Source organism: Anas platyrhynchos, chromosome 33, assembly GCF_047663525.1.
Source record: "Anas platyrhynchos isolate ZD024472 breed Pekin duck chromosome 33, IASCAAS_PekinDuck_T2T, whole genome shotgun sequence".
Classification (NCBI taxonomy): Eukaryota; Metazoa; Chordata; class Aves; order Anseriformes; family Anatidae; genus Anas; species Anas platyrhynchos.
Window position 1 is genome coordinate 8457546 of NC_092618.1, and position 69663 is coordinate 8527208.

General features: G+C 59.7%; 3 protein-coding genes across 3 annotated transcripts in view; all 3 read left to right on the plus strand.

Moving 5' to 3' along the window:
- Window positions 1-8872: 8872 nt before the first annotated feature.
- LOC140000204 (latent-transforming growth factor beta-binding protein 4-like) lies at window positions 8873-14520 on the plus strand. The gene is made up of 6 exons (XM_072030002.1): window positions 8873-9415; window positions 9494-9816; window positions 10543-10608; window positions 11094-11222; window positions 12790-12939; window positions 14111-14520. The coding sequence occupies exons 1-6, from the start codon at window positions 9105-9107 to the stop codon at window positions 14518-14520; spliced, it is 1389 nt and encodes a 462-aa protein (XP_071886103.1). The 5' UTR covers window positions 8873-9104.
- Window positions 14521-20137: 5617 nt separating this feature from the next.
- On the plus strand, window positions 20138-23354 carry LOC140000354 (protein YIF1B-like). The gene is made up of 3 exons (XM_072030223.1): window positions 20138-20242; window positions 20319-20581; window positions 21931-23354. The coding sequence occupies exons 1-3, from the start codon at window positions 20212-20214 to the stop codon at window positions 21961-21963; spliced, it is 327 nt and encodes a 108-aa protein (XP_071886324.1). The 5' UTR covers window positions 20138-20211; the 3' UTR covers window positions 21964-23354.
- A 41543-nt stretch (window positions 23355-64897) lies between these two features.
- Window positions 64898-69663, plus strand: part of LOC140000205 (latent-transforming growth factor beta-binding protein 4-like) — a 5679-nt gene continuing 913 nt past the window's right edge. Inside the window, exons 1-5 of the mRNA XM_072030003.1 lie at window positions 64898-65439; window positions 65518-65840; window positions 66597-66662; window positions 67148-67276; window positions 68846-68995. Of these exons, the coding sequence (XP_071886104.1) occupies window positions 64982-65439; window positions 65518-65840; window positions 66597-66662; window positions 67148-67276; window positions 68846-68995 (1126 nt within the window). The 5' untranslated portion in view covers window positions 64898-64981. The remainder of the gene's footprint in view (window positions 65440-65517; window positions 65841-66596; window positions 66663-67147; window positions 67277-68845; window positions 68996-69663) is intronic.

Sequence of the window (69663 nt, forward strand, 5' to 3'; positions counted from 1 at the left end):
AACTTCCTGAAGGGAGGTTGTGATGAGGAGGGGGTCAGCCTCTTTTCTCAGATAACTAATGATAGGACTTGAGGAAATGGCCACAAGTTGTGCCTGGGGAGATGGGGGACATGGGGATGGGGATGGGGACTTGGGGGCGGGGATGGGGACATGGGGACAGGGATGGGGACATTGGGATGGGGACATTGGGGTGGGGACATTGGGGTGGGGACATTGGGATGGGATGGGGACATTGGGGTGGGGATGGGGACATGGGGATGGGGACATTGGGGTGGGGACATTGGGGTGGGGACATTGGGATGGGATGGGGACATTGGGGTGGGGATGGGGACATGGGGATGGGGACATTGGGGTGGGGACATTGGGATGGGGATGGGGACATTGGGGTGGGGATGGGGACATGGGGATGGGGACATTGGGGTGGGGACATTGGGATGGGGATGGGGACATTGGGGTGGGGATGGGGACATGGGGATGGGGACATTGGGGTGGAGACATGGGGATGGCACCGTGAGCACGGGGAGGTGGCCGAGGATGTGGGGCTGGGGACGTGGTGGGGACACGGAGGGGGACCTGGGGATCCAGGTGGGGACATGGGGACGTGGGGGGGGACATGGGGACACGGGGGGGGTCCCGGCGCCCCCCGACCCCCCCGCCCCGTGCAGTGCAGCTCGCCCCTGCCCGGTCTGCGCACCCAGGACATCTGCTGCCGGGGGGCCGGTGTGGCCTGGGGGGTGCACGAGTGCCAGCCCTGCGACGCCGACCCCCGTAAGGCAGCGGGGTTTTTTTTGGGGTTATGGGGTTGGGGGGGGTTCTGCGGTGTGTGGGGGGGGCTCACTTTGTCCCCCCCTCCCCCCCCCCCATTTGCAGCGAACCCCCCCGCCGTGGGGCAGCACCCCTGCCCCAAAGGTTTCCGCCGCGCCAACGGCTCCTGCGTGGGTGAGTTTGGGGAGATTTATTTTTGGGGGGGTTAAAAGGGGATGGGGGGGGTTTTGGGGTGCTGACCCCCACCCTGTGTGTGTGCGTCCCCCCCCCAGATGTGGATGAGTGCCAGGAGGGGGGGTTCTGCAAGAACGGGCTCTGCACCAACACCCGGGGCAGCTTCGCCTGCCTCTGCCACGAGGGCTTCATCCTGGACTCGTCCCGGAGCAGCTGCATCTGTGGGATCGGGATGGGATTGGGGGTGGGGTTGGGGGTGGGGTTGGGGTTGGGATTATGGGTAGGGTTGGGGTTGGGATTGGGATTGGGATTGGGATTGGGATTGGGGTTGGGGTTGGGGTTGGGGCTGGGATTGGGGTTGGGGTTGGGATTGGGATTGGGGTTGGGATCGGGATGGGATTGGGGGTGGGATTGGGATTGGGATTGGGGGTGAGGTTGGGGTTGGGGTTGAGATTGGGGTTGGGGTTGGGGGTGGGATTGGGGATGAGGTTGGGGTTGGGATTATGGGTGGGGTTGGGATTGGGATTGGGATTGGGGTTGGGGCTGGGGTTGGGGTTGGGATTGGGATTGGGATTGGGATTGGGATTGGGATTGGGGTTGGGGCAGGGGCTGGGGCTGGGGCTGGGATTGGGATTGGAATTGGAATTGGGGTTGGGGTTGAGGTCGGGGCAAGGCCTGGAATTGTGGTAGGGATTGGGATTGGGGTTGGAATTGGGATTAGGGTTGGGATTGGGATTGTGGTTGGGATGTGGATGGGGATGGGGTGAGGAGGGAGTAGGGGTTGGGATTGGAGTTGGAGTTGGGATTGGGAGGGGATGGGGATGGGATGGGGATGGGGGTGGTCTGAAATGGAATAGGGATTGGGATTGGGATTGGGATTGGGATTGGGAGGGGATAGGGAAGGGAAGAGGAAGGGGAAAGGATTGGGGTGGGATGGGGATGGAGTAGGATGAGGTGGGATTGGGATGGGAACAGGATGAAATGGGATTGGGGTTAGGACCAGGACTAGGACTGGGATTGGGATTGGGATTGGGATTGGGATTGGGATTGGGGTTTTGGGGTTGGGATTGGAATTGGGGTTGGGATTGGAATTGGGGTTGGGATTGGGATTGGGGTTAGGACCAGGACTAGGACTGGGATTGGGATTGGGATTGGGATTAGGGTGACCGGTACCACCCCCCCGCCCCCCCCCCCCCCCAGCCCACCAGGTGATCTCGGAGGCGCGGGGGCCATGTTACCGGGTGCTGCGGGAGGGGCGCTGCGCGCTGCCCACCCTGCGCAACATCACCCGCCAGATCTGCTGCTGCAGCCGCGTGGGCAAGGCCTGGGGGCCGGCGTGCCAGCGCTGCCCCCCCTTCGGCTCCGGTGAGCCCCCCCGGGACCCCCCCAACCCCTTGGGATCCCCCCAAAAAAAACCCTTTAGGGCGGACCCCCCCCAAAAAAAACAAAAACCCTTTGGGGAGCCTCCGTTTCATGGGATTTGCACCCAAAGCCACGGGCTCACCCTTTGGAGGGGGGTTTTTTTTGGGGGAGGGGGGTAATTTTTTTTGGGGGGGGGTCCATTTTGACACCCCCTCCCCCCCCTTCAATTGCAGAGGGGTTCAAGGAGATCTGCCCCGCCGGCCCCGGCTACCACTACTCGGCCTCCGACCTGCACTACAACACCCGCTACCTGGGCCAGGACCTGCCCCGTGTCCCCCTGGGGCGTCCCCGTGTCCCCTCCCCAGCTGGGACCGCCGCCCGTGAGCCCCTTGTCCCCCCCGCTTTGTCCCCCCCCACCCCTCCCGGCTGCCAGGACCCCCCCTCACCCCATTGCTCTGCCCCACAGCTCGCTGGCGCCCCGGTCGGCCGCCCCCCAGCAGGTCACCGCCTGTCCCCGAGGTGCCACCGCGGGTCCCCAAGGTGCCACAACGCGTCCCTGAGGTGCCACCACGCGTCCCACACGTGCCACCGCGTGTCCCCGAGGTGCCACCACGGGTCCCCGATGTGCCACCACGTGTCCCCGAGGTGCCACAACGCATCCCCGAGGTACCACCACGTGTCCCCGAGGTGTCACCACATGTCCCTGATGTGCCACCACGTGTCCCTGAGGCACCACCGCATGTCCCTGAGGTGCCACATGTCCCCAAGGTTCCACAGCGGGTCCCTGAGGCGCCACAACGTGTCCCCGAGGTGCCACCAGACGTCCCCGAGGTGCCACAACGCGTCCCCGAGGTGCCACCGCGCATCCCCGAGGTGCCACCACCAGCCCCCGAGGTTGTCATCGTGCCTCGACCCACCCTGGGGCTGCTGGGACCCCTCCCCACGCCACCCGGCCCGGAGGGTCCGGCACCAGGTAGGGCTGGGGCACTTGTGCACGGCTGCACACGTGTGTGCACCGTTGCACGCATGCATGGTTGCAGATGTGCGCAGGGTTGCACTGTGTGCAGCTGTGTGCGTGCATTTTATTTTATTTTTTGCACGTGTGGTTACGCTCTGCGCCGTTGCACATACACATCTCAGCACAGGCGTGCAAGGTCACACGTGTGTGCATGTGGCTGTGCACTTGTGCATGGTTGCATGCTTGCATGGCTGCATGTGTGCAGTTGCATGTGCACGTGTGCTCAGTTACATGTGCAAGCAGTTACGTGTGCAATTTGCATTTATTCAGTCTCATTTGTGCACAGTTATAGGCGTGCACAGTTACACACGTGCGTGTTACACGTGTGCACACCATTGCAGGCTTGCCCAGCTGCATGCAGCTGCAGTAGCACGTGTGCATCTCATGCATGCACAGCTAAATATATTGTGCACGTGTGCACGGTTTGCATGCATGACTATTTGCACACGTGTGCACGGCTACATGCATGCCTGCTTACACACGTGTGCACAATGCCTACTTACACACGCCTACACGTGTGCATGTGTCCTGTATGCCTATTTGCACACATGTCCACAGTTGCATGCATGCTTGATTGCACACACGTGCACAGTGTGCATGCGTGCATGTTTGCACAGGTGTGCACAGCTGCACGCCTGCCCGTTTGCACACACATGTGTTACTCACGTGTGCCCGCTTGCAGCCGCCGGCAGCGTGTGCGAGCGGAACCCGCGGATCTGCGGCCCCGGGCGCTGCGTCCCGCGCCAGGGCGGCTACACCTGCCTGTGCCACCCCGGCTTCTGGCTCAGCACCCAGGGCACCCACTGCATCGGTGAGCGGCGCCCGGCCCCTCCCTGGGCACCCATGTCCCCGTGCACCCACCTCCCCCTGCACTCATTTCCCCGTGCGCCCATTTCCCTGTGCACCCACCTCCCTGTGCACCTGTTTCCCCATGCACCCACCTCCCCATGCACTCACCCGTTTCCCCGTGCACCTATTTCCCCGTGCAGCCACCCATTTCCTCATGCACCCATTTCCTCACGCACCCATTTCCTTCTGCACCCATTTCCCCATGCGCCCACCTCCCCATGTACCCACCCATTTCTCCGTGCACCCATTTCCCCATCTATCCACTTCCTTGTGCACCCACCTCCCCGTGCACCCACCTCTCCAAGCCCCAATTTCCCCCTGCCCCCATTTCCCCATGCACCCGTTTCCCCACGCACCCACCCATCTCTCCATGCCCCCACCTCCCCGTGCCCCCATTTCCCCCTGCCCCCATTTCCCCGCGCACCCACCTCCCCACTCCCCTCTCCCCCTTCCCTCCCACCCACCTCTCCATCCGTCCCCGCTCCTGTCCGTCCGTCTGTCCCCATTGCCGTCCGTCCCCCCGCCTGCCCAGACGTGGACGAGTGCCGGCGCAGCCCCCGGCCCTGCGCCCCCGGCCGCTGCGAGAACACGGTGGGGAGCTTCCGCTGCGTCTGCGGCCCCGGCTACCGGCCCGGCCCCGGCGGCACCGACTGCCAAGGTCAGCAGGGACGGGGGGGGGACAGAGGGGGACAATGGGGACAACGGGGATGGGGCTGAGGTGGCCGTGTCCCCGTAGATGTGGATGAATGCGCCCAGAGCCCCTCGCCCTGCGCCCAGAGCCGCTGCGAGAACTTGCCCGGTGGCTACCGCTGCGTCTGCCCGGCCGGCTACCAGGCCAGCACGCCCACGGGACAGTGCCAGGGTGAGCGGGGACACGGGGGTGTGGGGACACCGGGCTGTGGGGACACTGGGTGTGGGGACACCGGGGTGTGGGGACACCAAGGGTATGGGGACACCAAGGGTATGGGGACACCATCTGCGTGTTCAACACCCATGGGGTCATCGTTCATGGGGTCACCATCCATTGGGTCAGCAGCCATGGGGTCACCATGCCATAGTGTTGCCAGCCACGGGGTTAAACATCCATGGTGAACCCATCCATAACCTCCCAATACGTGGTGTCCCCATGCGTGGTGTCCCCATGCGTGGTGTCCCCATCCATGGAGTCCCCATCCATGGTGAACCCATCCATAACCTCCCAATACGTGGTGTCCCCATCTGTGGTGTCCCCATGCGTGGTGTCCCCGTCCGTGGTGCCACCACCCACGCCCTCCCCGCGGTGCCACCACCGCCGCCCCCTCTCCGTGCCGCGCAGACATCGACGAGTGCGAGAACCACCTGGCCTGCCCCGGCCAGGAGTGCGCCAACACGCCGGGCTCCTTCCAGTGCCGGCCGTGCCGCGACGGCTTCGAGCTGCACCATGGGCGCTGCGCAGGTACCCGCGTCCCCCCACGTCCCCCCTGTCCCCCCGAGGGGGGGGCCAACCCTTAATTGTGCCACCCCCTAGACGTGGACGAGTGCGCCACGGGCTCGCCCTGCGGTCCCCACGGCCGCTGCAGTAACACCGAGGGCTCCTTCCACTGCCAGTGCCGGCGCGGATACCGGGTGGGTGCCGGCGGCGCGCCATGCGCGGGTGAGTGGTGGGGGCGGCGTGGGGATGGTGCCGTGTCCCCCCCACACCCGACGGCCCCCCCACGGCCCCCATCTGCCCACAGATGTCAACGAGTGCCTGGAGGGCGACTTCTGCTTCCCCCACGGCGAGTGCCTCAACACCGAGGGCTCCTACAGCTGCCTCTGCGCCCAGGGCTATGCCAGCACCCCCGAGGGCACCGCATGCGTTGGTCAGAGCCCGGCATGGTCCCGGTCCCTGTCCCTGTCCCTGTCCCTGTCCCCGTCCCCATACCCATCCCGGTCCCATTGCAGTCCCCATTCTCATTGTGGTTTCTATTCCAGTTGCGGTTTTTTAGTCCCAGTTAATCTACTCAGTCCCATCCCCGTGCCTATCCATGTCCCCATCCAATCCCAATCCTATCCCCATCCCAATCCCATCCCCATCCTATCCCATCCCAATGTCTCTCCCTGTCCCCATCCCATCCCACCCCAATCCCAACCCCCATCCCATCTCTGTCTCCATCCCATCCCCATTCCCACCCCAGTCCCCATCCCCATCCCAATCCCATCCCCATCCCACCCCAATCCCATCCCCATCCTACCCTTTTTCCACCCCAATCCCAATCCCACCCCAATCCCATCCCATCCCTTTTCCACCCCATCCCCATTTCCATCCCAATCCCAATCCCACCCCAGTCCCATCCCATCCCACCCCACCCCTCCACCGCCCACCCACGCATCCGGGTACCACGGGGTGCCACCAGCCCCTTGTGTCCCCCTCTTTCCCCGTATCCCCCCTGCCCCCGTGTCCCCCCCCTGTACCCACGTCCACCCCGTGCCCATGTCCCCCCCGTCCTCACCCCGTGTCCCCCCCCAGACGTGGACGAGTGCCAGCGCGGGGACGTGTGCCGGGGCGGCCGCTGCGCCAACACCGACGGCGCCTTCGAGTGCCACTGCCCCGCCGGCTTCCGCACCGACGCCGAGCGGGCCCAGTGCCACGGTGAGGGGCTGGGGGGTTGGGGGGGGGGGATTTTGGGTGCCCCCCACCCTGGGGCTGGCGGCGAGGGTGGCCCTGTCCCCGCAGATGTGGACGAGTGCCAGGAGCACGGGGCCGAGTTGTGTGGGGCTGAGCGCTGCGAGAACTTGCCCGGATCCTACCGCTGCGTGCCCGCCTGCCAGCACGGCTACCGGCCCCGGGACGGCGGGGGGTGTGAGGGTGAGCGGGGATTGGGATTGGGATTGGGATTGGGATTGGGGTTGGGGTTGGGGTTGGGGTTGGGGTTGGGATTGGGATTGGGATTGGGATTGGGATTGGGGTTGGGGTTGGGGTTGGGGTTGGGATTGGGATTGGGATTGGGATTGGGATTGGGATTGGGGTTGGGGTTGGGGTTGGGGTTGGGGTTGGGGTTGGGGATGGAGATAGAGACCAATAGTGGATGGGTTTAGGGACTGGGACTAGGATGGGGATGGGAGGGGATGGGATTGGGGTGGGATTGGGAGGGGGATGGGAGGGGATTGGGGTGGGGATGGGAGGGGATTGGGATGGGATTGGGATGGGATTGGGATGGGATGGGGATGGGGATGGGAGGAGATTGGGGTGGGGATGGGATGGGGATGGGGATTGGGATTGGGGTTGGGGTTGGGATTGGGGTGGGGATGGAGATAGAGACCGATAGTGGATGGGTTTAGGGACTGGGACTAGGATGGGGATGGGAGGGGGTGGGATTGGGGTGGGATTGGGGTGGGGATGGGATGGGGATGGGATGGGGATGGGAGGGGATGGGATTGGGGTGGGATTGGGATGGGGATGGGATGGGGATGGGATGGGGATGGGATTGGGATTGGGGTGGGGATGGAAATGGAGACTAATAATGGATGAAAATAGGGACTGGGACTGGGACTGGGACTGGGACTGGGACTGGGACTGGGACTGGGACTGGGATGGGGATGGGGATGGGAGGGGATGGGAGGGGATTGGGGTGGGGATGGGAGGGGATGGGATTGGGGTGAGATTGGGATGGGGATGGGAGGGGGATGGGAGGGGATTGGGGTGGGGATGGGATGGGTTGGGATGGGATGGGATGGGATGGGGATGGGATTGGGGTGGGGATGGAAATGGAGACTAATAATGGATGAAAATAGGGACTGGGACTGGGACTGGGACTGGGACTGGGACTGAGACTGGGACTGGGACTGGGACTGGGACTGCGACTGCGACTGGGACTGAGACTGGGACTGAGACTGGGACTGGGACTGGGACTGGGACTGGGACTGGGATGGGGATGGAATGGGTTTGGAATGGGGATGGGGGTGGGATTGGAACAGGATTGGGATGGGGATGGAGATGGAGACCAATAATGGATGAAAATAGGGGGTGGGATTGGGATGGGATTAGGGTGAGATTGGGATGGGGTTGGGGATGGGATGGGAATGGAGACAGGTCCAGGGACCAGAACGGGACGAGGATGGGGACTGGGACAGGGATGGGAACCCGCACACAGGGCTGTGATGCGCACGGGGCTCATCCTGCCCGGGGCCGTGGTCCCCATCATCCCCCACCCCACCTTGTCCCCCCCCCATGCTTGGGGTCCCCCCGGTGTCCCCGCAGATGTGGACGAGTGCCAGGAGCATGGGGCCGAGTTGTGTGGGGCCGAGCGCTGCGAGAACCTGCCCGGATCCTACCGCTGCGTGCCCCCCTGCCAGCCCGGCTACCGGCCCCGGGACGGCGGGGGGTGTGAGGGTACGGGGCCATAGGGACGGGGACAGGGCCATGGGGATGGGGATGGGGCCATGGGGACGGGGATGAAGCCATGGGGATGGGGACGGGGCCATGGGGATGGGGATGGGGCCATGGGGACGGGGATGAGGCCATGGGGATGGGGATGGGGCCATGGGGATGGGGATGGGGCCATGGGAACGGGGATGGGGCCATGGGGATGGGGATGGGGCCATGGGGATGGGGACAGGGCCATGGGGACGGGGATGGGGCCATGGGGACGGGGATGGGGCCATGGGGACAGGGACTGGGGCACGGGGATGGGGATGGGGGTACGGAGAGGCTGAGGGGACCCTGAGGGGCCATGGCATGGGGGACATCAGGGACAAGCCAATGGGGCACAATAGGGACAAAGCTATGGGGGACATGGAAAAAACAACGGGGATGCTGGGGACAAGCCAATGGGGTCGAGGTGCAGGGGGACTTCTCTATGGGGTCAGGATGGGGATGGGCAGCAGGGGACATCAGGGACAACACCACGGGAGATAATGGGGACAAAACGATGGGGGACATTGGGGACAAGCCAATGGGGCCACTGGGGACAAGCCAATGGGGTCGAGGTGCAGGGGGGCTTCTCCATGGGGTCAGGATGGAGACGGAGAGCAGGGACCATCGGGGGACAGTGGGGACCCCCCCATGGGGCTGAGCTTTTGGGGGACGGCTCCACGCTCCCCCCCCCAATGTCCCCACCGCCCCCTCCCCCCAAAAAAACGTCACCTCCCCGCTTGCAGACGAGGACGAGTGCGCCGAGGGGGGGTCCCGCTGCGGCCCCCACGCCGCCTGCCACAACCTCCCCGGCTCCTTCCAGTGCGCCTGCCACCAGGGCTACGAGGCCGCCCGGCACGGCCACCACTGCCAGGGTACGGGGACAGCGGGGACAGCAGGGGGGGGACACCCAGAGTGACACTGAGCCCCCCCCCTTCGTGTTTCCCCCCCAGACGTGGACGAGTGCGCGACGCTGCCGGGGGTGTGCGGGGCGGCGCGCTGCGAGAACGTGGACGGCTCCTTCCTCTGCCTCTGCCCCGACGGGGGGCACGAGTTCGATCCGGTGACGGGGACGTGCGGGGGACCCCCCCCAGCGACCCCACTCCTCCGGCCCCCCCCGGAGCCGTGGAAGCCCCCCCGGGCTTGGCGGCGTGCTTCAGCCCCGCCTGCGGGGTGCTGGCGCCCAACGTCAGCCGGCAGCAGTGCTGCTGCAGCGTGGGGGGCGCCTGGGGGGTCCGCTGCCCCCCCCCGAGGCCGTGCCCCACGCCTGGAACCGGTGGGGACATGGGGACGCTATGGGGGGGGGAGGGGATTGGGGATGGCATGGGGTGGGAAGGGATTGGGGTGGGAGTGGGATTGGGGATGGGGATTGGGATTGGGGATGGGGACGGGGATAGGGATGGGGATGGGGATGGGGATGGGGATGGGGATGGGGATGGGGATGGGGATGGGGATGGGGATGGGGATTGGGACTGGGATGGGAAGGGATGGGGATAGGACTGGGATGGGATGGGATGGGATTGGGATTGGAGTGGAGTGGGATGGGATGCGATTTGGGATGGGATGGGATGGCGATGGGATTGGAGTTGCAATTGGGACTGGGATGGGATGGGATTGGGATGGAGATAGGATTAGGATTGGGATGGGATTGGGATAGGATTGGGGGGGTGGAGATGGAATTGGGATGGGGTTGGTGATGGGATTGAGATAGATTGGGATTGGGACTGGGATGGAATGGGGATGGGATGGGGATGGGATGAGGATGGGACTGGGATTGGGGTGGGAAGGGATTGGGATGGGTTTGGGGTGGTGATGGGATTTGGGATGGGGATGGGGATGGGATTGTAAAGGGATTGGGATTGGGGTGGGTATTGCCAGGGATTAGGACTGGGATGGGATGGGATTGGGATCGGGGTGTGGATGGGGACAGGGATGGGCTGGGGATGGGGTCAGGATGGTGCCAAGGTGCAGGGGGGGTGACACCTCTGTCCCCCCCCCCAAGCCGAGCACCGAGCCCTCTGCCCCCACGGGACCGGCCAGACCACGGGGCCCCAGGGCTCAGCAGCAGGTCAGTGCGGCCGCGGGGGGGGCACAGCGATGGGGCCCCCCCCATTTGGGGGCTCCCTCCGTTTAGGGACTCCCCCCCCTACTCAGGGGCTCCCCCCTGTATTTAGCGGTTCCCCAATGTTGGGGATGCCCCCCCATTTTGGGGATGCCACCCCTGTTTTGGGGCTCCCCCATTTATGGGATGCCCCCCATTTTGGGGACTCACCCCCCCTAATTTGGGAATGGCCCCCATTTGGGGGACTCACCCCTCCCATTTTGGGGATGTCCCCATTTTTCAGGGTGCCCCCTCAATTTGGGGATGCCCCCCCTATTTTGTGGGGTTACGCCCCTCCCCTTTTGGGTGCATCCCGCCTATTTTGGGGCAATACCCCCCCTATTTTGGGGTTCCCCTCCTATATAGGGGCTCCCCCGTTTCGGGGGTGCCCCCCCCAATTCCGAGGACCCTCCCCCTGACGTCGCCCCCCCCCTTACCCCCTTACCCCCCAGATGTGGACGAGTGCCGGGTGTTCGCGCCGCAGCTGTGCCGGGGGGGGGTCTGCATCAACGCCGCCCCCGGCTTCAGCTGCTACTGCCCCAGCGGCTACTACTACGAGCAGGAGCACCTGCAGTGCGTGGGTGAGCACCCAGCACCCCCAGCACCCCCCCAGCACCCCCCCAGCACCCCCAGCACCCTGACCTCAGCACCCCCAGCACCCTACTTGTGCCCTGGGTGCACCCTGCCTGCACCCTGAGCACCCTACTTGCATCCTGAGCACCCTGAGCACCCTGCCTGCACCCTGAGAGCACCCTACTTGCACCCTGACTGCACCCTAAGAGCACCCTGTGCACCCCGAGCACCCTACTCGCACCTTGAGCACCCTGCCCTCAGCACCCTGAGCACCCTGCCAGCACCCCCAGCACCCCCAGCACCCCCAGCACCCTGACCTCAGCACCCTAATTGTGCCCTGGGTGCACCCTGCCTGCACCCTGAGCACCCTGAGCACCCTAATTGTGCCCTGAGTGCACCCTGAGCACCCTCTTTGCACCCTGAGCACCCGACTTGTGCCCTGACTGCACCCTGAGTGCGCCCTACCTGCACCCTGAGCACCCTAATTGTGCCCTGAGTGCGCCCTACTTGCACCCTGCCTGCACCCTACTTGCACCCTGAGAGCACCCTGAGCACCCAGCCAGCACGCTGAGCTCCCTACCTGCACCCTGAGCACACAACCTGTACCCAGAAAGCACCCTAAGAGCACCCTGGCTGCACCCTGAGCACCCTCTTTGCACCCTGAGCACCCAACTTGTGCCCTGCCAGCACCCTACCTGCACCCTGAGCACCCTGCCTGCACCCAGCCAGCACCCTGAGCACCCAACTTGCATCCTGAGCACCCTGAGCGTGCCCTGTCTGCACCCTGAGCACCCAACTTATGCCCTGAGTGCGCTCTACCTGCACCCTGAGCACCCTACTTGCACCCTGCCAGCACCCTGAGCACCCTGCCTGCACCCAGCTCACACCCTGAGAGCACCCTGCCCACACCCTTCCAGCACCCTGCCAGCACCCTGAGCACCCTACTTGCACCCTGCCTGCACCCTGAGCACCCTGCCAGCACCCAGCCAGCACCCTGAGCACCCAACTTATGCCCTGAGTGCACCCTACTTGCACCCTGAGCACCCAACTTGTGCCCTGCCAGCACCCTGCCTGCACCCTGAGCACCCTAATTGTGCTCTGAGTGCACCCTGGCTGCACCCTGAGCACCCTCTTTGCACCCTGAGCACCCAACTTGTGCCCTGAGTGCGCTCTACCTGCACCCTGAGCACCCTACTTGCACCCTGACTGCACCCTGAGCACCCTGCCTGCACCCAGCTCACACCCTGAGCACCCTGCCCACACCCTTCCAGCACCCAGCCAGCACCCTGAGCACCCTGAGCGTGCCCTACCTGCACCCTGAGCACCCTAATTGTGCTCTGAGTGCACCCTCCCTGCACAATACCTGCACCCTGAGCACCCAACTTGTGCCCTGAGTGCACCCTCCCTGCACCCTCAGCACCCTGCCTGCACCCTGTCTGCACCCCGAGCACCCTACTCGCACCCCAAGCACCCTGCCCTCAGCCCCCCGAGCACCCTTCCAGCCCCCGAGCCCCCTTCCAGCCCCCCCCCCCGTGCCCCCCACCCCCTTGCCGACCACCACCGCCCCCCCCCCAGATAACGACGAGTGCCAGGACGAGGACGCGGAGCCGTGCATCGGGGGCCGCTGCGTCAACACGGTGGGCTCCTACTTCTGCTCCTGCGCCCCCCCCCTGGTGCTGGACGGCTCCCAGCGCCGCTGCGTCACCAACGACACCCGCGCCATGGGTGAGGCCACCCCCTGTCACCCCCCCCGTGTCACCGTCACCCCCCCCGTGTCGCCCTGTCCCCACGTGTCCCCATATCCCTGCCCTATGTCCCCGTGGCCCCCCATCCCCGTGTCCCGGCACTGTCCCCTGATGCCCCCCCCGTGTCCCCATGTCCCACATCCTGATGTCCCACGTCACCGTGTCCCCACGTCCTGTGTCCCCATACCCCCATGGCGCTGTATCCCCCATGTCCCCAAATCCCCGTGTCCCCGTGTCCCCATGTCCCACATCCTGATGTCCCACGTCACCGTGTCCCCACGTCCTGTGTCCCCATATCCCCATGGCGCTGTATCCCCCATGTCCCCAAATCCCCGTGTCCCTGTGTCCCCATGTCCCACGTCGCCTCCCCTTGTCCCACATCCCCCTGTCCCACGTCACCATATCCCCGTGTCCCCATGTCCCCATGTCCCACATCCCTTCATCCCAGTGTCCCCCATTGTCTCCCCACATCCCACATCACCTCCCCATGTCCCCACCTCACTGTGTCCCCATGTCCCCGTGTCCCCATGTCCCCACGTCCCTATGACCCCACAGCCACGTGGCCCCATAGCCTCATGTTGCCATGCACCCGTGTCCCCTACGGCCCCTTGTCCCCTCGTCCCCATGTCCCCATGTCCCTAAGGCCCTATAGCCTCACATCCCTGTGTCCCCATGTCCCCCCATGTCCCTGTCCCCCCCCCCATGCCCACGTCCCCATGCCCCCTCCCATGCCCACGACCCCCCCATCCCCTATACCCATGTCCCCATGTCCCCATGTCCCCAAGACCCCACACAGGGGGACCCCCACCCTGCCCCCCTCCTACCCCAGCAATAGGGACCCCCCCCAGACCCCCATAATGGGGACCCCATGGGCACCCCCCAGAGTGGGTCCCCCTTAGACACCCCCCCCATGATTGGGACCCCTTGGACCCCCCCCATAACAGGGACCCCTTTGCCCCCCCCAATAATGGGAACCCCTCCCACCACCCCACAACGCCCCCCCCCTAATGGAGACCCCTTGGGTACCCCCCATATAACAGTGCCCCCCCACCTCTTTACACCCCCCCCCTTAGCATCCCCAATTTTTAGGACCCCACCCCACAACCTGCCCCCCCCCCCCATTTTTTTTTCTCCCCCCCCCCCCCCCCCAGATGACTTCGAGTTCCTCTGCAACGTCCTGCGCCCCCCCGGCCCGGGGCTGGGCCCCCCCTACGAATACGGCCCCGAATACCCCCCCCACTACGGGCTGCCCTACGGCCCCCTCCCCTTTGGGGGTCCGGGCCCCCGCCTGCCCCCCCCGGGGCTGCGCGCCGACTACGACCCCTATGGGCTGGGGGGGGGCTACGACCCCCGCGGGGACGCCCTTTACGCCGCCCCCCCCCGCTACGAGGACTTGGAGGATTTCGAGGGGTCCCGCCGGGGCCCCCCCCGCTCCTCCCGGCCCCGCAGCCCCCCCAGCGCCCCCCAGGACCCCCCCCCGTGGCTCTTCCAGCCCCATGGTGTGGCCGAGCGGCCGGGGCGAGCCAGCGAGGATGGTGAGTTTGGGGGGGGGCGGGATTGAGGGGTTTTGGGGGGGGATTTTGTTTTTTTTATGGGGAGGGGGCTGACGGGGACCCCCCCCCGCAGACCCCCGGGACGAGGCGCTGCCGCCGGAGCTGTGCGGGGTGCTGAGCGGCTGCGAGCATGGGCACTGCGTGCGGGTGCCCCAGGGCTTCACCTGCGCCTGCGACCCCGGCTACCGGCTGGACGCGGCACGCGTGGCCTGCGTGGGTGAGACACGGCCTAATCCCGGCCTAATCCGGCCTAATCCGGCCTAATCCGGCCTAGTCCCGGCCTAGTCCCGGCATAATCCCGGCCTAATCCGGCCTAATCCGGCCTAATCCGGCCTAGTCCCGGCCTAGTCCCGGCATAATCCCGGCCTGATTCCGGCATAATCCCGGCCTAATCCGGCCTAATCCGGCCTAGTCCCGGCATAATCCCGGCATAATACGGCCTAATCCGGCCTAGTCCCGGCCTAATCCGGCCTAATCCGGCCTAGTCCCGGCATAATCCCGGCATAATACGGCCTAATCCGGCCTAATCCCAGCCTAATCCGGCCTAATCCGGCCTAATCCCGGCCTAATCCGGCCTAGTCCCGGCATAATCCCGGCCTAATCCGGCCTAATCCCGGCCTGATCCCGGAATAATCCCGGCCTGATCCCGTCCTAATTCCTTCATAATCCCGGCCTAGTCCCGGCCTAATCTGGCATAATCCAGGCCTAATCCCGGCCTGATCCCGGCCTGATCCCAGCCTAATCCTGGCCTAATCCCGGCCTGATTCCGGCCTGATTCCGGCCTGATCCCGGCATAATCCCAGCCTGTTCCCATCCCAATCCCATCCCATCCCAAACCCCAGTCCCAGACCAAATCCCACCCCATCCCATCCCCAATCCCACTTTAATCCAACCCCCAATCCCACCCTAATCCAACCCCAAATCCTACCCCAATCCTACCCCAATCCTACCCCAAATCCCGATCCCATGCCCATTCCATACCCCCAATCCCAATCCCACCCCAATCCCATCCCCACCCCCCCCAATCCCATCTGCAACCCCTTCCCACCCCAGTCCGACCCCAAATCCAATCCCAATCCCACCCCAAATCCCAACTAAATCCCAATCCCGCCCCAAATCCCAACCAATCTCAGTCCCACCCCAAATCCCTTCCCATCCCAACACAAACCCATCCTAATCCCACCCCAATCCCATCCCAAATCTCACCCCAATCCCATCCGCAACCCCTCCCCACCCCAGTCTAACCCCAAATCCAATCCCAACCCCAATCCCACCCCAAATCCTACCCAATCCCAATCAAACCCCAATCCCACCCCAATCCCCCCTCAAATCCCCCCAATCCCAATCCCACCCCAATCCCATCCCAATCCCCCACAATCCCAATCCCCACCAAAATCCCACCCCAATCCCATCCCCATCCCCCTCAATCCCACCCCAAAACCCACACAATCCCAATTCCACCCCACCCCAATCCCACCCCAATCCCATCCCAATCCCATCCCAATCCCCCTCAATCCCACCCCAATCCCCCCCAATCCCAATCCCACCCCAATCCCCCCCAACCCCCCCCCCAATCCCACCCCAAATCCCACCCCATTCCCCCCCCAATCTCCCCCAATCCCCCCAAAACCCCCCAATCCCACCCCAATCCCACCCCAAATCCCCCCCAACCCCCCTTAATCCCCCTCCCCGACCCCCCCTGACCCCCCCCCTTTTCCCCGCAGACCTCGACGAGTGCTCGGAGGCCGCCCTGTGCCGGGGGGGGCGCTGCCTCAACACCCCCGGCTCCTTCCGCTGCCTCTGCCCCCCCGGCTCTGTCCCGGCGCAGGGACCCCCCCGCTGCATCCCCGCGCGCCCCCCGGCCTGAGCCCCCCCCTCCCCATCCCGGGGGGGGGGCCCTGTATTTATTGTCTGTATATATCGGAGCTGGGGGGGGGGGGGGATGGAGAGACACTGGGGGGCACCGTCCGGCATCCCCCCCCCGCCCGCTGTGGGGTGAGGTGGGGGGGTGCTCCTGGGGGTGCCCATGGGGGTGCCCGGCCCCCCGCTCCCTCCCCCCCCGTCCATGTGAGCCCCCCCTCACTTCCCCCCCAATTTTTACAGAATAAAGGTTTTCTATAAAATGAGCTGGGGGGGGGGGAGTTCTTTCATCCTAATAGGGTCGGGTGGGGGGGGGGCTGTGGTGTCACAGGGACTGGGACCCCAAATGGGACCCCCCCCTCATGAGTCTGGACCCCTCTACTTGGGACTGGGACCCCTCTATGGGTTTGGGACCCCCCCCAGTGGGACTGGGACCCCCCCCATGTATCTGCTCCCCCCCTCAATGTGTCTGCCCCCCCCAATGGGACTGGGAGCCCCCCATGTGTCTGGGACCCCTCCATGGGTTTCGGGACCCCCCCCAATGGGATCAGGATCCCCACCCCAATGGTGCTGTGACCCCCCCCCCCCATGGGTCTGTGACCCCCCAATGGGACCGGGAACCCCCCTATTGGACCTGGGACCCCCCCCATGTGTCTGGGACCCCCCCCATGTGTCTGGGACCCCCCCCCCATGCATCTGGGACCCCCAACCCCCCCCAGTGACCACAGCGAGCCCGTCGCGCTTCGAGCCCCCCGTTTATTGCCCCCCCTCGTCCAGCAGCCCCCCGTCCTCCTCGGGGGGGTCCGGGGGGGGGCGCAGCGCGGCGCTGACCCCGTGCAGCTCCAGCAGCTGCTGGAAGGCCGCCAGCAGCAGCAGCGCCGCCGTCACCCCCAGCAGCAGGTAGGCTGGGGGGGGGGGACACAGCGGTCAGAGACCCCCACCCCCCCGTGGAGACCCCCACCCCATGGAGAGATCCCCATGGAGACCCCCCCCCAATGAAGACCCAATCCGCCATGGTGACCCCATCCATGAAGACCCCGCCACCATGAAGACCCCACCCCAATGGAGACCCAACCACCATGGAGACCCCAACCATGAAGACCCCAACCACCATAAAGACACCACCAGAAAGACCCCACCCCAATGGAGACCCCAACCACGGAGACCCCAACCATGGAGAACCCAACCACCATAGAGACCCCAACCATGAAGTCCCCCAACCACGAAGACCCCAACCACGAAAACCCCAACCATGAAGACCCCACCCCAATGGAGACCGCGCCCCAGTGGAGACCCAACCACCATGGAGACCCCAACCATGGAGACCCAACCACCATAAAGACACCACCCCAATGGAGACCCCAACCACGAAGACCCCAACCACGAAGATCCCAACCATGAAGACCCCAACCATCTAAACCCCAACCATGGAGACCCCAACCATGAAGACCCCAACCATGAAGACCCCAACCATAAAGACCCCAACCATGAAGACCCCAACCATCTAAACCCCAACCACGGAGACCCCAACCATGGAGAACCCAACCACCATAGAGACCCCAACCATGAAGTCCCCCAACCACGAAGACCCCAACCACGAAGACCCCAACCATGAAGACCCCAACCATAAAGACCCCAACCATGAAGACCCCAACCATCTAAACCCCAACCATGGAGACCCCAACCATGAAGACCCCAACCATGAAGACCCCAACCATAAAGACCCCAACCATGAAGACCCCAACCACCATGGAGAACCCAACCATGAAGACCCCCAACCACGAAGATCCAACCACCATGAAGACCCCAACCATGAGGACCCCAACCACCTAAACCCCAACCATGGAGACACCAACCATGAAGACCCCAACCATGAAGACCCCACCACCATAAAGACCCCACCCCAATGAAGACCCCCCCCACCAAGAAGACCCCAACCACATAGCCCCAACCCCCACATAACCCCAACCCCAGATCCCCAAACCCCAACGCCCCCCACCCCAACGCCCCCCCCCAACCCCCCGCCCCCGCTCACCGGCCAAGGCCACCCGGTAGAGGTGGCGCGGGGGCTGCCCCTCCGGTGCCCCTCCGGTGCCGCCGCGTCCCCCAGCCCCACGGTGGTGACGGCCATGCCGCAGAAGAAGACGGCGTCCAAGAAGCTCCCGGAGCCCCCCAGGGCCCACAGGGCGGCGGCAGGCAGCAGCACGAAGCCCCCCGCCACCGCCCCCGCCAGCAGCCCCAAATGGAGCCCGGCGGCCCCCCGGGGGCTCCAACCCCACCGCGTCCTCAGGTAGCGCCGGGGCCACCGGGTGACCGGCACCGAAAGCCACCGGGCCACCACCGCCAACGTCAACACCGTGAAGGGGACGCCCAGCGCCGCGTAGGCCAAGCAGAAGGCTTTGCCCCCCGGGGACAGGGGGGCCACGGGGCCGTAGCCTGGGGGGGGGAGGGAAATTTAGGGGGGGGACCCCCCCCGGTAAGTGAAAGGGGAGGGGGGACCCCTGGGGGTGGTGGGGGGAGGTTGGGGGCTTGGTGGTGATGGGGGTCCTGGGCGAACTGGGGGGCTCTGTGGGCTGGGGGGGTCCTGGTGGGGCTGGGGGGGGGCCTGGGGGTCCCAGTGCTAAAGGGGGTCCCAAAACCCATGGGGGTCCTGAGGTTCTCAGGGGGCTCGGTGCCTATGGGGGGCCATGGAGGGTCCTGGTGCCCACGGGGGTCCTGGTGTTCATGGGGGTCCCGGTGTTCTTGGGGGGGTCCCGGGGGGGCCTGGTGCTCAGAGGCGTCCTGGGGGAATTGGTGCTCATGGGGGTCCTGGGGTTCATGGGGGTCCCGGGGGTCTCAATGCCCTTGGGGGGGTCCTGGTGCCCATGGGGTTCTTTAGGAGGGTCCCAATTCGGAGGGGGGGTCCCGATTTGGGGGCGGGGGGGCTCCTTACCCACAGTGGTGAGCAGGGTGGTGGAGAAGAAGAAGGCGGAGGCCAGGTCCCACCGCGGGGTCCCGGAGGCGTTGAGGGTCCCGGGGGGGGTCCCGAGGGTCCACGCCCCCCCCTCCAGCACCCAGAGCCCCAGGGTGCCCAGCAGCAGCAGCCCCCCCTGGGCCACCGTGTGGCCTTGGGGACGTGGTGGCCATGGGGACATGGTGGATATGGGGACATGGTCATCCTGGGGACATGGTGGCCACGGAGACATGGTGGCCATGGGGATGTGGTGGCCATGGGGACATGGTGGCCTTGGGGACAAGATGGCCGCCGTGGCCAGGAAATGGCCACGACACCTCAGGGACAGCCCTAGGGCCACCACGGCCACCGTGTGGCCTTGGGGATGTGGTGGCCACGGAGATGTGGTGGCAACAGGGATGTGGTGGATCTGGGGACATGGTGGTCTTGGGGAAGTGGTAGCCCTGGGGACGTGGTGGCCTTGGGGACAAGATGGCCGCCGTGGCCAGGAAATGGCCACGACACCTCAGGGACAGCCCTAGGGCCACCACGGCCACCGTGTGGCCTTGGGGACGTGGTGGCCTTGGGGATAAGATGGCGCTGGGGACATGGTGGATATGGGGCCGTGGGGGCTATGGGGCCATGGGGGCTATGGGGACGTGGTGGCCCTGGGGACATGGTGGCCTTGGTGACGTCATGGCTTTGGTTGCCATCATGGCTTTGGTGACGTGGTGGCCTTGGTGACGTCATCACCTTGGTGGCACGGTGGCCTTGCTGACATCACACCCTTGCTGACGTCACGGCCCCGCGCGCCCGTCCCCATGGCAACCGCCACTTCCGGCCCCGCCCCGCCGCTCCGCCAACAGCTTCCTCCCGCGCTCCTCACGTGACCGGAAGCGGAAGCGCCATGGAGCCCCCGGGAGCGGCGGCGGGGCTCGGTGCGGACCCCCGGCGCCCCCCCCCTCCCCCGATCCCCCCCGACCCCCCCTCTCCTCTCCTCTCCTCTCCCCGCAGCCCCCAAGCGCCGCGGCCCGGGCCCGGCCCCTCCGCGGATGGCGGAGCCGCGGCCGCTCTTCGACGACACCAGCGGCGGGGCCGCCCCCCCCCCCCACGGCCCGGCCCGGGCCTACGGGGCCCCCCCGGCGGCCCCCCCGGCGTCCTCCGCATCCCGCCTGCCCCCCCCCGCCGCCGCCTTCCTGGCCGAGCCCGTGTCCAGCCTGGCCGCCGCCTACGGCAGCAGCTTGGCCAGCCAGGGCCGGGACATCGTGGACCGGAACGTGAGGAGCGGGATAAGGGGGGGTGGAGGGAGAATTGGGGGGGGTGGGGGGGGGCGGCGGGGAGCTATAGGGGGCTGCGGGGGGCTACAGGGGGCTATATGGGGCTAGGGGGGCTATAGGGGGCTATAGGGGGCTCTAGGGTGCTATGGGGGGCTATTGGGGGCTACGGGGGGCTATGGGTGGCTACGGGGGGCTGTACTCGGCTCTGGTGAGGCCGCACCTCGAGTACTGTGTTCAGTTTTGGGTCCCTCGCTACAAGAAGGACATGGAGGTGCTTGAGCGGGTCCAGAGAAGGGCGACGAAGCTGGTGAGGGGCCTGGAGAGCAAGTCCTATGAGGAGCGGCTGAGGGAGCTGGGCTTGTTCAGCCTGGAGAAGAGGAGGCTCAGGGGCGACCTTATCGCTCTTTACAGGTACCTTAAAGGAGGCTGTAGTGAGGTGGGGGTTGGCCTGTTCTCCCACGTGCCTGATGACAGGATGAGGAGGAATGGGCTAAAGTTGCGCCAGGGGAGTTTTAGGTTGGATCTTAGGAAGAACTTCTTTACCGAAAGGGTTGTTAGACACTGGAACAGGCTGCCCAGGGAAGTGGTGGAGTCACCATCCCTGGAAGTCTTTAAAAGACGTTTAGATGTAGAGCTTAGGGATATGGTTTAGTGGGGACTGTTGGCGTTAGGTCAGAGGTTGGACTCGATGATCTTGAGGTCTCTTCCAACCTAGAAATTCTGTGATTCTGTGATTCTGTGACTTATTGGCTCAGCTCTGGTCAGCAGAGGGGCCCTTAGCAAACATGGGGCAGCTTCCAGATCCTTCTCACAAAAGCCACTCCTATGGCCCCGTGCTACCAAAACCTTGCCAGGTAAAACCACTACAGGGAGGCGCATCTCATCTGGTGGTAGCAGGCCAGTGTCACATAGACCCTCCCATGATCAGCAAGCCCAAAGTTCTACCAGTTGCACCAGTCCCGAAGCTACGTGTTAATGTGATGAGTCTGCTTGTCAGCATCGATCCCCCCTATCGGAAGGACAGAGGCAAACACAACCTGTGCCCCTGATCCTTTAAGTAGTCGCCCCAAAGCCCTAAAGCCCCTTTTTTTACTAGGCATTAGTAACAAAAACTTGAACAAGGTGGAGATAAATTAACTTGGCTACAGCATTAAAGATGAGCTTTGCGCAGTGGTCAATTGCTGGCTGGCTTGAGGCGCGTGGCTGAGGGTCTCTAATGAATTGTATGACTGATTCGGGCGCGTGGACAGCGCATGTGGTTACGGGGAAAGTATATGTAGCAGAGAAAAATGGCAATAAAGGCCTTCTGCTCAAGAGGCATCGGGAGACCGTGTCTTTCATCCCTTCAGGTCTGCCCCCTTCCAACTCAGGATATTGTATGATTCCAAGTGTGGAACCCAGCATTTGGCCTTGAATGCCACGCAGCTGGATGCGGCCCGTTGATCCAGCCTGTCCAGATCCCCTTGCCCAGCTTGGTGTCGCCCACGAACTTACAGCGCCCGGTGGGGCCCATCCAGCCCAGGCACGTGTCACATGGGACCCTTGGTGACCTCCCTTGGTGACACCCCAGGGGTCCGCCTTATATGACTGCAGCTGTGGCTCGGACCCTCAGCGTCGGTGCACGGCAGTGACGGACAGGGCAGGAGCACTGGGCCTTCGAGGAGTCCCCGAGCATAGCCCACGCCTGCCCGAAGGAGCCTCCGTTTTCTATTTGAGAACTCTCCCACTCCAGAGGCTCCTTCTGAATCTGATGAGGAGGGAGGCATGCCCCCCAGGCAGCCCAGGCTGGCCTGGCAGGAGACCTGGTCTTCTGAGGGCAGCAACCGGCCAGCAGAGGACAGCTTGCTGGCAGAGGACAGCACCCCGGTAGAGGACATTTTGCCGGCAGAGGACAGAAGCCCAGCAGAGGACAGCTTGCTGTCAAAGGGCAGCAGCCCGGTAGAGGACAGCAGCCTGGCAGAGGACAGGAGACCAGCAGAGGACAGCTTAGTGGTAGAGAACAGAGGTTTGACAGAGGACAGCAAGAAGGAGTTGCAGTTGGTGGATCCCAGTGAGTCGTGAGTCCTCTCTGTACCCCTCCCTGCCACTGTAGGGGTGGACAAAAACACCACCTGAACTCCCACTCCATCCACTACCCGTCCCAGTCCCCTAAAGTCCCGCTCGATAGTCTTCAGGCTTCTATCTTCAGTAGTATCACTGCCGGCCTGGACTATCAAAAGACGATAGTAATCAGAGGGGAAAACCAGGTTGGGAAGCTTTCTGGCAACGTCCATGACCCTAGCCCCAGGGAGGCAGCAGACTTCCCTACGGGTAGGGTCAGGCTAACAAATAGGGCCCTCTGTTCCCCTCACAAGGAAGTTGCCTTCTCAGGGCAACAGAGGGAACTTCTCAGGGTCCTTGGTGGCCTCCAAGTTAGCTCAGCGTCATGGCACCGAGTCACTGTGAAGGAGCTGCTGGAATAACGAGACAACAACCTAGTTCTATTAAATATATATATTGCTCTTTTGAGGACTGCTGCGGGGCTAGCGGCAACACGGCAGTGGAAATCTCCGTCCTGACATTGCCTTATGCCTTGACGTCAGATTCACGGTGGTTTCAACTGCCAGGGAACGGACCATGGGTTCCGGGTCTTCCTCTGAAGGCCGGAGGACTGCAAAAGAAAGAAGAGCAGAGATGAAAACCCACTCCTTGCAGAGATCCCCAGGCATCCCCTGCAGAGCATGCCAGCCCCACTCGACTCTTCCCCAGGCCAGGAGGAGCAGGAGGGACAAAGGAATCCGTTGAAAGCTGCTGCTCAGCAATGTCCCAAATGCAGCCACCAGTCCTTCCCCACCTGCGCACCACAGGTCAAGTGGGGCACCTTCACAAGCTGGTTCCCTCACCACCTGCCTCCATCCCTTGGGAGGATTCACACACTCCAGGAATCTCCTGGACTCTTTCCTCTCGCTATTGTGCTTCCCCATGAGAGCAAGGGCTAGCAATCGTGACCCTGCTCCTAGCTGCTTGTAGGCTGTCTCATCTCCCTCTTCGTCCTGGTTGCATGCTCTACAACAGGCTCCCACCTTCTGTCAGCCTTACTGCCCTTTCCCCTGACTCTTCCTCAGGGACACTCAACCCTTTCAGCGGCACTGCCCAGCTCCAGGCTGGGAGGCCATTCCCTGACACCACAGGCTACCCCGTCTCCTCTCCCTCGTTCCTATGGCTGCATTGCTCCTCCGCCCCGAAGCATTTCCCTGGAGCAGGGCAAGGCACGGGGGCCTCTGCCGCTGTCCCCCCAGCCCTAGCACACCCCCCACTGCCCTCACTCACCGCTGAGGATTTCATTCAGCTTCTCCTCGCTCTGGTCCTTGCAGTAGCGCGCAGCAAGACCTAGACACAGAGATCCCATCAGAGCCCCGCTCCCCAGCACGCTCCCAGCAGCGCAGCCCCTGGCCTGGCCAGCCAGGCTGTGCCCCCTCCTGCACCCTGGAGCAAGGGCCCAGTCGGGGGGCTCTGGGGGCAACAGGGCAGTGCCTGGGGCTGCCAAAGGCTGCCCCAAGAGGGACCCAGGGGCTGGGCTCACCAATGAATCTGACGGCCTCAAGTCGCACAAGGGTCTGAGTGGCCTTCAGGTAGGGCTGGCTCTGCTGCAGGTATTCTTCTACTCTGCCTCTGTCCTGCTGCAGCTGGAGAGAGAGAGAACGCAGGGTCACGGGGCTTGCACACCCTCTCCAGGGTCTCCTCCAGCATCCTGGGGGCAGGGAGGGCAGAGGGGCCTGCAGAAGAGCCCCCTGGGGCTCTGTGCTGGCAGGAAGGGAGCGAGGATGCGGCTGCAGGCAGCGGGCTCTGGCCGGGCGCGTTTGCCCAGCTGGAGCAAACCAAGTTGGGTCCTTACCAAGCACTCCCCGATCCTCCATGTCTGTTTTGTCTGGACGAAGCGCTTCAGCTCCTTGCGTCGCAGAAACTCTGCAGCCACGGCGAGAGCTTCCCCAGAGGCCTGCGGAGCAGCAGAGGTTGGGAGATGGCAGCACAGCCTTGGGAAGGAGACCCTCTGTCCCCTCCTCTTGGCAGGGCTGCGAGCCTTTCCCAGCGCGTTATGGGAGGCTGTGGTGGGGGGCAGCGTGCACTGGGTTCAGTGGCCAAGGCAAGGCCACGGGACTGCCACCATCGGAGGCAGCTCATGCTGCCGGCCAGAGATCCCCCAGAGCAACCCTGTGGCATCAGCACACCCTTGCCCACATAACTGCTCAGCTCTGAGATCTGTACCTTTGCTACGCTCTCACTCTGGTCTCTCATGTGAAAGTAGAGTGGGAGAAGGCTCCTGTGCACCGTCCTCTTCATTTCCTTCTTCGTTTGCCACAGCACAGCCTCCACCACGTCTTGGAAGAGGCAGATGGAGTGCTCCTGCACCTGGCTGGACGCCTGGCAGGGAGGAGGACAGGAGGAATTTCAGCATTAGCGTGGCCGATGTGAAGGGAGCTCCCAGCACTGTGAGATGCTTCAGCGCTGGATCCTTCCCAGAGGAGCTGCTCAGGGGCAGCTGCAAGGCCTGGTGCCCGTGAAGGGCAACGCAATCGGTTGCCATCGCAGGCTGCCCGCCAGCCACCCCACTTTCGCCACCAGCCGCACCAGCCATGCCCAAGCAGAGCTCCCCAGCGCCTGGGCTGACGAGGAGACTGGGAAGGCCCTGCCTGAGTGCTGCCCACAGGGCCGGGCTGAAGGGCAGCCCTCGTTACAGGGGGCCCAGCTGAGGGCTCGGGCTCCCGCAGCACACTTACGTGGTCAAAGAGTGGCAGGAGCTTCTCAGCCAGCTGCAGAGCCGGGCCACTGGCCTCCCTCCTCTCCACATGAGCCATCACGTTTCTCAGCACAGGCAGGGCCTTCAGCACCACGTCTGTGTTGGTGTCCTGCAGAGCCTCCAGGATGTCTGGCAGCAGGACCTGAATTTTCCTTGCCTGTAGGAAAGACACCATTTCCCTTCCGTGAGGCAGTGAGAGACCACCCTGGGCAAAGGGCTCTGGTTCCTGAGCACCAGCCTCCTGCCTTGCTTCCTGGCAGCGGGGAGGGACGGGAGGGCAGAAGAGCAAAGCCCCAGGCTGCCAACATGGCTTTGCTTGACGATGGCCCGCTCACCTTCTCAGGGCTCTCTGACACGGTGCAGAGCCCTTTCAGAACCATCAAGCGCATCTCTGGTCTTGGGTGCCTCAGGTAGCTCTGGAGGTGCACTGGGTTACCAAAGTCCTCCAAAAAAATGTGATTGTGGCCCAGCATCTGCAAGAAAGAGCAGTGAGAGCCTGGCAGGGCCTGCAGGGCTCCCTGCAGCCTCTTCTTCTCCCACCTTTGGGCAGGGATGGGGCAGCGCCAGCTGGCACCAAAGAGGCACCAGGCGCGGGGAGCTACGGGGGCTTGCCGGCCCCAGGGACCATGTGTCCGTACGTCCTGCGGGAGCTGGCAGTTTGGGGGTAGATGGGCACAGGGCTGTGCCTGTGTGCCTGAAGGGGCACACGTAGCCCTGCTGGGAGCAAGGTTTCATCTGGGAACTCACAGCCAAGCGACGGATGCACGTGTCTTCGGTGACTTCCTTGCACCACAGGCACAGCGGCAAGTCTTCCATCATGATGTTTAAAACCCTCTTCAAGGTCTGCGGCATGGCCAGGATCACCTCCCACATGGCCAGGTCAGTGCTGCAAGCCCAGAATACTCTGTCAGTGAGGCTGCCTCAGCCGCAGGGCCACAAACTGGGCCAGCCCCAGAGGACCCAGGCTGTCCTGCAGCCCCTGTGACTTGGGGAGCACTGAGGGCCCAGCCTGGGCAGGCAGGAGGGGGCTGAGCTGGTGTTCCCTGGGGGCAGGGGGACTCTGGGCTGCCTTGGACAGCTGGGCTGCTGCAGCCCTGGCTGGCCCAGTAGGGCTGGAACACATTGGTGGGAAGGAGGGCTGTGCTCCTTGGGGATGTCCTGCCCTTTGCCATTGGTGTGGCAAGCAGAGAGTCTCCAGGTGCATCTCCCGACGCGGAACAAGCCCTCAAGGATGTTAAGGCCAGGACCTGTCACGTGGCGGAGAGAACTGCAGCAAGTTCTTGGCTTCGTCCCTGGGCATCATGTTGGTCATCTGGAGAAGCAGGGAGTCCAGGCACTGCCGCGCCGATGCCGTGTGGATGCTGCCCAGGTTTCTCCTGATGCACTCCATGATCTTTGGCACCTTGGGGGACAAAGTGGGAATGGTGTTGCCAGCAGACAGCAGCCATTGCCACAGCTGCCACTCAAACTTTGGCCCCTTCCATTGCTCTCTGCTGGCTTCAGGTGGCTTCTGGAGCCCAAGAGACCCCGATGTGCGAGGGAGGCAGGGAAGGAGAGAGGAACCACGCCTGGAAGAGCTCATGGGCAGGGCCATGGCCACAGGCCACTTACATCTTTCAGCCAGTAGAAAGGGACCTCCAAGGCTGTGTCCAGCACGCTGCAGGCCCCCTGCTTGTCATGGATGCTGGAGTCTTGTAAAGCTTCAAGGGCTGTGAGGATGATGTGCAGCCTCTCAGCAGGGAAGAGGTATCCTCCAAACCCCTGTGGGAAGAAGGAGGAGCGAAGACATGCCTCACTGAGTGTCCCAAGGGTGCTGCTTAGCTGAGCAGCAAGGGCAGCTCTGGAGAGAGGGCCCTCGGGGGAAGGGGTGAGGATGGGGCATATGGGGCCAGAGTGCTGGCCCTGCAGGTAACCAGGGCTTGCTGGTGGCCAGGAGGGCTGGAGCTGCTGCCGGGACACAGGGGAGCAGCCTTCGCATAGCCCCAGCCTGGGGACAAGAGGAACCCTCTCAGCAGGGCGAGTGAGGCCGTGCCAGCCCCACCGGTTCTGGACCCCTTTGCTCACACGAGATGCCTGCTGATGCTGCGGACAAGATCCCCAGCAAGGCCAGAGCTCATTACCTTGGCAATTTCACACGGAGTTGATGTTATAGAAAATGGAAGTTTTGCATACTCCAATTTCTTGTGTCTCACTGCATAATTTACCATGTCCGCTCTCAATATGCATTCTAAACAGGGGGAAACAGCGAAGAGTCAGTAGGGAAGAGCATCTTTGCCAACAAGCTTGCCAAATGGTGAAAAGCACTTTCACTAGGAATGGCTGAGGAGGGAGGCTCGGACCCACGGCGAGGAGAGTGGTGGGCAGGGATGTAAAGCACAAGGTGAGGAGTGCTGGGAGCAAGAGGGACCTCAGGGATGATGCAGAAGGAGGAGAAGCAATGGCGTTGGGTGCCGTGGGGGTAGCAGCGTGTCACAGACCCCCTTCTGCTCGGGGTCAGGATGTGCAGGAAGCCCCCTGACACCTGCCTTTAAGACGGCAGGGAGCAAACAGTCAGGGAGCATTCTGGAGGGCGTCACCATCCCTGGTGATGCACGGCTGGCTCTGCTGTTCACTCCTCGGGGAAGATGCCGTTTGGGAAGTGCTCATCGATTGATGGCTTAGACTGGGGGACACCACAAAACAGCGTGGTAGGTGATCTGGGGAGGGTTGGGAAGGACAGCAGCAGAGAACTGCTCCTGGACGGCAGGTGAGCGTCTAGCTTCTGCGGAAAACGATAGCCAGAATGCTGCGGGAAGCTGCTGTGAGGAGCAGAGGAGGCCAGGGAACCTGGCAGAATTCCGTGGGCAGCCTCCACCAAGCACAAAAACAATCCTTCACAATACTCACAGAATCACAGAATGTCTAGGTTGGAAGAGACCTCAAGATCATCGAGTCCAACCTCTAACCTAACACTAACAGTCCCCACTAAACTCGGGGAAAACAAGTAGACATATCAGTAGATGTTTGTGTGCAGACGGACGCTGCCCACCACACCTTCTTACCTCTTCCTTTTCTGATGATGTTGTATATGTGAGAAAGAGTTTCTAAAGCTGTGAATCTGATGGAAATTTTGTCACCCGTGAAAATGAAGAGGATGCCCAGCAGCTGTCCCAGGATGGGGATGTAGAGCTCTCTGGAATCATCATCGCTATAGTTTTCATAGTCATCTGTGATCTGGGTGAGGAAGGGAGGAGAGACAAAGGGCTTAGTGGAGGCAGAGCCGGTCCCTGAGAGAGCACGGCCTGGGAAGGGAAGAGCAGGGGCGAAGGAGGGACGAAGACCCTCGATTCACGGTTCTGAGGCACTCACGTGCATCGAGGCTTGCCTCACAGGCACCCCTGAGTGGCAGGATGCTCTGGGATGCAGGAAAGGGTGAAGGGTTCGTTGTGCCTTACCTCGGCCTCAAAATACAAGAGGATGAAAGCACTCAGCCTCTCAATCATCCTCACAGCTCTCTCACACACAGCTGGGTCTTTGGAGAGGGCAAAGTCCAGCAGCGCCTGCGAGGAGAGAAGTTGCTGGGTTGACAGTGGTCTGCAAATGAGACCTGAGAGGATTCTTTGGAAGTTCTTTGCAAATGCCAAACCTCCAAGATATTCTCCAACTCTATGCTGACACTGGTGTTGGGACAGTTGCGTACGAAGGCCGCCAGCATGGTGTCCATGGCTTTCATAGTCTGCAGGGAGGACAGAAGAGCATCGAATTATTTCTGTGGCCCTCCTCACCCCCAGGAGCTGGCTCTGAGCCCCTCGGGAGTTCAGGGGTGGCTTTGGGGCTAGAAAGCCACTGTGTGCAGACCTCCTGCAGCACAAGATCAGGTCGGGGAAGGGGCGAGGCTGGGAAAGCAAATCTGGGCCCCGGCCCTGCACTGGTCTCTGGTTGTGTCAGCACGGGGAAGCAAGGCAGCAGCTCAGCAGGACTGGGGGTGCCGGTACCTCACCCAGCACATACCTCAGTGAAGAGCGCTCTTTCTGTCTCTGGCACATCTGACTCGGGAGGCAGAAAGAAGATGCTCTTACAGCACACACGCAGGAGTCTCTCCTTTTTGCCATGCAGTACTATTGGCACGGTCTTGCTGAAGAAAAGAGAGAGAGGAGCCTGTTGGACGCAGTGCCTCGAGGCTTATGAAGGAGGACACGGACCTCCCTTGGCCAGGCATCCCTGGGAGGGACGGGCAGCCTCCCTGCCAGCTTCAGGGCCACCAGGACATTGCCACCAGGGGCTGGGCACGCACCTGAGGAGGGCGACAGTCTCCATGGCCTTCTGCCGGAATGCTGTGCGCAAGCTGTCCATGGGCTCCTTTTCCAGCAGCGCCTGCAGAGCACAAGCAGGATGAGACCTTGGAGCCGCCGGCACCCAGCAGCAGCAGAGCCAGCGCTGCCCCAGCCCTCGCCTCCCAGGGGGCTGGTGCCGGGGGGCCTTGCCCCTTCCCCAACCCGCTGCGCATCCTCTCACCATGATGTTCTCCACCAGGTTAGTTTGGCAGCAGAAGTCATGCAAGTTCATCGGCACACCCCTCTCTGTGACACATCTGCACAGATCGCAGATTTTGCTGAGGAACAGCATCTTCTGCTCCTCGTCGTCCTGGCAGCCACAAAGACACCAACAGAGCATTAGGGGGACACCCACGGCCAGCAGGACCAAAGCCTTGAGGGGTCTGGGGCTGTGTGGGACCCCTGGAGGGCAGCGCCAGGAGCACAGCTGTGATGCAAGCGGCTGCCATTACCTTTTCTGTGCCTCTGACATACGCCCTGATGAATTCCACGGCCTTGTCTCTGCACAGTTTCCATATATTACCTGGAAAGGAGGAAAGCAAAGAGTGCTGCAGAGAGGGGCTGAATGCAGGGGTGAGGAGAGGAAGGGCCCCAGCCCCAGAAGGCCGTGGGGAGGCCGCGGGGATGCCCAGAGACTGCAGCAGCTCCGCTGGGAAGAGAGGCTGAGGGAGCTGGGCTTGTGGAGCCTGGAGAAGGCTGCGGGGGGACCTCGCTGCGGCCTCCCCGTGCCCAAAGGGGCCTCCAGGAAAGCTGGGGGGGGATCTTCATCATGGACTGCAGCGACAGGACAAGGGGTGACGGCCTTAACCTCAAAGAGGGCAGGTTTCTTTCGGACAGGCAGGGATTTCTCTCCTTCACGCCCAGGGCAGTGAGGCCTTGGCGCAGGCTGCGGTGCCCCCTCCCTGGCACTGCCCACGGCCAGGCTGGGTGGGCTTTGGGCAGCCTGGGCTGGGGGGAAGCATCGTGATCGCCGAGGTCCCCCCCAGCCCAAAGCGTCCTGGCATTCTGTGGTGCTGCGGAGGAAGCTCGGCCCCGTCAGCCCAAGCGCCGCTTTACCCAGGGAAGGAGTCCTGGAGTCAGGCAGGGGTCTCTGTGTCCCCAACCCTCCCCACCCCATCCCTAAGACTCACTGCGATCCAGCAGCTGCGACTCCCCTTCAGAAGCAGCCTCTGGAGAGGGAGAAACAAGGATAAACCGGCGTCTCCTCTGGGCGGGCGGTTGCGGCATTGTGGGACGTGGGCTATGCTCGGGGACTCCTCGAAGGCCCTGTGCTCCTGCCCTGTCCGTCACTGCCGTGCACCGACACTGAGGGTCCGAGCCACGGCTGCGCTCTTATAAGGCGGAGCCCTGGGGTGTCACCAAGTGACGTCACAATGGGTGCCACTGTGACACGCGCCTGGGCTGGGTGGGCACCCATTGTGACGTCACTTGGTGACACCCCAGGGTGCTGCCTGACGCGAGCGCAGCCGTGGCTCGGACCCTCAGGCCCTGCTTCCCAGGATGTGGCTGAACACCGCTCGTTGATGGGAAGTAGAGAATAATTTTTTTTCCCTCTCTCCGTGCTCCCGCGCGGACTGATTGTTTCTTTTGTTTCGTTTTTTTTTTTTTTTCCTCCCCATTCCCTTTCCATTTAATTAAACCTTTCTCATCTCAAACCTCGAGTTCTCTGTGTTGTATTTTCTCCCCCTTCCTCTTTGAGGAGAGGGGCAGTGAGAGAGCGGTTGTGGTGGAGCTCGGCTGCCCACCTGAGTAAAACCACCACACTTTGTCCCAGCAGCTGCGGTGCCTTGTGAGGGGCTGGGGCTGGGGTGGCCGTGCCCAGAGCCCTGCAGCAGCCTGTGGAGGGCATTGCCCTGGGGCCAGCCCAGCCTGGGCTGCTGGGCTGGGCTGGGCTGGAGAGAGGGCAGGGTGGTGGGGAGAGGTGGGCAGGGGCCGGGCTGGGCTGGGCAGTGCCCGGCAGAGCACTTTGTTGACTTTGATGACTTTCACCTATTTCTTTGAGGACTGTAGACACCCGTCTCTGTTCACCACCTTGCTCTCATCCCAGCATTTCCATCATTTCACCAGTGTCTCATCAACCCTCCCCAGCTGCTCCTTCTCACACAAAGCCATGCTCTGATCACAGACGCTCTTTGGGTGACCTCTGGCAACGCAGCACAACACTCTGAGGGACAGTTCTTCCTCCTCGTGGCCAGCACCAACATTCCAAAGTGCACTTTGTGGCAGTTTTTTCTCTCCTACTCTTTTCTACTACAAAAGAAAGCTCCATCAGGGTGGAACCCCCTCCTAAAGTAGGCATCCCAATCCATCAGGCTCCTTGCGGCCTGTCAGCCAACCAGACAGAAGTCACCGCACCAGCATCTTCCAAGCCATGGGCCTGCTGCTGTCCAGTCATGGACTCAAGCAGAAGGGACAGGACAACCCATATGTGGGCCTTCTTTCTGCATGGGTCCTCCTGGGTATGTAGGCAGAGGGGATCCCACAGTCAGCATGCCAGCCAGGTGCCTTTTGCTGGCCTACCAGGGCCACTGGCAGATGTCAGCCGAAAAGTACCGATCCCAGCTCTAAGTCAAGGGTGACCTGCCACCTACAGACAGAAGTGACCTCTCAGTCCCTTTCTGTGACATGTTCCTGCTGCTGCCCTATCTTCTGCAGGGACAGAAGTGACCTTACCGTCACTGCCACAGTCACATTGCTCCTGCTGGTGCAGGACTTCCTGAGGCAGAGCTGAGCTCATCAGAGCATTCTCCCCTGTCTCCTCCTTGTGGCCCACAATCTGATGAGATCCATGGCCCCTCACATTCAGCTTTGAGTGCCATGACTGCAGAGCAACCTCATGGTTCCTGCCCTGTCCCAAGGGATGACGGGCCTAAAGTTAAGGCTTAGTAGAGGGGCTGAAGGTGAGGAGGTTAATGCACAGGAACAGGGGTTTTGGGTGTTAGGTGTTCATGTATATGACTAGGGACTAGGGCCCACCTTACTGGGTTAAAGATTAAGCAAAGTTTGAATGGGAATGTTTTGGTATTCTTACGTGGGTATCAGGTCTGTGTTTAGGGTATGGACAAGCTTTGTGGTTTAGGGTTTTGTTTAGGTCTCTCAGGCAGTTTCCTAGGGTTAAAAAGAGCATTTTAATGCTAGTGTTAAGGTCAGGGATCAGAGTGATTAAGAGAGTAAAAACAAGGGGAAGGGGCTATGTGATGAATTTTGGCTTCAAGGGATGCGTTGAGGTCAGGCATTAGAGTAGTGGATTCCTGACAGTGTGTACAGTAGCATTTAGGTTTAAGGATTAATGTTGCTGGTTAAAATAGGGCAAGGTCTTTACATGACTCTTTTAAGTCAGTGCTACAGCAGAATCAACATTGCCTGAACCTTCTAGCCTCCCAGAAATCATTGATTCCTGCTGGCCTCTACTCTCTCCCAAATCTCACATTTCTCCTGGCCAGGCTTCTTCTGACCTCCCCATATCAGTCATCTTCTTAGGGGTAGTTTTCTGATGGCTTTCATGATCTCACAGTGTCTGTCTTACCTCTGTTGGCTACTCCTTTCTTAAGACAGACGCAGCACCGAAGCCAGGATGGAAAAGAACATAAAGGCTGCAGGAACACCCTGCACAATGTGCCCTGCAGCTCCGTACCACCCTAAAAATTTGTTTCCTGCCTCCAGCTTTTGGATATAGAATGGCTCCTATGCAGCCAGGGTAACTTTTTCCAGGCCCTCGTGCATGGTTCAGTTTACCCCAGGCATCTTGGAGGCAGTGGCCCCCTCTGTGTTGAAAACTGAAAGCAGTCCTGAAGGATGACTTCAGGCAAAAGCTGACACCTCTGACATGACAAGCCCTATCCAAGACCTCTTCCTTTATGGGGCCTACCAGGTACTCGGAAAGAGCGGATCTCACAAACTACAGGCACAGCAAGTGCCTTCTGCTTGCCTTTCAGGTACTTTTGCAGATATGAGCCTAATGGCATAGATCCCAGCCGGGAGTCAAGGGATGAGCTGCCAGCTATTTCTCCAAGAAGCCACCTCAAAGGCCATTTAACAGCCATTCACTTCCTGCTGGACTTAGAATTTCTGAGGCACCACCGCCTCATAATATCATACCTACAAAACACCCCCTTTTTGGCCTAGGACCTGCCCAGGTAGAAGTGATCTGATTGTGATCCTTCAAGCCCATGGCACTGCTGCTGGGCTCCCAGACCCTCTGATGTATGTGAACCAGTTCCGTGCCAGTTCTGGGAGGTGCTAGGGCAGGTGGGACCTTGCAGGCAATGTTCCAGCCCCATGACTGTTGTTGGTCTCTCAGCTCCTTGCACACAGCAAAGATCACTCTGACATGCAGATGTTGTGTGCCTGAAGCTGGCCTAGAAGACACTCTGGGAAGCGCCCTCCCAGCCCCTGCCCCAGCCCGAGCTGGCGGTGCTGCTCTGCAGAGCAAGGGGGCTGTGGTGCCCAGGGCACGGGGACACTCTGCAGGGCCATGCTGGGCAGGCTGGGAGGCAGACCCAGCTCATGGGGTCACTGTCATTGCCCAAGGCTGCAAGGAATCAGTCACCAGCCTCCTTTGCTGGGGCTACTGCGTGTCGTGGGGCTGCAGAGCTCTCCTCTGCCTGTTGGCAGCAGCTTGAGCACTTGAGCTCTGCTAAATTCACCTTGCACAGGCTCATGCTCTGCGGGCTCCACCTGTTTTATGGGCTCATGCTGCTCCGGCCAATACCCTGGACTCTGCTGGCAGATGCTAATTCCCTCTGCAAGAAACATTAACCTGCCAGCAGTCCCAGCACAGCCCCACAACAGCACTGGCACCAAGCTCCAGGAGCAGCCGGGCCTGGCCCCACCAGCAGGAGAGGGCGGCAGAGGCAAGAGAGCAGCTTGGCATGCCCCAAGCGCTGGTGCTCCCTGGCTGTGCTGCTGGAATGGGACTCTTTTCCTCTGCAAATGGGCACTGCCCCAGCAGAGCCAGACCAGGTCTCAGAGGAAGGACATCAGACAAAGAAGGCAGTGTAGGCTGTTTTATTTCGTTAAAAGTTCACAGAGACCATAATTCCACATGGACAGAGACTCAGTACATACACTAAACACACGTACAGAATTGGGAGTGGGACAAAAATGACATTTTATTGGGCAACCTAACCTGAAAAAAAAAAAAGAAAAAAAAACAAAACAAAACACAAAACTAAGTAATACCAGTACTAAAAATACACACTCACACACACAAAAACAACAAAAAAGGGAATATAGGTTGTTCTGTGTAAGTGATATTCTGAGTAATCTGCAGAAACAGACTGTGAAATTATTGTTTCCGAAGCAAATCAAGTCATCAGTTTCCACAAGGCATTCTTGAGGTCCTTGTTCCTCATGCTGTAGATGAAGGGGTTCACTGCTGGAGCCACCACCGAGAATAGAGCGGCCACCAACAGGTCCAGGGATGGAGAGGAGATGGAGGGGGGCTTCAGGTAGGCAAACATGCCAGTGCTGACAGTCAGAGAGACCACAACCAGATGAGGGAGGCACGTGGAAAAGGCTTTGTGCTGGTCCTTCTCAGAGGGAATCCTCAGCACAGCCCTGAAAATCCGTATATAGGACAACATAATGAAAACAAAACAAGCAAAGATTAAAGAAAGAGTAAATAAGAGTACAGCAACTTCCCTGAGGTAGGCATCTGAGCAGGAGAGCTTGAGGATCTGGGGGATCTCACAGAAGAACTGGGCCACTGCGTTTCCAAGGCAGAGGGACAGGGAAAATGTATTGGCTGTGTGCAGGACAGCACTGAGAAAGCCACTGCCCCAGGCAGCTGCTGCCATCTGGGCACAAGCTCTGCTGCCCAGGAGGCTCCCGTAGTGCAGGGGCTTGCAGATGGCAACGTAGCGGTCGTAGGCCATGACGGTGAGGAGGGAATACTCTGCTCCAACCAAGAAGACAAAAAAGAAGACCTGTGCAGCACACCCGTGGTAAGAGATGGCCCTGGTGTCCCAGAGGGCATTGGCCATGCCTTTGGGCAGAGTGGTGGAGATGCAGCCCAGGTCGAGAAGGGCGAGGTTGAGGAGGAAGAAGTACATGGGGGTGTGGAGGCGGTGGTCGCAGGCTACGGCGGTGAGGATGAGGCCGTTGCCCAGGAGGGCAGCCAGGGAGATGCCCAGGAAGAGCACGAAGTGCAGGAGCCGCAGCTCGCGCGTGTCTGCGAATGCCAGCAGGAGGAACTCGCTCACAGAGCTGCTGTTGGGCATTTGCTGACTTTGGACACAGGTATCTTTGAAGAGGAGAAAAAAAAATAGAACAGACTTCAATGAGGAAAACCTATTTCATCTCCTGGAAAGCCCGCAGCTTTCTGCAGCTCTCTTGCTTGAGCTCTGAGTGGTGCTGGCTGCGTGTGACACTGGGAGCAGGGGCTGCTGTGGGCTCCAGAGGAGTCCTTCCTGCTGTGCAGCAGGAGGGAAGCAGGACCGTGGGGGAAACTCAAGTGCAGTCCACTTGTCAGATCAATGAGCCATGCAGTCTTTTTGCAAACAACTCATCCGACCACACTGTAGAGCAAGAGAGATTTTATTTGCTGTATTTTCTTATAATTCCCCCTGTAATGCTTAGGACACCGATCATACTCGTGTTACGCTGAGAAAAAAACGGAGACAGCTGAGAGCAGAGAAGCCCCAGTCCGAGTGAGGCTGGACAGAATCCTTACCTTGGCCCTGGGGGCCTGAGCAGGATCTCAGCTCTTCCCCCCTAGCCAGGGCTGCCGAGGCCTCACTCCAGCTGCCCACAGACAGACATCCAGCAGCACGGACATGGCCTTAGCAAGGAGGTGTCTTCTCCTTGGGACGCCTGCATGCCACAAGGATGCCACGAGAGAGCTGCATCCTGCTGGAGAGCAGCCTGAAGCCCAGGAAAACACCCCACAGACAAGTGAATATCCACACGCTGGGGTATTCCAGTATCCCAGGCACACAACATGCTGTACCTAGAGGATTCTTGGCCACTCTGTTCCTGCTGATCTTGGCCAAACTCTTCTTTCCCCCGCCTGTGCTCGCAGACCCCATCCCATGCGGCTGTGCTCAGCGCTGCCCTGCAGCACCCTGCCACCACCAGGGCCCTGCCAAGGGGCACCTCCATGCAGCAGGAGCTATGGGGCAGCTGAGAGAGAGCCCTGCATCACCAGCAGGGTGTTCGAGGCTTCTAGGGTGTCAGGGGCACCTGGCTTAGGCCACTCCAAGGGGCTTCTGCCAGACTTCCTCACCTCGCAGTGCAATCCAGCAGGACTCTCACAGCCTACTGCATTGCCCACCGCCCTCCCAGAAACAAGACCCTTCCAGGAGCTGCAGCTGCATGGCCCTGCAGCCAGAGACTTACCTTGTCAAGGGCTGTGCAGGTTTCTCCTGCAGGCAGCTCTCAGCACCCTCCCACTCCCAACTGCCTCCAACCTGTGAGGAATGTTTTAACAATTCCAATTCGTGTCCATAAATTCGTGTCCATAAAGAATAATTCTGTTTGAATCCTGTCTGCCTCTGTTTGAATCCTGTCTGCCTCTGGGCCCTGCACTGGCAGTTTAATTCTTGAACCACAGATGCAGTGTGTCCCAGTCTCCCCCTCATTCCAGTCAATTTATCAAGTCTTCAGAAAACACTCCTTAAATTTATGAACCTGTTTGCTTTTGTTATTCCTGACTTCTAGTTCTAACAGTTACAGTTTTTTTCTGTCTTCTTCGAGATTGATTTAACACTGCTATAGATGTTATGTAGATGACTGTAAATAGCTGGGAAAGAATGTTTTAATTGCTCGTGAGTCGTCAACCTGTTTGGGAGTTTCAGAACAACTGATAATAACTGGTGACTGCTGGTGACTGTTATGAGATCCTTGGTATCTGGCCAGGGGGGCCAAGAGATTAAGAGGAAGAAAAAAGAAGCTGAAGGACGGTTGGGAGACAAGACCTGCGGAGAGTGTACAGAGAGTGTTCCATAAACTTGGAATAGTGCCGAGTAAGTACAAAGGGTGAGAGGAAGACTACGAGCCTTCAGCATGAAAGACCCCTAGAGACCCCCAGAGGAGACTGATGCGCATGCTCCAGTAGGAGGAACTGGACCCCAGAAGCTAATTATAATAATCTACTTTTTAAGAAGTAGTAATGAATATGTATTAGTCTAGGTGCATAAAAATCAGCTGCTTGATGTAACTGGTGTGCGTCCTGGTGGAGTGGAGACTCCCGGTGCACCCAGCGCTGTTTGCTTACCTCTATTCCTTTATATTCTTTTAATAAATCCTATTTTTTTATTTAATCCTAATTTGAATCCTGAGCCATTTATAACAAACCCCTCTCTCCTCTCCTCTCCCCATGGGGGTCAGAGCCCCCAGCCCTTCTGCGCTGTGCAGAGGAGCTGCTCCTGGGCAGAGCTGTCTCTCTGCACCAGGGCCCTCTTGCCAGGAGCTCTCCCTGTCCCAGGAGCCCAGCCCAGATCAGCAGCAGAGGCATTGGAATCAGCCCTCTGGGGGCTTTGGCGATGAGCCCATGAACCTCAGGCACTGAGAGTGCGTTGAAGAAATCTCTCAAGAAATCCAAGGCAGATGCAAGTTTCCTGCAGTGTCCCCCTGAGGGGGGACTCTGCTGGCACTGACACAGCCTCCCTTGGAGCTCATTAGAGCAGAACACTGGAGGCAGTGAGGACAGGTAGACAAATGTGAAGGTGACACTGATGTATTGAAAAACAGGCTTTGACCCCAGGCTCCTGGGAAGGGAGATCCTTTCCCTTCACACAGGAGCTCAGGGCTCTTCCTGGGCAGTAGGAGATGGGGATGTCCATGGCCCAGTGCAGGAGAAGGGTACGACTCCTGCCTGGTTCATGGCTGGTGAGGAGGCAATGAGACCCTGGTGCTTTAACAAGAAGCTGCCTCCTCATAGGCCTCGCTGTCGGAGACAAGAGCCCTAGCCATTGACACACAGACCTCAGGCCTGTTGGGACTTTCAGCCTTTCCAGTGTGCTTGCTCCTCTCCACACCAGGCTGTCCAAGAGATTCACAGACCTGCACCTCTTTCCCTGCTGGCTGTGTGGTGTCTCATCAGATCGGAGCCGAGCATGGTAACTTACATTTTCTTGGTGGCCATGCTCCTCATAAGGCAGCTCTGTAGGAAGTTGGCCTGGTTCCTGGTGAGCTCCTGGTGAGCTCGTATGGCATCCCTCGTGGTGCCCAGGCCCTCCTCCTCCTGGGCACTGCTCACTCAGCAAGGTCCCAGTCTGCCCTGATGTGTGGGGTTCCTCTTCCTCTGGTGCAGGATGAGGCTTTTCTTCTTGTAAATGTCAAGAGGTTTCTGTAGGCAAAATCCTGCAGTTTCTCAAGGTTCCCCTGGACCTTGAATGCTCCATTCTTTCATCTGTTAATTTCTGCAGGAAGACGGCTCCCCCTGATTGTGCTGTCTCTCACAAGATAGCATCAATGAGGTGTTAGTAGATATTGTGGACAGTAGAGGAGTAACCAGTTGAACAGAATTGCAGCACAGACTCACAGAAGGCTGGTGGATGGAAGGCTGCCAGATTCCACCTTTTCTGTGCTTCTCATGTATGCTGTCATTTTGTCTGAAGCTGTGTCCTAAATGTTGTTAGGGTGGGCAAGGACAAAATTGGAAGGGCCAGACCCTAGCGGAGATCAATCTATCTATTGCTGTCAGAGACAATAAGAAAGGTTTTTATAATGAAAGGAGAGCAGAGGGGAAGGGAGGGGAGGGGAGGGGAGGGAAAAGAGAATCTTCATCCTTTATTGGATGTGGGAAAACAGAATTAGAAGAGATGTGGAAAAGGCTGAGGTACTTAATGCATTCTTTACCTCAGTGTTTAGCAGCAAGACCAGTTGTTCCCCTAGTACTCAGCCCTCTGAGCTGGTAGATAAGGACCTTCAGCAGAATGAAGCTCTCATGAGGAAATGTTGAGAAAACTGCTACTGCACTCAGATGTGCACAAGTCTAGGGGGCTAGATGGCATCCACCCGTTGTTACTGAGGGAGCTGGCTGAAGTGCTCTCCAAGCTGCTTTCCATCACTGACCAGCAGTCCTGGCTATCAGGGGAGGTCCCAGTCACCCGGTGACTAGCAAACGTGACGTCTGTCTACAAGAAGGGCCGGAAGGAGGATCCGGGGAACTACAGGCCTGTCAGTCTGATCTTGGTGCTGGGGAAGCTCATGGAGCAGATTGTCTTGAGTACCATCCCGCAACGCTTCCAGGACAAGCAGGTGAGCAGGCCCAGTCATCATGAGTTTATCAACGCCAGGTCCTGCTTGGCAAATCTGATCCCCTTTGAAGATAAGGTTATGCTTTCAGTGGACAAGGGGAAGGCTGTGGACGTGGTCTACCTAGACCTCAGTAAGGCTTTTGAAACCATTTCCCACAGCATTCTCCCAGAGGAACTGGCGGCTCAAGGCCTGGATGGATGGATGCATCAATGGGTCGAAAACTGTCTGGGTGGCCAGGTCCAAATTGCTGTGGTGAATGGAGCTAAATGCAGCTGGAGGCCAGTCACTAGTGGTGTCCCACTGGGCCCAGTACTGGGGCCACTTCTTTTCAATATCTCCATCAGTGATCTGGACAAGGGGATCAAGTGCACCCTCAGTGAGTTTGCAGATGACACCTAGTTCAGAGAGAGTGTTGATCTCCTTGAGGGTAGGAAGGCTCTGCAGAGGGAAATGGATAGGCTGCACCCATGGGCTGAGGCCAACTGGATGAAGTTCAACAAGGCAAAGTGCCGGGTCCTGCACTTGGGCACAACAACCCCATGTAATGCCACAAGCTGGGGGAAGAGTGCGTGGAAAGCCGCCCAGCAGAAAGGCTCCTGGGGATATTGGTAGATAGTCAGCTGAATATGAGCCAGCAGTAACTAGGGGTAATGGTTTTAAACTGCAAGAGGGTAGATCCGGATTAGATATTAGAAAGTTGTTTACTCAGAGAATGATTAGGCACGGGAACAGGCTGCCCAGAGAAGCTGTGGCTGCCTCATCTCTGGAAGCAGGGCCAGGTTGGATGGGGCTTTCAGCAACCTGGTCTAGCGGAAGATGTCTCTGCCCATGGCAGGAGAGTTGGAATTATGTGATCTTTAAGGTCCTTTCCTACCCAAACTGTTCTGTGATTCTGTAAATACGAAAGGCAGCAACATACCAGCTACTAGGAAGAAAAATGAACTCTATCGCAGCCAAAACTAGGACAATATCCACCCCTAATTCCATACCATATACGTCATGCTTAGGTCCAACACTTTTCAATTAATCACCGCCACCTTTCCTGTCTTTTGATTGTTGTCTCTCTCCGTGCTACCCCATCCCGAGAGACAACATCACTTGGCTGCCTGGACGTCTGCTCCCCAAGCAGGGACACCAGAGACAGACACACCGTGTCTAGCTCAAGTGCCAATTTATTGCTGCGTAGCATAGCTTCTTATACACATGACTGCCCCAGATCCCCGTGACCCTTTGCCCCACCCACGGTCCCTCCCAATCCTCCCCCCCACATTGATGTGCACACAAAAATATCATGCCCTTACTCTGTTGGTGTCTGTAACAATAACAATAACAACCTACTCCTTTTGTGTCTTTTTTTTTTTTCTTTTTTTTTTTTTCTCCCAGTTCTCTCCTTCATTGCATTGGATAAATAGATCTGTAGTGCTGAGCTGCCTCCTGGGTCAAACCACTGCAAGTCTTTTTGGTGCCTAGCATGGAGCACAAAGGTTGAGATGACAAATCGGACCAGAGCATTTTAAAAGTAAATTGTTATAAGCAATAGATCAGTTTAACAGTTGCTTTAACAGTTGCTGATCACAATGTTGATCTTTTTGATCTTGGGGCTGTTGTGCTTGTTTTCAGAATTGTGTTGTATAGCACATCACTAACTGTCTGTCTTCCATGTCATGCTGTTCATCAATTCTGGGGGCTGGTTTAAGGTTACTGTTTTGATGTATGGGATAACACTGACTTATGACAGGATAAAATTATTGCCACCTCTGTACCTCAGGAACCATCTCTTCATCTCTTAGAAACTATTAATAGTTACATTATTTTACACTTTTTGCCTTTTCTCCTGTGCAGGGTGGGGCAGGAGGTGGGGGGATGGAACTGGTGTGGACAGTGGGGGACGTTTCTCCCCACTTCTTCACTCTCCCTTTCTTCTTCTCCTCCGGGCTAATTACAATAGCTCTTGAAAGCTTTGAATATCCGTGGGATGGCCGAACCAGCATGTTTCTGTTGTCCCATCTCCTAAATGTGATTCAGGTTTTGTATAATTTTAAACAACTACTTAAGCATGCCATCCAGAGATCTTTCCAGAGGCAGGAGAGTTAGGAGTGGCAGGGACTGTGTGAGGATATGGGCAGGAACCTAGAGCAGTGGGCACCTCCAGTGCTTTGGAGCTTCACCTCTGAGAATGTGCAGAATCCTAGAAAAAACTGTGAAATGCTTGAAAACTGCGTGTGATCACCCTGGCATTTCCAAAGAGACACAAATTACTGGAATGTGCTGGGGCTTGACCTGTGCTTAACAAGCCACAGGCAACACGTCTCCGACCCCTGGGACTTTTCCTGCAGGCACACGCCAGTCCCTGTGGCAGGCCCATCAGCCACTCCAACTTCTCCTGGACAGATGCTCCATTCTGTCAGTTGTTAATTTCTGTAGGCAGATGACTCACCCTGATTGTGCTGTCTCTCACAAGATAACAGCAACAGGAGTTGCAGGACGCTTTAGAGAATACGGCAGTAAGCAGTTGAACGGAATTACAGCATAGACTCAGGTAAGGGCAGGGGATGTAAAGCTGCCACGTTCCACCTTTTCTGTGCTTTTTTTCCATCCATTTTTTCGTTTGGTGTGGAGCTCAGTCCTCCATGTCTTGAAGCTGTGCAGGGACAAAATCAGAATGGCCAAATCCTAACTGGAGCTCTATCTGACTATTACTAACAAAAAGAGTAATTATATATATATATATATATATATATATATATACACATATATATACACATAACAAGAGCATTAAGGAGCATCTCCATTCTGAATTGGATGTGAGGGGAATGATAGTGACATAGAACCATAGAAGACATGAGGAAAAGGCTGAGGTACTTAATTCCTTCGTTGCCTCAGTTTTTAGCAGCAAGACCAGTTGTTCCCCTGGTACTCAGCCTCCAGAGCTGGTAGATAGGTACAGGGAGCAGAATGAAACACTCATAATCCAGGAGGAAATAGTTAGAGAACTGCTACTCCACTTAGATATACACACATCTATGGGGCAGAATTGGATCCACCTGTCACTACTGAGGGAGCTGGCAGAATCACTTGCCAACCTGCAACCATCATTGATCAGCAGTCGTGGCTATCAGGGGAGGCTGCGGTCAACTGGCGACTAGCAAATGTGACGTCTGTCTACAGGAAGGGCTGGAAGGAGGAGTCGGGGACCTACGGATCTGTTATTCTGTCCACGATGCTGGGAAAGCTCATGGATCAGATTATCCGGAGTACCATCACACAACACATTTCCCCCTGTACTCGGCTCTGGTGAGGCCGCACCTCGAGTACTGTGTTCAGTTTTGGGCCCCTCGCTACAAGAAGGACATCGAGGTGCTTGAGCGGGTCCAAAGAAGGGCGACGAAGCTGGTGAGGGGCCTGGAGAACAAGTCCTACGAGGAGCGGCTGAGGGAGCTGGGCTTGTTCAGCCTGGAGAAGAGGAGGCTCAGGGGCGACCTTATCGCTCTTTACAGATACCTTAAAGGAGGCTGTAGTGAGGTGGGGGTTGGCCTGTTCTCCCACGTGCCTGGTGACAGGACGAGGGGGAATGGGCTAAAGTTGCGCCAGGGGAGTTTTAGGTTGGATCTTAGGAAGAACTTCTTTACCGAAAGGGTTGTTAGGCACTGGAACAGACTGCCCAGGGAAGTGGTGGAGTCACCATCCCTGGAAGTCTTTAAAAGACGTTTAGATGTAGAGCTTAGGGATATGGTTTAGTGGGGACTGTTGGCGTTAGGTCAGAGGTTGGACTCGATGATCTTGAGGTCTCTTCCAACCTAGAAATTCTGTGATTCTGTGATTCTGTAACACTGAAAGAACAGTCGGGTGATCAGGCCATTTCAGTAGGTGGTTATCAAAGAGAGGTCCTGCTTGACAAATCTGATCTCCTTCTAAGACAAGGCAATGTGCTCAGTGGATGAAGGAATGGCTGTGGATGTGGTCTACCTAACCCTCCGTAAGGCTTTCGACACCTTTTCTCACAGAATTCTCCCGGAGAAACTGGCTGCTCAAGGCTTGGGCGCATGTATGCTTACCGTTGCGTCCCGCATGTTCGTGGGAAACCCGGTGCTAAATCATTTGTAGACGACCTGATTCTGGGTCAGGGTTCCGTACGTAGCAGAGCAGCTCCCTCGCTGCGATCTATTGAGAGTCAGCCCTTGACACGAGTTTTTGTCACTTTTCGCCCTTGCCACCACCGGGCGGAGGAGGGAAAGGCAAGGGGATGCAGTTGTCACGTGCAGACCTGCGCCTGCCTGCCGTTCACTCGTTCCCCCCTCGGGGGAGAACACTCGCTTTTCTCCCTCTTTTCCCTCTTACCCTCTTCCCATCACACGGCCCCACTTCCCCGCTCCACGCGGCATGGATTGGGTCTCTCTCCCGTCTCCTTCCCCGTTTTTTTTCCTCCCCCCCCCCCCCCCCCCCCCTTCCCGGGTCTGGGTTGACCTGGCGACTCCGGCTCTCTGTTGGAGAGGGTCCAGAGGAGGGCGACGAAGATGGTGAAGGGCCTAGAGGGAAAGACATATGAGGAGCGGCTGAGGGCGCTGGGCCTGTTCAGCCTGGAGAAGAGGAGGCTGAGGGGGGACCTCATCGCAGTCTACAACTTCCTTGCGAGGGGGAGTGGAGAGGCAGGTGACCTATTCTCCGTAATCACCAGTGATAGGACCCGTGGGAAAGGTGTTAAGCTGAGGCAGGGGAAGTTTGGGCTGCACATCAGGAAGAGGTTCTTCACCAAGAGGGTGGTCGCACACTGGAGCAGGCTTCCCAGTGAAGTAGTCACTGCACCAAGCCTGTCTGAATTGAAGAAGCGATTGGACTGTGCACTTAGTCACATGGTCTAAACTTTTGGGTAGACCTGTGCGGTGCCAGCAGTTGGACTTGAACGTTATGGGTCCCTTCCAACTCGGGAGATTCTACGATTCTACGATTATTTCTTCATTATCTCTAATTCAGGAACGTGTGCAATAGTGCAAAGCCACCTACAAATTCCTTTCCCACACAAGACCCACAAGGATCATTGAGTCAAACGCCAGGCTCCACACAGAACCACCCATTATCGGAGGATGTTAGAGCGTTGTGCAAACGCTTGACTTGACTTCCAGCAGGCTTGGAGCCATGCCCAATGCCCTGGGCAGCTTGTCCCAGTGCCCGACCACCCTTTCAGTGAAAAACCTTTTCCTAACACCCAGCCTCTGCCTCCCCTGTCCCAGCTCCGTGCCGTTCTCTCGGGTCCTGTCACTGTCCCCAGAGAGCAGAGCTCAGCACCTGCCTGTGGTGCAGTTGCCTGAAGTAACTAGGAAAATAAAACTAACATTCACATCTTAAAGAAAATGCACAGCATTGAAAAGGCTTTCAGGGTAGGGCGTAGCTGCATTACCTGAGCATTCCCTAGGCTTCCAACCTTAGATGCTATTGCGCTGGGGGAACCTGGTGTGCTAGCTCTAAGGAACAGCACGGAGCATAGAGTGGAGTGGAGACACCACGGCTAGGCTCTGTGACCAGGTGCGGACTCGATTGTTCCTGTGCACGCTGAGACCGATAAGCTGCACTTTTTGCTACCCTGAGCCAACGACCTGTCATGTTTTGACAAATGCTGTATTCTAATGTACTTTTGCTCATTATTGTGGTGGTTTTACCGTGCTGGGCAGCTAAACCCCACAACCGCTCTCTCACTCCCCCTCCTTTAGATGAGGAGGGGGAGAAATAAAGCAAAGAACAACTCACGGGTTGAGATAAGGATAATTTAATTAAAGGGAAATAACTATAATAATTAAATCAAGACTACTATGAACTAAAAATTTAACTAAGGGGAAATAAAAGGGAAAGGGGAAAAGGGAGGGGAAAAGGAAAAATAAAAAGAAGGGAGGAAAACAAACCAACAAAATAAATGAAAGCTATATGGAAGTGCAGAGGAAAGAAATTACTCTCTACTTCCCACAAATGAGCGATGATTGACCGCGTCCTTGAAGCAAGGCCTCAACGCACGCAGCCAGTGTTCCAGAGGAGGACCGACGTCTTCTCAACAAGAGCCCACCCCTCCCCTCTTCTTCCTGTTTCCACCTTTTATTGCTGAGTGTGACATCACATGGTATGGAATATCCCTTTGATCGGTTTAGGTCAGCTGCCCTAGTGATGTTTCTCTCCTCACTTTTTGCCCACCCCCTAGGAGGGTTAGAGAAAGGCCCGATGCTGTGCCACTGCTGCTCAGCAGTAGACACAACACTGGTGTGATAACACTGCTGTTCCAGCTACAAGTCCAGAGTACGGCACTGTATGGGCTGCTGCCGGGAAAGTTAACATTCCAGCCAGACCCAGTACAATTATAATATCATTAAAATGCCAAAACACACCTCCATCCCAAAAGCTCCCTGCTTCCAAGGTGCGACCACCCCTCTCTGAGCATGTGCTCTGAATTTCTCAGAGCCTACTACTTTAAACAGAGACAAGAAACCTTTTCACCAATCCTAACTAAAATATGCTTGACTAGAGTCACTCAAGCTCCACCTCATAAATTGGCCTAAGAGAGAGGGTGTGTCAGGGAAGATACCATTGTTAGGGAAGGTACCATCATTAGGGAAGATACCACCATCAGGGGAGATGCCATCCCAAGGGAATACACCATCCTGAGGACCTCCTGACTCCTGGGATCAGTCGACGGGCTGAGCCTCTCTTCTCGCCCATTGGGACGCCTTTGGGTGAGATTTGAACACTAGGTTATATCGTGTGTCTCTGCGGAAACTTAGGAATCTCTATAGAGTCTTTGTGCCTTGTAACGCGTTCATTTCCAGGCTGCGCACCTGTGCCACCTCTGTATTTCATACATGCGTTATTGGTGAATCTGTGATTGTGATAGTTCAGGACCCTGAATCTGACCGGACCCGTAACGGTTAATCGGCTACACCCCTAAATGCCACACTGCCCCTCTGCTCCCCTCGTGAGGGAGCTGCAGGCCGCCAGGAGGCCTCCCCTCACTCTCCTCCAGGCTGAATTCTGACACGTATGCAACTTGCTGTCGACCAAAACCCCCAGATCCCTTTCTGCAAGGCTGCTCTCCAGCCTCTTCTGCTGGCCCTAAGTGGAACCCTGGGGAACCCCACTAGGGACTGGTCAACAGCCTGATGCAACCCCATTTCTGTAACCCCTTGAGCCCAACCCATCAGCCAACTTTTCACCCTAAACCGCATGTATTTATCTAGCCGTACAATGGACATTTTGTCCAGAAGGATACTGAGAGAAACAGTACTGAAAACTTGATGGAAATCCAAAACCTGGCATCCCTTGCTCAACTAGACGGGTGATGTTGTCATAAAAGGAAATTAAGTTTGTTAAACAGGACTTTCCCCTCATGAACCTGGGTGGGCTGTGATCAACGACTGCGTTGTCTTTCCGGTGTTCTTCAGTAATGCCCAGAAGAGTTTCTCCGTATTTTTACTAGGCTCTGAAGAGAGACTGGCGGGTCTGTAATTATTGGGCTCTTCTTTCTTGCCCTTCTGGAAACCTGTCACAATGATTGCCAGCCTACAGTCAACTTGGACCTCTCTGGCCTCCCAAGACCATTGAAAAATAATTGAGAGAGGTCTCACAAGGACATTAGTCGGCCCTCTGAGAACCCTGGAATGAATCCCCTCAGGCCCCGTAGACTCATATGCATCCAGTGTGGGTTTGGCTAGGAGGTTTTTGTTACCGCACTCATGGCCCCCCAACTCTGGGCCCCTTGGGTCCCAGAGCCCATCATTGCTCTTGAAGACAGAGGCAAAAGAGACATTAAATGGCTCTGCTTCGCCTATGTCTGTGTTTGTGAGGTGACCATCCTCAGCAAGTAACGGACCAATGTTTCCTCTAGCCCTCCTTTAGCAGTTCACATCTTCAATACACATATTAATGTATATATCTGCGTTGTCGCCCACACTACTAGCCAGGTTCACCCCTGAGCTTTGCCTGCACCAATTTTCTCCTGACAGAGGCAAACAGCACCTCTGTAGCCCTGCCATGTCACACGACCTCGCTTCCAGTGGCCACACGCTTTCTTTTCCCACTTAAGCTCTAGAAGAAGATCCCTGCTCAGCCAAGCTGGCCTCCTGCCCCGCCTGCTTGACTTCCAACATTTTGGAATTGCCTGCTCCTGTGCTCTTAGGAGGTCGTGCTTAAAAAGATGGACCCCGATACCTTCCAAAACAGCTTCTCAGGGGATCTTCCGAACTAGTTCCCTGAGCAGCCTGAACTCTGCCCTCCCCGTGTCCAAAGTTCACAGAATTGGAGGGGTTGGAAGGGACCTCAAGAGATCATCGGGTCCAACCCCCCTGCCAAAAGCAGGCGTACTGGCAGTTTTCCTCCAATCGCCAAAGATTTTTAAATGTGAAGTGTCAATAGAGAGCTATTTGTGTTTGTATGTTCTTTCTTTGAAGTCTCTGATGTCTGGGGGTTTCAGAACAACTGCTAACAACTAGTAACTGTTATGACTTCTGAATGGGACACTATGCAAGCCCCTGATATCTGGCCAGGCGGCCAGGAGATTAAGGAGAAGAAAGAAGCTGAAGGATGGCTAGAAGACAAAACTTGCAGGGAACGCTGTGTAAGCTTTTGACATGCTGCCAAGGAGTACAAAGGGGAAGGACAAGAAAAAAAAACTGAGAGGAAGACTACGAGCCTTCAGCATGAAAGACCCCCAGAGACCCCCAGGGGGACCACCAGAGACTGATGCGCATGCTCCAGTAGGAGGGTTTGGATCCCGGAAGCTAATTATAATAACCCATTTTTTTTAGAAGTAGTAATGAATATGTATCAGCCTAGGAGCATAAAAATCAGCTGCTTGATGTAACTGGTGTGCGTCCTGGTGGAGCAGAGACTCCCGGCGCACCCAGCGCTGTTTGCTTACCTCTATTCCTTTAATAAATTGTAAACTTTGATTATAATCCTATTTTGAAGACTGAGCCATTTATAACACAAGCAACAGGTCTAGGATGGCACCTTTCCTTGTTGTCTCCCTCAGTAGCTGTACCAAGGAGTTGTCATCAAGGTGTGTGAGGAATCTCCTGGACCTGCTTGTATCAGCTGTGTGGTCTTCCCAGTTAACGTCTGGCAAGTTGAAGTCCCCCATCAGGACAAGGGCAGTTGAGCTAAGAGAGGTCTCTCTTAGTTGCTTAGCGAATAATTCATTGGTATCGCAAACACCCACTGCAACATCCAAGTGATTGCTTTCTCCCTTAATCCTTACCCAGAAGCTCTCGGCCACGTCCTTGTGCCAGCCCCTTGCCTCGCCTGCCCTGCCTATCCTTCCTGAAGAGCCCATACCCGTCCATCACAGCACACCAAGTCTCGCTTGTTCTGGGATGGAGCTGAAGCTTCCAGCTCCTCCTGCTTGTCCCTCATGCTGGGTGCATCGGTGCAGAAACATTCCAAATGTGCTCCAGTGTACCCAGCGTGGCATGGAGCAGGCCGAAGGATCTCGCTAGCGCACACTCCCTCCCATTTTGGTGTGCCACTTAGAAGATTCTGTCAGGACAGAACAATAATGGATGATGCTCAGAGGGCCTTACGGGGAAAGTGAGCTTTCCAGAAACACCTTTTACCCTGATCTCCTGGGAGGCAGCAGACTTCTCCATGGGTTGGGTCAGGCCGGCATATGCGGCCCTCTGTTCTGCTCAGAAGGGAGTCACGTATGACAGTAACCCTTCTCTTCTTCTTGATGGAGGTGGTCGTGATACTGGGGAAGGCTGACTTGCCCTAGAAAACCCCTCCAACCTGGATGGACCTTCATGCACATCATCGTTTGTGTGTCCATTACTTCCAGAGTCTGTTGTTTCAGGGCACCTGAAAGGAAGGTGAGGTAGGCAAGGAGGGGTTCACCTGCTGCCCCGAGCAGATCTAAACTTCCATCCCTTCGTCACTGAGATGCACTCCTTCTGCCTGATGGCCAGAGGGTAGGGGATCCTCCATTTCCTCTGCTGTGTCTGCCTGACGCATCTGTCCCAGGGCTGGCAGAGTACAGTTCAACCTTCTCCGACACCCTGGTGCTCCTCAGCCTGCCCACGTCCTCCCGAAGCTCTGCCAGGAGGCTGAGCAGTTCTTCTACCTGGGCGCACCTACCACAGGTGGACTCACAGGATGGGATGTCAGGAAGAATTTCTTCATGCAAAGGGTGGAACCGGCTGCCCAGGGCACTGCTGGAGTCCCAGGCCTGGAGCTATTAAAGAAATAGCTCCTTTAATAGCTCCTTGCACTTCTTGGTGCAGGTGTTAACGGAGCCAACTAGGAAAGGTGCCCTCCTAGACCTGTTGCTAGAAAACAGAGAGGGTCTGGTGGGAGATGTGGTGATTGGTGGCCGCCTCGGTCATAGCGACCATGAAGTGGTTGAGTTCAAAATTTACGGTGACAGAAGGAAAAGTGCCACCAAAACCTCATCCCTAGATATGGGGAAGGCGGACTTCAGGCTGCTCGGGGAACTAGTCAGCAAGGTCCCCTGGGAAGCTGCTCTTGAAGGCCTTGATGTCCACCAGTGCTGGTCACTCTTTAAGCGATGCCTCCTAGAAGCACAAGATCAGGCAATTCCTAAATATCGCAAGTCAGGCAGGCGGGGCAGGAGGCCGTCGTGGCTGACCAGGAACATTCTAATGGAGATTAGGCGGAAACAGAGAGTGTTTCGCTACTGGAAGGAGGGCCAGGTGACATGGAAAGAATACAGGGATGCTGTTCGTGTCTGTAGGAAGAAAATTCGTGTGGCTAAAGCACACCTAGAGTTGAAGCTGGCTGTGTCTGTGAGAGAAAATAAAAAGGGTTTTTTTAGATATGTGAATGGAAAAAGGAGAACTAAAGAATACATAGGGCCGCTCCTTGATAGGGAAGGTCTTCTCACAGACGATGACATAGGCAAAGCAGAGACGCTTAACGCCTTCTTTGCCTCTGTCTTCAATGCCGATGATGGGCTTCGGGACCCAGGGTGCCCCGAGCTGGAGGACCGGGACGGTGGGGATGACAAACTCCCAACCGACCCTGAACGTGTGCAGGATCTGCTACTCCACCTGGATCCCTACAAGTCCATGGGTCCGGATGGGATTCATCCCCGGGTGCTGAAGGAGCTGGCGGACGTCATCGCGGAACCTCTCTCAATTATTTTTCAACGATCCTGGGAGTCTGGAGAGGTCCCGGTAGACTGGAAGCTGGCAAATGTTGTGCCGATTTTCAAGAAGGGTCAGAAAGAAGACCCTAGCAATTACAGGCCTGTCAGTCTCACATCAGTGCCTGGTAAAATCATGGAGAAGATGGTTCTCGAACGTATTGAGGTGCACCTGGGGGACAATGCAGTCATTGGTCCCAGCCAGCATGGGTTTGTGAAGGGTAGGTCCTGCCTAACTAACCTGATTTCCTTTTATGATAAGATCACCCGTATGGTGGACCAAGGGAAACCAGCTGATGTGATTTTTTTGGACTTCAGCAAGGCTTTTGACACGGTTTCCCATAGGATCCTACTGGACAAAATGTCCACCATACAGCTAAATAAAAACATCATACGATGGGTGAGCAATTGGCTAACGGGCAGGGCCCGAAGGGTTATGGTGAATGGCGCTGCGTCAGGCTGGCGGGCGGTCACCAGTGGGGTCCCTCAAGGCTCCATTTTAGGGCCGGTACTTTTCAATATTTTTATAAACGATCTGGATGTAGGAATAGAAGGCATTTTGAGCAAGTTTGCTGATGACACCAAACTTGGAGGAGTTGTGGACTCTGTTGAGGGTGGAAAGGCCTTGCAGAGGGATCTGGATAGGTTGGAGAGCTGGGCGATCACCAACCGCATGAAGTTCAATAAGAGCAAGTGCCGGGTCCTGCACCTGGGACGGGGAAACCCTGGCTGCACGTACAGACTGGGCGAGGAGACGCTGGAGAGCAGCCTAGAAGAGAGGGATCTGGGGGTCGTGGTAGACAACAAGTTGAATATGAGCCGGCAGTGTGCCCTGGCAGCCAGGAGGGCCAACCGTGTCCTGGGGTGCATCAAGCACGGCATCGCTAGTAGGTCAAGGGAGGTGATTGTCCCGCTCTACTCTGCGCTGGTGCGGCCTCCCCTCGAGTACTGTGTGCAGTTCTGGGCACCACAGTATAAAAAGGACATGAAACTGTTGGAGAGTGTCCAGAGGAGGGCTACGAAGATGGTGAAAGGCCTGGAGGGGAAGACGTACGAGGAACGGCTGAGGGCACTGGGCCTGTTCAGCCTGGAGAAGAGGAGGCTGAGGGGAGACCTCATCGCAGTCTACAACTTCCTCGTAAGGGGGTGTCGAGAGGCAGGAGACCTTTTCTCCATTAACACCAGCAACAGGACCCGTGGGAACGGAGTTAAGCTGAGGCAGGGGAAGTTTAGGCTGGACATCAGGAAGGGGTTCTTCACAGAGAGAGTGGTTGCACACTGGAACAGGCTCCCCAGGGAAGTGGTCACTGCACCGAGCCTGACTCAATTTAAGAAGAGATTGGACTGTGCACTTAGTCACATGGTCTGAACTTTTGGGTAGACCTGTGCAGTGTCAAGAGTTGGACTTGATGATCCTTAAGGGTCCCTTCCAACTCAGGATATTCTATGATTCTATGAAATGCGTGGACTTGGCGCTAAGGGCCGTGGTTTTGTGGTGGGCCTGGTGGTGTTAGCTGACGCTTGGACTTGAGCTGAAGGCCCTTTTCCAAGCGCAAGGGTTCTGTGACTCTTTCACTGGTTGAGTAGGCGCCATGCAGTCACCGGGCCCAGGGAAAAGACGTCCTTGGTGGCCTCCAAGTTAGCTCAGCGTCATGGCACCGAGTCACTGTGAAGGAGCTGCTGGAATAACGAGACAACAACCTAGTTCTATTAAAATATATATTGCTCTTTTGAGGACTGCTGCGGGGCTAGCGGCACCACAGCAGTGGAAATCTCCGTCCTGACATTGCCTTATGCCTTGACGTCAGGATCAGGGTGGTTTGAACTGCCAGGGAACAGACCATGGGTTCCGGGTCGTTCTCTGAAGGCCGGAGGACTGCAAAAGAAAGAAGAGCAGAGATGAAAACCCACTCCTTGCAGAGATCCCCAGGCATCCCCTGCAGAGCATGCCAGCCCCACTCGACTCTTCCCCAGGCCAGGAGGAGCAGGAGGGACAAAGGAATCCGTTGAAAGCTGCTGCTCAGCAATGTCCCAAATGCAGCCACCAGTCCTTCCCCACCTGCGCACCACAGGTCAAGTGGGGCACCTTCACAAGCTGGTTCCCTCACCACCTGCCTCCATCCCTTGGGAGGATTCACACACTCCAGGAATCTCCTGGACTCTTTCCTCTCGCTATTGTGCTTCCCCATGAGAGCAAGGGCTAGCAATCGTGACCCTGCTCCTAGCTGCTTGTAGGCTGTCTCATCTCCCTCTTCGTCCTGGTTGCGTGCTCTACAACAGGCTCCCACCTTCTGTCAGCCTTACTGCCCTTTCCCCTGACTCTTCCTCAGGGACACTCAACCCTTTCAGCGGCACTGCCCAGCTCCAGGCTGGGAGGCCATTCCCTGACACCACAGGCTACCCCGTCTCCTCTCCCTCGTTCCTATGGCTGCATTGCTCCTCCGCCCCGAAGCATTTCCCTGGAGAAGGGCAAGGCACGGGGGCCTCTGCCGCTGTCCCCCCAGCCCTAGCACACCCCCCACTGCCCTCACTCACCGCTGAGGATTTCATTCAGCTTCTCCTCGCTCTGGTCCTTGCAGTAGCGCGCAGCAAGACCTAGACACAGAGATCCCATCAGAGCCCCGCTCCCCAGCACGCTCCCAGCAGCGCAGCCCCTGGCCTGGCCAGCCAGGCTGTGCCCCCTCCTGCACCCTGGAGCAAGGGCCCAGTCGGGGGGCTCTGGGGGCAACAGGGCAGTGCCTGGGGCTGCCAAAGGCTGCCCCAAGAGGGACCCAGGGGCTGGGCTCACCAATGAATCTGACGGCCTCAAGTCGCACAAGGGTCTGAGTGGCCTTCAGGTAGGGCTGGCTCTGCTGCAGGTATTCTTCTACTCTGCCTCTGTCCTGCTGCAGCTGGAGAGAGAGAGAACGCAGGGTCACGGGGCTTGCACACCCTCTCCAGGGTCTCCTCCAGCATCCTGGGGGCAGGGAGGGCAGAGGGGCCTGCAGAAGAGCCCCCTGGGGCTCTGTGCTGGCAGGAAGGGAGCGAGGATGCGGCTGCAGGCAGCGGGCTCTGGCCGGGCGCGTTTGCCCAGCTGGGGCAAACCAAGTTGGGTCCTTACCAAGCACTCTCCAATCCTCCATGTCTGTTTTGTCTGGACGAATCGCTTGAGCTCCTTGCATCGCAGAAACTCTGCAGCCACAGCAAGAGCTTCCCCAGAGGCCTGCGGAGCAGCAGAGGTTGGGAGGTAGCAGCACAGCCTTGGGAAGGAGACCCTCTGTCCCCTCCTCTTGGCAGGGCTGCGAGCCTTTCCCAGCGCGTTATGGGAGGCTGTGGTGGGGGGCAGCGTGCACTGGGTTCAGTGGCCAAGGCAAGGCCACGGGACAGCCACCATCGGAGGCAGCTCATGCTGCCGGCCAGAGATCCCCCACAGCAACCCTGTGGCATCAGCACACCCTTGCCCACATAACTGCTCAGCTCTGAGATCTGTACCTTTGCTACGCTCTCACTCTGGTCTCTCATATGAACGTAGAGTGGGAGAAGGCTCCTGTGAACTGTCCTCTTCATTTTCTTCGTCCTTTGCCGCAGCACAGCCTCCACCACGGCTTGGAAGAGGCAGATGGAGTGCTCCTGCACCTGGCTGGACGCCTGGCAGGGAGGAGGACAGGAGGAATTTCAGCATTAGCGTGGCCGATGTGAAGGGAGCTCCCAGCACTGTGAGATGCTTCAGCGCTGGATCCTTCCCAGAGGAGCTGCTCAGGGGCAGCTGCAAGGCCTGGTGCCCGTGAAGGGCAACACAATCGGTTGCCATCGCAGGCTGCCTGCCAGCCACCCCACTTTCGCCACCAGCCGCACCAGCCATGCCCAAGCAGAGCTCCCCAGTGTTATAAGTTGCCCCCTTAATTAATTTTCAGAGAGCATTGCATTAATAATAGAAAGGAAGTTATTGAGTAAGCAACAGCAAGCAAAACAGCGCTGGGCGGCAACGGAGTCTCGGCTCCACCAACGGCACGCACCTCACCCCCCCCCAGGGTCCCTTTTTACATCTTGGTAATTCCGGGATTACGCAGCACATCCTGGTATATTCTGCGACTGTGCGCACTGTTGCTAGGGGGTCGTCTCTGTCCCTCTGGTGGTCGTGAAGATGAAGGCCGTAGTCTTCCTCGGCGTTGTGGTTCAACTTCTTTTTTTAGTTGGTCATGTTGGCCCAGCGTGAGACAGGAAGGCAGGATGTTGATACACTAGTTTAACAACTTATCAGGAGATGGTTACATGAGCTTTGCAGCAGGGTCTTTGAACGAAAGAGGCAACTGAGATGCAGAAGGAGAGAAGGGGAGGGGGTTCTCTTTTTTGTTACATTAAGCAAAAGAATTTTCATAGTGTCTAGCCAAGTATTATACAGCTCCTTACTTCAGCAGGGATCTTTTGCAACTCCTGCTCCTCAAACAGAACTCCTTGTTTTTATAATACAAAAGACAATGAACAAACATTTATTGTGTATTACATGGTGAGGCCGCCCCTCAGGTGCTGTGCTCAGCTTTGGGCCCCTCAGTACCAGAAGGACATCGAGGCCCTGGAGTGTGCCCAGAGCAGGGCTACAAAGCTGGGGAAGGGCCTGGGGCACAAGTCCTGTGAGGAGCGGCTGAGGGAGCTGGGGGTGGTTGGTCTGCGGAAGTGGAGGCTCAGGGGAGACCTCATTGTACTCTACAACTTCCTGAAGGGAGGTTGTGATGAGGAGGGGGTCAGCCTCTTTTCTCAGATAACTAATGATAGGACTTGAGGAAATGGCCACAAGTTGTGCCTGGGGAGATGGGGGACATGGGGATGGGGATGGGGACTTGGGGGCGGGGATGGGGACATGGGGACAGGGATGGGGACATTGGGATGGGGACATTGGGGTGGGGACATTGGGGTGGGGACATTGGGATGGGATGGGGACATTGGGGTGGGGATGGGGACATGGGGATGGGGACATTGGGGTGGGGACATTGGGGTGGGGACATTGGGATGGGATGGGGACATTGGGGTGGGGATGGGGACATGGGGATGGGGACATTGGGGTGGGGACATTGGGATGGGGATGGGGACATTGGGGTGGGGATGGGGACATGGGGATGGGGACATTGGGGTGGGGACATTGGGATGGGGATGGGGACATTGGGGTGGGGATGGGGACATGGGGATGGGGACATTGGGGTGGAGACATGGGGATGGCACCGTGAGCACGGGGAGGTGGCCGAGGATGTGGGGCTGGGGACGTGGTGGGGACACGGAGGGGGACCTGGGGATCCAGGTGGGGACATGGGGACGTGGGGGGGGACATGGGGACACGGGGGGGGTCCCGGCGCCCCCCGACCCCCCCGCCCCGTGCAGTGCAGCTCGCCCCTGCCCGGTCTGCGCACCCAGGACATCTGCTGCCGGGGGGCCGGTGTGGCCTGGGGGGTGCACGAGTGCCAGCCCTGCGACGCCGACCCCCGTAAGGCAGCGGGGTTTTTTTTGGGGTTATGGGGTTGGGGGGGGTTCTGCGGTGTGTGGGGGGGGCTCACTTTGTCCCCCCCTCCCCCCCCCCCATTTGCAGCGAACCCCCCCGCCGTGGGGCAGCACCCCTGCCCCAAAGGTTTCCGCCGCGCCAACGGCTCCTGCGTGGGTGAGTTTGGGGAGATTTATTTTTGGGGGGGTTAAAAGGGGATGGGGGGGGTTTTGGGGTGCTGACCCCCACCCTGTGTGTGTGCGTCCCCCCCCCAGATGTGGATGAGTGCCAGGAGGGGGGGTTCTGCAAGAACGGGCTCTGCACCAACACCCGGGGCAGCTTCGCCTGCCTCTGCCACGAGGGCTTCATCCTGGACTCGTCCCGGAGCAGCTGCATCTGTGGGATCGGGATGGGATTGGGGGTGGGGTTGGGGGTGGGGTTGGGGTTGGGATTATGGGTAGGGTTGGGGTTGGGATTGGGATTGGGATTGGGATTGGGATTGGGATTGGGGTTGGGGTTGGGGTTGGGGCTGGGATTGGGGTTGGGGTTGGGATTGGGATTGGGGTTGGGATCGGGATGGGATTGGGGGTGGGATTGGGATTGGGATTGGGGGTGAGGTTGGGGTTGGGGTTGAGATTGGGGTTGGGGTTGGGGGTGGGATTGGGGATGAGGTTGGGGTTGGGATTATGGGTGGGGTTGGGATTGGGATTGGGATTGGGGTTGGGGCTGGGGTTGGGGTTGGGATTGGGATTGGGATTGGGATTGGGATTGGGATTGGGGTTGGGGCAGGGGCTGGGGCTGGGGCTGGGATTGGGATTGGAATTGGAATTGGGGTTGGGGTTGAGGTCGGGGCAAGGCCTGGAATTGTGGTAGGGATTGGGATTGGGGTTGGAATTGGGATTAGGGTTGGGATTGGGATTGTGGTTGGGATGTGGATGGGGATGGGGTGAGGAGGGAGTAGGGGTTGGGATTGGAGTTGGAGTTGGGATTGGGAGGGGATGGGGATGGGATGGGGATGGGGGTGGTCTGAAATGGAATAGGGATTGGGATTGGGATTGGGATTGGGATTGGGATTGGGAGGGGATAGGGAAGGGAAGAGGAAGGGGAAAGGATTGGGGTGGGATGGGGATGGAGTAGGATGAGGTGGGATTGGGATGGGAACAGGATGAAATGGGATTGGGGTTAGGACCAGGACTAGGACTGGGATTGGGATTGGGATTGGGATTGGGATTGGGATTGGGGTTTTGGGGTTGGGATTGGAATTGGGGTTGGGATTGGGATTGGGGTTAGGACCAGGACTAGGACTGGGATTGGGATTGGAATTGGGGTTGGGATTGGAATTGGGGTTGGGATTGGGATTGGGGTTAGGACCAGGACTAGGACTGGGATTGGGATTGGGATTGGGATTAGGGTGACCGGTACCACCCCCCCGCCCCCCCCCCCCCCAGCCCACCAGGTGATCTCGGAGGCGCGGGGGCCATGTTACCGGGTGCTGCGGGAGGGGCGCTGCGCGCTGCCCACCCTGCGCAACATCACCCGCCAGATCTGCTGCTGCAGCCGCGTGGGCAAGGCCTGGGGGCCGGCGTGCCAGCGCTGCCCCCCCTTCGGCTCCGGTGAGCCCCCCCGGGACCCCCCCAACCCCTTGGGATCCCCCCAAAAAAAACCCTTTAGGGCGGACCCCCCCCAAAAAAAACAAAAACCCTTTGGGGAGCCTCCGTTTCATGGGATTTGCACCCAAAGCCACGGGCTCACCCTTTGGAGGGGGGTTTTTTTTGGGGGAGGGGGGTAATTTTTTTTGGGGGGGGGTCCATTTTGACACCCCCTCCCCCCCCTTCAATTGCAGAGGGGTTCAAGGAGATCTGCCCCGCCGGCCCCGGCTACCACTACTCGGCCTCCGACCTGCACTACAACACCCGCTACCTGGGCCAGGACCTGCCCCGTGTCCCCCTGGGGCGTCCCCGTGTCCCCTCCCCAGCTGGGACCGCCGCCCGTGAGCCCCTTGTCCCCCCCGCTTTGTCCCCCCCCACCCCTCCCGGCTGCCAGGACCCCCCCTCACCCCATTGCTCTGCCCCACAGCTCGCTGGCGCCCCGGTCGGCCGCCCCCCAGCAGGTCACCGCCTGTCCCCGAGGTGCCACCGCGGGTCCCCAAGGTGCCACAACGCGTCCCTGAGGTGCCACCACGCGTCCCACACGTGCCACCGCGTGTCCCCGAGGTGCCACCACGGGTCCCCGATGTGCCACCACGTGTCCCCGAGGTGCCACAACGCATCCCCGAGGTACCACCACGTGTCCCCGAGGTGTCACCACATGTCCCTGATGTGCCACCACGTGTCCCTGAGGCACCACCGCATGTCCCTGAGGTGCCACATGTCCCCAAGGTTCCACAGCGGGTCCCTGAGGCGCCACAACGTGTCCCCGAGGTGCCACCAGACGTCCCCGAGGTGCCACAACGCGTCCCCGAGGTGCCACCGCGCATCCCCGAGGTGCCACCACCAGCCCCCGAGGTTGTCATCGTGCCTCGACCCACCCTGGGGCTGCTGGGACCCCTCCCCACGCCACCCGGCCCGGAGGGTCCGGCACCAGGTAGGGCTGGGGCACTTGTGCACGGCTGCACACGTGTGTGCACCGTTGCACGCATGCATGGTTGCAGATGTGCGCAGGGTTGCACTGTGTGCAGCTGTGTGCGTGCATTTTATTTTATTTTTTGCACGTGTGGTTACGCTCTGCGCCGTTGCACATACACATCTCAGCACAGGCGTGCAAGGTCACACGTGTGTGCATGTGGCTGTGCACTTGTGCATGGTTGCATGCTTGCATGGCTGCATGTGTGCAGTTGCATGTGCACGTGTGCTCAGTTACATGTGCAAGCAGTTACGTGTGCAATTTGCATTTATTCAGTCTCATTTGTGCACAGTTATAGGCGTGCACAGTTACACACGTGCGTGTTACACGTGTGCACACCATTGCAGGCTTGCCCAGCTGCATGCAGCTGCAGTAGCACGTGTGCATCTCATGCATGCACAGCTAAATATATTGTGCACGTGTGCACGGTTTGCATGCATGACTATTTGCACACGTGTGCACGGCTACATGCATGCCTGCTTACACACGTGTGCACAATGCCTACTTACACACGCCTACACGTGTGCATGTGTCCTGTATGCCTATTTGCACACATGTCCACAGTTGCATGCATGCTTGATTGCACACACGTGCACAGTGTGCATGCGTGCATGTTTGCACAGGTGTGCACAGCTGCACGCCTGCCCGTTTGCACACACATGTGTTACTCACGTGTGCCCGCTTGCAGCCGCCGGCAGCGTGTGCGAGCGGAACCCGCGGATCTGCGGCCCCGGGCGCTGCGTCCCGCGCCAGGGCGGCTACACCTGCCTGTGCCACCCCGGCTTCTGGCTCAGCACCCAGGGCACCCACTGCATCGGTGAGCGGCGCCCGGCCCCTCCCTGGGCACCCATGTCCCCGTGCACCCACCTCCCCCTGCACTCATTTCCCCGTGCGCCCATTTCCCTGTGCACCCACCTCCCTGTGCACCTGTTTCCCCATGCACCCACCTCCCCATGCACTCACCCGTTTCCCCGTGCACCTATTTCCCCGTGCAGCCACCCATTTCCTCATGCACCCATTTCCTCACGCACCCATTTCCTTCTGCACCCATTTCCCCATGCGCCCACCTCCCCATGTACCCACCCATTTCCCCATGCGCCCACCTCCTCATGTACCCACCCATTTCTCCGTGCACCCATTTCCCCATCTATCCACTTCCTTGTGCACCCACCTCCCCGTGCACCCACCTCTCCAAGCCCCAATTTCCCCCTGCCCCCATTTCCCCATGCACCCGTTTCCCCACGCACCCACCCATCTCTCCATGCCCCCACCTCCCCGTGCCCCCATTTCCCCCTGCCCCCATTTCCCCGCGCACCCACCTCCCCACTCCCCTCTCCCCCTTCCCTCCCACCCACCTCTCCATCCGTCCCCGCTCCTGTCCGTCCGTCTGTCCCCATTGCCGTCCGTCCCCCCGCCTGCCCAGACGTGGACGAGTGCCGGCGCAGCCCCCGGCCCTGCGCCCCCGGCCGCTGCGAGAACACGGTGGGGAGCTTCCGCTGCGTCTGCGGCCCCGGCTACCGGCCCGGCCCCGGCGGCACCGACTGCCAAGGTCAGCAGGGACGGGGGGGGGACAGAGGGGGACAATGGGGACAACGGGGATGGGGCTGAGGTGGCCGTGTCCCCGTAGATGTGGATGAATGCGCCCAGAGCCCCTCGCCCTGCGCCCAGAGCCGCTGCGAGAACTTGCCCGGTGGCTACCGCTGCGTCTGCCCGGCCGGCTACCAGGCCAGCACGCCCACGGGACAGTGCCAGGGTGAGCGGGGACACGGGGGTGTGGGGACACCGGGCTGTGGGGACACTGGGTGTGGGGACACCGGGGTGTGGGGACACCAAGGGTATGGGGACACCAAGGGTATGGGGACACCATCTGCGTGTTCAACACCCATGGGGTCATCGTTCATGGGGTCACCATCCATTGGGTCAGCAGCCATGGGGTCACCATGCCATAGTGTTGCCAGCCACGGGGTTAAACATCCATGGTGAACCCATCCATAACCTCCCAATACGTGGTGTCCCCATGCGTGGTGTCCCCATGCGTGGTGTCCCCATCCATGGAGTCCCCATCCATGGTGAACCCATCCATAACCTCCCAATACGTGGTGTCCCCATCTGTGGTGTCCCCATGCGTGGTGTCCCCGTCCGTGGTGCCACCACCCACGCCCTCCCCGCGGTGCCACCACCGCCGCCCCCTCTCCGTGCCGCGCAGACATCGACGAGTGCGAGAACCACCTGGCCTGCCCCGGCCAGGAGTGCGCCAACACGCCGGGCTCCTTCCAGTGCCGGCCGTGCCGCGACGGCTTCGAGCTGCACCATGGGCGCTGCGCAGGTACCCGCGTCCCCCCACGTCCCCCCTGTCCCCCCGAGGGGGGGGCCAACCCTTAATTGTGCCACCCCCTAGACGTGGACGAGTGCGCCACGGGCTCGCCCTGCGGTCCCCACGGCCGCTGCAGTAACACCGAGGGCTCCTTCCACTGCCAGTGCCGGCGCGGATACCGGGTGGGTGCCGGCGGCGCGCCATGCGCGGGTGAGTGGTGGGGGCGGCGTGGGGATGGTGCCGTGTCCCCCCCACACCCGACGGCCCCCCCACGGCCCCCATCTGCCCACAGATGTCAACGAGTGCCTGGAGGGCGACTTCTGCTTCCCCCACGGCGAGTGCCTCAACACCGAGGGCTCCTACAGCTGCCTCTGCGCCCAGGGCTATGCCAGCACCCCCGAGGGCACCGCATGCGTTGGTCAGAGCCCGGCATGGTCCCGGTCCCTGTCCCTGTCCCTGTCCCTGTCCCCGTCCCCATACCCATCCCGGTCCCATTGCAGTCCCCATTCTCATTGTGGTTTCTATTCCAGTTGCGGTTTTTTAGTCCCAGTTAATCTACTCAGTCCCATCCCCGTGCCTATCCATGTCCCCATCCAATCCCAATCCTATCCCCATCCCAATCCCATCCCCATCCTATCCCATCCCAATGTCTCTCCCTGTCCCCATCCCATCCCACCCCAATCCCAACCCCCATCCCATCTCTGTCTCCATCCCATCCCCATTCCCACCCCAGTCCCCATCCCCATCCCAATCCCATCCCCATCCCACCCCAATCCCATCCCCATCCTACCCTTTTTCCACCCCAATCCCAATCCCACCCCAATCCCATCCCATCCCTTTTCCACCCCATCCCCATTTCCATCCCAATCCCAATCCCACCCCAGTCCCATCCCATCCCACCCCACCCCTCCACCGCCCACCCACGCATCCGGGTACCACGGGGTGCCACCAGCCCCTTGTGTCCCCCTCTTTCCCCGTATCCCCCCTGCCCCCGTGTCCCCCCCCTGTACCCACGTCCACCCCGTGCCCATGTCCCCCCCGTCCTCACCCCGTGTCCCCCCCCAGACGTGGACGAGTGCCAGCGCGGGGACGTGTGCCGGGGCGGCCGCTGCGCCAACACCGACGGCGCCTTCGAGTGCCACTGCCCCGCCGGCTTCCGCACCGACGCCGAGCGGGCCCAGTGCCACGGTGAGGGGCTGGGGGGTTGGGGGGGGGGGATTTTGGGTGCCCCCCACCCTGGGGCTGGCGGCGAGGGTGGCCCTGTCCCCGCAGATGTGGACGAGTGCCAGGAGCACGGGGCCGAGTTGTGTGGGGCTGAGCGCTGCGAGAACTTGCCCGGATCCTACCGCTGCGTGCCCGCCTGCCAGCACGGCTACCGGCCCCGGGACGGCGGGGGGTGTGAGGGTGAGCGGGGATTGGGATTGGGATTGGGATTGGGATTGGGGTTGGGGTTGGGGTTGGGGTTGGGATTGGGATTGGGATTGGGATTGGGATTGGGATTGGGGTTGGGGTTGGGGTTGGGGTTGGGATTGGGATTGGGATTGGGATTGGGGTTGGGGTTGGGGTTGGGGTTGGGATTGGGATTGGGATTGGGATTGGGATTGGGATTGGGGTTGGGGTTGGGGTTGGGGTTGGGGTTGGGATTGGGATTGGGATTGGGATTGGGATTGGGATTGGGGTTGGGGTTGGGGTTGGGGTTGGGATTGGGATTGGGATTGGGATTGGGATTGGGGTTGGGGTTGGGGTTGGGGTTGGGGTTGGGGATGGAGATAGAGACCAATAGTGGATGGGTTTAGGGACTGGGATTGGGATGGGGATGGGAGGGGATGGGATTGGGGTGGGATTGGGATGGGGATGGGAGGGGATTGGGGTGGGGATGGGAGGGGATTGGGATGGGATTGGGATGGGATTGGGATGGGATGGGGATGGGGATGGGAGGAGATTGGGGTGGGGATGGGATGGGGATGGGGATTGGGATTGGGGTTGGGGTTGGGATTGGGGTGGGGATGGAGATAGAGACCGATAGTGGATGGGTTTAGAGACTGGGACTAGGATGGGGATGGGAGGGGGTGGGATTGGGGTGGGATTGGGGTGGGGATGGGATGGGGATGGGAGGGGATGGGATTGGGGTGGGATTGGGATGGGGATGGGATGGGGATGGGAGGGGATGGGATTGGGGTGGGATTGGGATGGGGATGGGATGGGGATGGGATGGGGATGGGATTGGGATTGGGGTGGGGATGGAAATGGAGACTAATAATGGATGAAAATAGGGACTGGGACTGGGACTGGGACTGGGACTGGGACTGGGACTGGGACTGGGACTGGGACTGGGATGGGGATGGGGATGGGAGGGGATGGGAGGGGATTGGGGTGGGGATGGGAGGGGATGGGATTGGGGTGAGATTGGGATGGGGATGGGAGGGGGATGGGAGGGGATTGGGGTGGGGATGGGATGGGTTGGGATGGGATGGGATGGGATGGGGATGGGATTGGGGTGGGGATGGAAATGGAGACTAATAATGGATGAAAATAGGGACTGGGACTGGGACTGGGACTGGGACTGGGACTGAGACTGGGACTGGGACTGGGACTGGGACTGCGACTGCGACTGGGACTGAGACTGGGACTGAGACTGGGACTGGGACTGGGACTGGGACTGGGACTGGGATGGGGATGGAATGGGTTTGGAATGGGGATGGGGGTGGGATTGGAACAGGATTGGGATGGGGATGGAGATGGAGACCAATAATGGATGAAAATAGGGGGTGGGATTGGGATGGGATTAGGGTGAGATTGGGATGGGGTTGGGGATGGGATGGGAATGGAGACAGGTCCAGGGACCAGAACGGGACGAGGATGGGGACTGGGACAGGGATGGGAACCCGCACACAGGGCTGTGATGCGCACGGGGCTCATCCTGCCCGGGGCCGTGGTCCCCATCATCCCCCACCCCACCTTGTCCCCCCCCCATGCTTGGGGTCCCCCCGGTGTCCCCGCAGATGTGGACGAGTGCCAGGAGCATGGGGCCGAGTTGTGTGGGGCCGAGCGCTGCGAGAACCTGCCCGGATCCTACCGCTGCGTGCCCCCCTGCCAGCTCGGCTACCGGCCCCGGGACGGCGGGGGGTGTGAGGGTACGGGGCCATAGGGACGGGGACAGGGCCATGGGGATGGGGATGGGGCCATGGGGACGGGGATGAAGCCATGGGGATGGGGACGGGGCCATGGGGATGGGGATGGGGCCATGGGGACGGGGATGAGGCCATGGGGATGGGGATGGGGCCATGGGGATGGGGATGGGGCCATGGGGATGGGGATGGGGCCATGGGAACGGGGATGGGGCCATGGGGATGGGGATGGGGCCATGGGGATGGGGACAGGGCCATGGGGACGGGGATGGGGCCATGGGGACGGGGATGGGGCCATGGGGACAGGGACTGGGGCACGGGGATGGGGATGGGGGTACGGAGAGGCTGAGGGGACCCTGAGGGGCCATGGCATGGGGGACATCAGGGACAAGCCAATGGGGCACAATAGGGACAAAGCTATGGGGGACATGGAAAAAACAACGGGGATGCTGGGGACAAGCCAATGGGGTCGAGGTGCAGGGGGACTTCTCTATGGGGTCAGGATGGGGATGGGCAGCAGGGGACATCAGGGACAACACCACGGGAGATAATGGGGACAAAACGATGGGGGACATTGGGGACAAGCCAATGGGGCCACTGGGGACAAGCCAATGGGGTCGAGGTGCAGGGGGGCTTCTCCATGGGGTCAGGATGGAGACGGAGAGCAGGGACCATCGGGGGACAGTGGGGACCCCCCCATGGGGCTGAGCTTTTGGGGGACGGCTCCACGCTCCCCCCCCAATGTCCCCACCGCCCCCTCCCCCCAAAAAAACGTCACCTCCCCGCTTGCAGACGAGGACGAGTGCGCCGAGGGGGGGTCCCGCTGCGGCCCCCACGCCGCCTGCCACAACCTCCCCGGCTCCTTCCAGTGCGCCTGCCACCAGGGCTACGAGGCCGCCCGGCACGGCCACCACTGCCAGGGTACGGGGACAGCGGGGACAGCAGGGGGGGGACACCCAGAGTGACACTGAGCCCCCCCCCTTCGTGTTTCCCCCCCAGACGTGGACGAGTGCGCGACGCTGCCGGGGGTGTGCGGGGCGGCGCGCTGCGAGAACGTGGACGGCTCCTTCCTCTGCCTCTGCCCCGACGGGGGGCACGAGTTCGATCCGGTGACGGGGATGTGCGGGGGACCCCCCCCAGCGACCCCACTCCTCCGGCCCCCCCCGGAGCCGTGGAAGCCCCCCCGGGCTTGGCGGCGTGCTTCAGCCCCGCCTGCGGGGTGCTGGCGCCCAACGTCAGCCGGCAGCAGTGCTGCTGCAGCGTGGGGGGCGCCTGGGGGGTCCGCTGCCCCCCCCCGAGGCCGTGCCCCACGCCTGGAACCGGTGGGGACATGGGGACGCTATGGGGGGGGGAGGGGATTGGGGATGGCGTGGGGTGGGAAGGGATTGGGGTGGGAGTGGGATTGGGGATGGGGATTGGGATTGGGGATGGGGACGGGGATAGGGATGGGGATGGGGATGGGGATGGGGATGGGGATGGGGATGGGGATGGGGATGGGGATGGGGATGGGGATGGGGATGGGGATGGGGATGGGGATGGGGATTGGGACTGGGATGGGAAGGGATGGGGATAGGACTGGGATGGGATGGGATGGGATTGGGATTGGAGTGGAGTGGGATGGGATGCGATTTGGGATGGGATGGGATGGCGATGGGATTGGAGTTGCAATTGGGACTGGGATGGGATGGGATTGGGATGGAGATAGGATTAGGATTGGGATGGGATTGGGATAGGATTGGGGGGGTGGAGATGGAATTGGGATGGGGTTGGTGATGGGATTGAGATAGATTGGGATTGGGACTGGGATGGAATGGGGATGGGATGGGGATGGGATGAGGATGGGACTGGGATTGGGGTGGGAAGGGATTGGGATGGGTTTGGGGTGGTGATGGGATTTGGGATGGGGATGGGGATGGGATTGTAAAGGGATTGGGATTGGGGTGGGTATTGCCAGGGATTAGGACTGGGATGGGATGGGATTGGGATCGGGGTGTGGATGGGGACAGGGATGGGCTGGGGATGGGGTCAGGATGGTGCCAAGGTGCAGGGGGGGTGACACCTCTGTCCCCCCCCCCAAGCCGAGCACCGAGCCCTCTGCCCCCACGGGACCGGCCAGACCACGGGGCCCCAGGGCTCAGCAGCAGGTCAGTGCGGCCGCGGGGGGGGCACAGCGATGGGGCCCCCCCCATTTGGGGGCTCCCTCCGTTTAGGGACTCCCCCCCCTACTCAGGGGCTCCCCCCTGTATTTAGCGGTTCCCCAATGTTGGGGATGCCCCCCCATTTTGGGGATGCCACCCCTGTTTTGGGGCTCCCCCATTTATGGGATGCCCCCCATTTTGGGGACTCACCCCCCCTAATTTGGGAATGGCCCCCATTTGGGGGACTCACCCCTCCCATTTTGGGGATGTCCCCATTTTTCAGGGTGCCCCCTCAATTTGGGGATGCCCCCCCTATTTTGTGGGGTTACGCCCCTCCCCTTTTGGGTGCATCCCGCCTATTTTGGGGCAATACCCCCCCTATTTTGGGGTTCCCCTCCTATATAGGGGCTCCCCCGTTTCGGGGGTGCCCCCCCCAATTCCGAGGACCCTCCCCCTGACGTCGCCCCCCCCCTTACCCCCTTACCCCCCAGATGTGGACGAGTGCCGGGTGTTCGCGCCGCAGCTGTGCCGGGGGGGGGTCTGCATCAACGCCGCCCCCGGCTTCAGCTGCTACTGCCCCAGCGGCTACTACTACGAGCAGGAGCACCTGCAGTGCGTGGGTGAGCACCCAGCACCCCCAGCACCCCCCCAGCACCCCCCCAGCACCCCCAGCACCCTGACCTCAGCACCCCCAGCACCCTACTTGTGCCCTGGGTGCACCCTGCCTGCACCCTGAGCACCCTACTTGCATCCTGAGCACCCTGAGCACCCTGCCTGCACCCTGAGAGCACCCTACTTGCACCCTGACTGCACCCTAAGAGCACCCTGTGCACCCCGAGCACCCTACTCGCACCTTGAGCACCCTGCCCTCAGCACCCTGAGCACCCTGCCAGCACCCCCAGCACCCCCAGCACCCCCAGCACCCTGACCTCAGCACCCTAATTGTGCCCTGGGTGCACCCTGCCTGCACCCTGAGCACCCTGAGCACCCTAATTGTGCCCTGAGTGCACCCTGAGCACCCTCTTTGCACCCTGAGCACCCGACTTGTGCCCTGACTGCACCCTGAGTGCGCCCTACCTGCACCCTGAGCACCCTAATTGTGCCCTGAGTGCGCCCTACTTGCACCCTGCCTGCACCCTACTTGCACCCTGAGAGCACCCTGAGCACCCAGCCAGCACGCTGAGCTCCCTACCTGCACCCTGAGCACACAACCTGTACCCAGAAAGCACCCTAAGAGCACCCTGGCTGCACCCTGAGCACCCTCTTTGCACCCTGAGCACCCAACTTGTGCCCTGCCAGCACCCTACCTGCACCCTGAGCACCCTGCCTGCACCCAGCCAGCACCCTGAGCACCCAACTTGCATCCTGAGCACCCTGAGCGTGCCCTGTCTGCACCCTGAGCACCCAACTTATGCCCTGAGTGCACTCTACCTGCACCCTGAGCACCCTACTTGCACCCTGCCAGCACCCTGAGCACCCTGCCTGCACCCAGCTCACACCCTGAGAGCACCCTGCCCACACCCTTCCAGCACCCTGCCAGCACCCTGAGCACCCTACTTGCACCCTGCCTGCACCCTGAGCACCCTGCCAGCACCCAGCCAGCACCCTGAGCACCCAACTTATGCCCTGAGTGCACCCTACTTGCACCCTGAGCACCCAACTTGTGCCCTGCCAGCACCCTGCCTGCACCCTGAGCACCCTAATTGTGCTCTGAGTGCACCCTGGCTGCACCCTGAGCACCCTCTTTGCACCCTGAGCACCCAACTTGTGCCCTGAGTGCGCTCTACCTGCACCCTGAGCACCCTACTTGCACCCTGACTGCACCCTGAGCACCCTGCCTGCACCCAGCTCACACCCTGAGCACCCTTGCCCACACCCTTCCAGCACCCAGCCAGCACCCTGAGCACCCTGAGCGTGCCCTACCTGCACCCTGAGCACCCTAATTGTGCTCTGAGTGCACCCTCCCTGCACAATACCTGCACCCTGAGCACCCAACTTGTGCCCTGAGTGCACCCTCCCTGCACCCTCAGCACCCTGCCTGCACCCTGTCTGCACCCCGAGCACCCTACTCGCACCCCAAGCACCCTGCCCTCAGCCCCCCGAGCACCCTTCCAGCCCCCCGAGCCCCCTTCCAGCCCCCCCCCCCGTGCCCCCCACCCCCTTGCCGACCACCACCGCCCCCCCCCCAGATAACGACGAGTGCCAGGACGAGGACGCGGAGCCGTGCATCGGGGGCCGCTGCGTCAACACGGTGGGCTCCTACTTCTGCTCCTGCGCCCCCCCCCTGGTGCTGGACGGCTCCCAGCGCCGCTGCGTCACCAACGACACCCGCGCCATGGGTGAGGCCACCCCCTGTCACCCCCCCCGTGTCACCGTCACCCCCCCCGTGTCGCCCTGTCCCCACGTGTCCCCATATCCCTGCCCTATGTCCCCGTGGCCCCCCATCCCCGTGTCCCGGCACTGTCCCCTGATGCCCCCCCCGTGTCCCCATGTCCCACATCCTGATGTCCCACGTCACCGTGTCCCCACGTCCTGTGTCCCCATACCCCCATGGCGCTGTATCCCCCATGTCCCCAAATCCCCGTGTCCCCGTGTCCCCATGTCCCACATCCTGATGTCCCACGTCACCGTGTCCCCACGTCCTGTGTCCCCATATCCCCATGGCGCTGTATCCCCCATGTCCCCAAATCCCCGTGTCCCTGTGTCCCCATGTCCCACGTCGCCTCCCCTTGTCCCACATCCCCCTGTCCCACGTCACCATATCCCCGTGTCCCCATGTCCCCATGTCCCACATCCCTTCATCCCAGTGTCCCCCATTGTCTCCCCACATCCCACATCACCTCCCCATGTCCCCACCTCACTGTGTCCCCATGTCCCCGTGTCCCCATGTCCCCACGTCCCTATGACCCCACAGCCACGTGGCCCCATAGCCTCATGTTGCCATGCACCCGTGTCCCCTACGGCCCCTTGTCCCCTCGTCCCCATGTCCCCATGTCCCTAAGGCCCT

What these genes read in the sequence shown, in the direction of transcription:
- LOC140000354 (XM_072030223.1), top strand. Translation starts at nt 20,212, where the DNA reads ATGGAGCCCCCGGGAGCGGCGGCGGGGCTCG. An exon ending in GGGAGCGGCGGCGGGGCTCG is followed by an intron (nt 20,243 to 20,318) that starts GTGCGGACCCCC and finishes CTCTCCCCGCAG; the next exon opens with CCCCCAAGCGCCGCGGCCCG. An exon ending in GGGACATCGTGGACCGGAAC is followed by an intron (nt 20,582 to 21,930) that starts GTGAGGAGCGGG and finishes TCATCCCTTCAG; the next exon opens with GTCTGCCCCCTTCCAACTCA.
- LOC140000204 (XM_072030002.1), top strand. Translation starts at nt 9,105, where the DNA reads ATGGGGTCGAGGTGCAGGGGGGCTTCTCCATGGGGTCAGGATGGAGAC. An exon ending in GTGCCCCACGCCTGGAACCG is followed by an intron (nt 9,817 to 10,542) that starts GTGGGGACATGG and finishes CCCCCCCCCAAG; the next exon opens with CCGAGCACCGAGCCCTCTGC. An exon ending in GCCCCAGGGCTCAGCAGCAG is followed by an intron (nt 10,609 to 11,093) that starts GTCAGTGCGGCC and finishes CTTACCCCCCAG; the next exon opens with ATGTGGACGAGTGCCGGGTG.